The sequence below is a fragment of the Triturus cristatus genome, chromosome 6 (assembly GCF_964204655.1).
Source record: "Triturus cristatus chromosome 6, aTriCri1.1, whole genome shotgun sequence".
NCBI lineage: Eukaryota > Metazoa > Chordata > Amphibia > Caudata > Salamandridae > Triturus > Triturus cristatus.
The window spans coordinates 1,045,322,834-1,045,394,922 of NC_140589.1; the positions used below are offsets into that span (position 1 = coordinate 1,045,322,834).

The 72,089-nt window shown below is 46.0% G+C and overlaps 1 protein-coding gene across 1 annotated transcript; it reads left to right on the forward strand.

Moving 5' to 3' along the window:
- Positions 1-24,034: 24,034 nt before the first annotated feature.
- On the forward strand, positions 24,035-37,091 carry NOP10 (NOP10 ribonucleoprotein). The gene is made up of 2 exons (XM_085611849.1): positions 24,035-24,213; positions 36,638-37,091. The coding sequence occupies exons 1-2, from the start codon at positions 24,160-24,162 to the stop codon at positions 36,776-36,778; spliced, it is 195 nt and encodes a 64-aa protein (XP_085467975.1). The 5' UTR covers positions 24,035-24,159; the 3' UTR covers positions 36,779-37,091.
- Positions 37,092-72,089: the final 34,998 nt, after the last annotated feature.

Here is a 72,089-nt window from a genome sequence, read left to right on the forward strand (position 1 = left end):
CTGCGTAAAGTGGGCGCGCGGTACGTGAAGCGCACCGCGTGCTCACTGTGCGCGCACGGTGCGCGAAGCTCACCGTGCGCGCACGGAACGAACTGCGTTAAGTGGGCGCGCACGCCACGAATGGCGTAAAGTAACTTAGCATTTAAAAAAACGTACAAATTCACTGAAAAAACCATAGGTTTCACACACGTTATAGTTAGGAATTAGCATTTAAAAAACCTTGCAAATTCACTGAAAAAACCATAGGTTTCACACATGTTATAGTTAGCGGAAATTTTACTGATAAAAAACCAATGAAATTCCCCCGTTATAGTTAGTGCAGGCAACTATAACTCACGCGACCGCAATCTTCTGCTGATGACATATGTGTCTTTATGAAAAAAAAATATTTGTAATATATGTATAGCTAAAAATGTATGGAAGAAGACATGGGCAAATAAGTGTCTAAATACAGTATTAGCATCAGCAGAGGATTGCGGTCGCGTGAGTTATAGTTGCCTGCACTAACTATAACGGGGGAATTTCATTGGTTTTTTATCAGTAAAATTACCGCTAACTATAACATGTGTGAAACCTATGGTTTTTTCAGTGAATTTGCAAGGTTTTTTAAATGCTAATTCCTAACTATAACGTGTGTGAAACCTATGGTTTTTTCAGTGAATATATATATATATATATATATATATATATATATATACATACATATACATATATTACCTACTGGCAGTCGCCAGTAGGTAGTTATAGTTAGGACCTATTTTCCATAGGAAATCCGCAACTTTCTATTTGGAATAACGTTGGCGCCGATTGACGAATCTTCGTGAAATTTCCCAAACTTTTGGCCAGCTCCGGTCCGCTCCTATCCTGAAAATTTCACGGTGATTCATCAAGCGGGGGCCGGGAAAAAAGGGGGGTCCCAAAACGCGTTTTCCCCATGCATTTTCCCATAGGACCTGTTGACGCAGCTACAGCCCTAACTGCTGAACGGAATTACACCAAATTTGGCAAAGAGGTAGTCCTCAGTTCAGACTCATGCCTTTTGCTTAAATGGTGTAAATCCGTTAAGTAGTTCCTGAGAAAATTAGAGTTAAAAAGATAGATATATCTGGGCGGAGCCTAACCACACATCTCATCGTGAGATCTGATTGGCTGTCAGTACTTCATCCAAGAAGTGTTGGCAGCCATCTTGGGACCAATATACATGATAGCACCTCATTAAAAAGCATTGCAGTTAATAGAAGGTTTTAAGACTTTAGTTACATTATAAATCATTTGTTGATGGTACCATACTCATTTTAGGAATTGTGGTGTGTTCTAAGGTGGTTTTACCATGTGAAAAAGCCTTCTGCTGTGATATCATGAATCATGTTTGAGAGAAAACTATTTTCTCATGATTTTCCCACAGAGGTTTGGAAGGTGATCTATAAGCTAAACTGAGAGCACATTTTCTGTAAATTCACATTATCTTTCTCAGTCATGTGAGAATGAAGTCTGACATTCTCCGTAAAACATGTACATCCAACAAGGGCAGAGACTGTCAGTTGATTCCTTTGTGTTCTACTGCTGCTTCCCAGAACAACTAGAGCGCTAACAGTCCTACTTATGACAAACATATTGCACACCAGAAGCCATCTTGATTGGAATAAAGTGGTAACTCTTAAAACATTTAATTTAAAAAGCAACAAAATGAGGGGTTTAATTTTGCCATAGAAAGTATGATTAGTTTTGCAGAAAGAAAAATTAGGGCACATTTTGAGTGACTTCTCAAACCCTCTTCTATTTCATTAAAACATTCTGACATGCAGACTGAAACATGCACTTTCAATACCAGCAGCAGACTTCCCTGGTGAGCAGTAGCTTTACTACAGTGATCTAATAAGCAACTAGAGTGCTAACATTCTGAATTTATGGCAAATGTGTGACACATCTGAATGCCTTCTTGATGGAATCAAAATAAAAAACTGAAAGTATTTCCTACTGAGGAGACTGCAGTAAATGAGGAAATTAGGAAACTTCATAACAAATAAATCTCCCAAGATGGCCACAAGAGACAAAAGAGCCCAAATGTAGCCCAAATATCACCCAGATGTAGCCCAAGTGTAGCCCAATGACAGAATGTCCCAAAGTGTTCTAACGAACATCTAGAGCGCTAACAGTCTTACTTATGACAAATGTATGGCACACCTGAAGCCATCTTGATTGGAATAAAGTGGTAACACTTAAAACATTTAATTTACAAAGGAACAAAATGAGGGGGTTCATTTTGCCATAGAAATTATGATTAGTGCTGCAGAAAGAAAAATTAGGGCACATTTTGACTTCCAAAATCCTCTTCTATTTCATAAAGAAATTCTGACATGCAGACTGAAAAATGCACTTTGAATACCAGCAGCAGACTTCCCTGGTGAGCAGCAGCTTTACTACAGTGATCTAATGAGCAACTAGAGTGCTAACATACAGAATTTATGGCAAATGTGTGACACATCTGAATGCCTTCTTGATGGAACCAAAATAAAAAACTGAAAGTATTTCCTACTGAGGAGACTGCAGTAAATGAGGAAATTAGGAAACTTCATAACAAATAAATCTCCCAAGATGGCCACCAGAGACAAAAGAGCCCAAATGTAGCCCAAATATCACCCAGATGTAGCCCAAGTATAGCCCAATGACAGAATGTCCCAGAGTGTTCTTAAGAACAACTAGAGCGCTTACTGTCTTACTTATGACAAAAGTATGGCACACCTGAAGCCATCTTGATTGGAATAAACTGGTAACACTTAAAACATTTAATTTAAAAAGGAACACAATGAGGGGGTTCATGTTGCCATAGAAATTATGATTAGTGCTGAAGAAAGAAAAATTAGGGCACATTTTGAGTGACTTCTCAAATCCTCTTCTATTTCATTAAAAAATTCTGATAAAGACTGAAACATGCTCTTTTAATACCAGCAGCAGACTTCGGTGGTGAGCAGTAGCTTTACTACAGTGATCTAATGAGCAACTAGAGTGCTAACATTCAGAATGTATGGCAAATGTGTGACATATCTGAATACCTTCTTGATGGAATCAAAGTAAAAAACTGAAAGCATTTCCTACTGAGGAGACTGCAGTAAATGAGGAAATTAGGAAACTACATAACAAATAAATCTCCCAAGATGGCCACCAGAGACAAAAGAGCCCAAATGCAGCACAAATATCACCCAGATGTAGCCCACATGTAGCCCAATGACAGAAGTGTGCAAACCACTTATTTATTGTGTATTTGCAGTTTTATATAGTGCAGACTTGTCAGGTATTGGAGTGCTTTACATGAGCATTGGTTACATCACACAAGATCAAATTAATTTTGGTTGTAGACATGGGGAGATTAAGTGATTTGACCAGAATCACAGAATGTTGAGCTGAAGCAGAAACTCCAACCTGGTTCCCCAGTTGCAAAGTCTGCAGCTCTGGAAGTAACATCACATCCTCTTCCCTAGGTGCAACATTTAATCAAGTGGTCAACTGGATTAAACAAATATAAAGATTACAAATAATTTAAAAGTTCTTTGTCGCTATTTGAAAACTCAGAAAATATGTCCTCATTTTAGTTTTTTAGAGCACTAACCATAATTTTGATGTAAATAAGACCCTCTCATATATGTAATTTCTAAAGGAAATGCTCTAGGTATTACAGTTTTGATCACATCGAGATGACGTCAGGCGTTCCACACTTTTGTAATAAATATAGAATGTTAGCAATCTAGTTGTTCATTGGGATACTGTTGAGAGGCAGAGGCCAGGGGCACGGACTCTGAAAATTGAAGGCAGGTAGGAGAGTGCAGAAGCAACAATTTGACCACACTGTGCAGAAAGTAAGGGCAGTGGCAGCACAACAGACTATGGAGGGCAGTGGAAAGGGGGCAGGGGCAACAAACCAACAATACAGGACTGGCAAGAGAGGCTGTGGCAATATAATAGACCATTGTGGGCAGAAGGAAGAGGCAGTGGTAGTACAACCATACATGCCAACAGACCCGTTTCAGCCAGGAAACGTCCAATGTTTTTAACCTCAAATGGGCTTTATTTGATCTGTCTCCTGTCTACAATCTCCTCTTTTTCAATGTAACTCAAAGGGGAAAATCAATACCCCAGTTTTTTTTTTTAATCTCCCTCTTACCAAGTTCAAAATGTTCGCAAGTATGGTACATTGGATCATGGTAGGCAGGAGGAATTGGGGTAGGGACATGGACTTGGATAGCAGAGGACAGGAGGGACATGGAGAGGTGCACCAAACTGACCCTACAGGGCAGGCATCAGGGTTTGCAGCAACACAATACACCACAGGGCATGCGGGACGGGAGTGCAGCACAACAATCCATAGAAAGCAATAGGGAGGGGACAGGACCATGCACGTGGACAACAGAGAACAGAGGGGAAAGAGGCAATGGTAGCTAGCTGACCATAATGGACAGACAGGAGAGAAAGCTGCAGCATAACAGACCATAAAGGGCAGGAGGGACGGATCAGGGGCATTACAATGGAACAGACAAGCCAGGAGGGAGGGAATAGGGGTCTGCACATGGAAACAGAGAGCTGGGGGCAAGAGGACAGGGCAGGAGCAGCAAGATGACCATGGAGGTCAGGCAGGATGGGCACTAGAAAGAAGACACACCATGGAGAGCAACAATGAGACTATGATGGCATACACACAGACCATGGAGGGAAGGTGGGAGGGGATCAGGGGCAGCTAGCTGACCACACAGGGAAGTTGGGAGGGGCCATGGCAGCACAGAAGACCATGCATGGCAAGCGGGAGGGTTAGTGGCAGCACAATGGCTATGATGGGCAAGAAGGAGGGTGCAGGGGCATGAACAAAGGACCATGGAGGATAGAAGGGAGGGTCAGGACCTGGGCACAGACAAGAGAGTTCAGGGGAAGGGGCCTCACAACAGACCGCGCGGGGCAGGCAGAAGGAGCAGTTGCAGGACAACAGACCAGGGAGGGCAGAAGGGTGTGGCAGTAAAATGGACCATGGAGGACAGGAGGAAGGGGATAGGGACATGGCATGTGGACAGGCAGGGTGGAGGTGGCAGGGACAGGTTACAGTCATCTGACAATGCTAGATAGGTGGGAGGGGAGTGGCAGCTCAACAGAACACTCAGAGTAGATAGGAGTGGCAGGTCCATGGAACATGGTGGGCAAAAAGGATGGAGCAGGGGCATGCACAAAGACATCGGAGGGCAGGGGGAAGGAGAATAGGGGCAGCAAGCTAAGCACAGAGGCTAAGCAGGAGGTCAATGATGGGCCATAGAATTGAGCAATGGAGGGCAGGAGGAGTGGACTGGTACATCATGCTAAATGGAGGGCAGTGGCAGCACATCAGACCATGCATGGCAGGAGGGAGGAGGCTAGTACATGGATTCAGACAACAGAGGATAGGGAGGAGGTGGATGGGGCAGCAAGCTAACTGTTCAGAGAAGGTGGGTATTAGGAACTTTATTGTTTTTAAAATGTGTGTCTGTGCGAACTACTTAAAATATGAACATGTATGCAGCATAATCTCACTTTTATTCAGGAAGAAGTGGACGTTTGTGACTGTGACTCCGGGCTTACTTGGCAGAAATACCCCCTGACCCTCCACCCCCCATCGCAAAATGTAATGCCCTTGAAAAGGGTAGGTGGACACAGTGTTATATAGAACATAGTCCTGAGAGCACGACTGAAAATGAAAACTAGATATAGTATATGGTATAAACTATGCACCAAAAAGTGTGATATAAGATGAACCCTGGGCGTGAAATATAATATGCAATACATTGTGCGCAATGTCAGATTCATTGGATAGCGCGAGATAGCACAGGCACTAGCGCGTGCTATGCGATATGCGCCTTGGAGTGTAATATGCACAGGGCAGTGTTGTGTAACCTAACTAGTCTCTAAAGTTGTAATATAAAATATGTGCTGGGGAGTGTAATGTTGCATATGCACTGTGACAAAGATATGGATCCCAGATTGTAATATGTATGGCATAGCGCTGTGCGTTATAACATAGGCATCGAGGAAAGCACGTTAGATGGGGCAATATAACCCGTGCGAAGGCAAGTGTGGCATGACATATTCACGGGGTGGTGTTACAGTGCACATGGGCTAGAGAGTGTCATAGCATACGCACTAGCTGGTGGAATACAACACAGAGGTGTGAGGCACTCGGCGGGCACTGGTGGGTGTAACACAGCATTTGGCTCAGCCAGGAGCACGCTGTGACTCTCAAGTGAGGTTCATCTCCTTTCCAGAGAGTAAAATAAAAAGTATTACACATCCGGCGGTGGATGTGTGTTTTATTTACCTGTGAGGGGGGTTTCTTGCATAGTTTGGTTGAATTTTAGTCGAATCCCCTTTGAATGGCTTGGTGTGCATGTGTATTAAATGTGCCCGTCAATATCTACCCATGTTTGTATAAATAAACGACAAGGGTGTCTACTTGGAGAGTAACTACCGGCGGGGGCGCCGGGATTAGGCACGGTAGGGTGTTAGACACGTCAGAGCTTCACTAGCGGTGTAAATACATTTCACGTGGATTCATTGTATGCATAGTCGCCTTTTAATGAATATCACGCAAATCGTCATGGTGATAGGTACATACGGTTTGTCCAGCATGTCCTAGGTGTTTCTATGAATATATATATTTTTTAAATAATAAAAAACAAAGGCCGGCCCCGGGGGATGGGGTCCCCGGGGCCATAAGTGGCCTGAGGAGGGGTGCAACGCAGCCCCCCTCCTAAAGAATAATTTTTAAAAAGTCCATGACCCGGGGGTTGGGGTCCCCGAGGCCGATTAAGGCCTTGGGACGGCCAAATGTATTTTTTTAAACAAACAAAATTAGGGTGCAAGCCCTGGGGGATGGGGTACCCAGGGCCAATAAAGGAGAAAAAGAAAGGGGGCCACACAGCCCTCCTTCTTAAAAAAATAAAATAAATAAAAGACCGGCATCGCGCTGGAGGCCACCCCCCCTTCCTTGCAGCACTCTGCAAACGTGCCCCCTGGCCAGTTGTAAGTTGGGGAATTAATTCCCCTTCAATACTGAGGGTCCCTGAGGGCCAACTAGCCTAACAGGTATCTCCAGTATGCGCCAGGGAGCTGCGTTGCAGACAGGTGTTCTGAGGCCACGCCCCTTTTTACACCTCTATGCAACGCAGCTCTGTGGCGCTTACTGGAGGTACCTAGTGGGCTAGTTTGACCCTAAGGATTCAAGGGGACTTAATCTCTCAACTTAGAACGGCCACAGGGCGCGTTTACACAGTGGTGAAGGGAGGGGACAGGGCCTGAGGTGACGTGTGCAAACAGGCCCTGTGGCACGTTTTAAGTTGGGGAAATAATTCCCCTTCAATCCTGAGGGACCCTGGGGGCCAACTAGCCCACCAGGTGCTTCCAGTAAGCGCCACTGCTCTGCGTTGCAGAGAGGTGGTGCAGGCCGTGCCCCTTTTTACACCTCTCTGCAATGGCGCTTACTGGACATACCTAGTGGGCTATTTTGCCCCTAGGGATCCTCAGGATTCAAGGGGACTCAATCTCCCAACTTAAAAAACGGCCACAGGGAGTGTTTACACAGTGGGGAAGGGAGGGGACGGGGCCTGAGGTGACGTGTGCAAACACTCCCTATGGCGTGTTTTAAGTTGGGGAAATAATTCCCCTTCAATCCTGAGGGCCCCTGGGGGTAACTAGCCCACCAGGTGCTTCCAGTAAGCGCCACTATGCTGCCTTGCGGAGAGGTGGTCTAGGCCGTGCCCCTTTTTACATCTCGCTGCAACGCAGCTCTGTGGCGCTTACTGGAGGTATCTAGTGGTCTAGTTGGACCCTAGGGACCCTCAGGATTCAAGGGGACTTAATCTCTCAATTTAAACCGGCCACAGGGCGTGTTTACACAGTGGGGAAGGGAGGGGACGGGGCCTGAGGTGACGTGTGCAAACACGCCCTGTGGCGCGTTTTAAGAGGTAGTTTTATTCCCCTGCCCTATTATATACTAGGGGCTTACAGAGGAGGTCATGCTAATCACAGGGGGACCCCAACGCATAGTGTTCTCTAGTGTATGTAGGTGTTTTCACTGTATTCTGAGTGTCTTTTAACATAGCACTGGCTCTAGGACTGGTTAGTCTGACTCAGTTACCACCAGTATCCGTCTGAAAAAGTTGAGGGTACAGGATGATTTTGCAACAATGCTTCTTTCTGCTCTTCTGTTTGTTCTTTCTGCACGTTATCCTTCTTCCTGCACTTTTCGTCGTCTTTGAGGACTTCTGTTGCTTCTTTCTGCATTTCTTTTTTTTCTTTCTGTGCGTTTTTTCTTCTTTCTTCACATGTCCTATCTCTGTAGGCATAGTTAGAAATTAGCATTTAAAAAACCTTTGAAATTCACTGAAAAAAACCATAGGTTTCAGGCACGTTATAGTTAGGAATTAGCATTTAAAAAACCTTAGAAATTCACTGAAAAAACCATAGGTTTCAGGGGCGTTATAGTTAGCTGGACTTTTCACTCGTACAAAACCATTGAAATTCCCCCGTTATAGTTAGTTCAGCTAACTATAACTCGCGCGCCACAATGCACTGCTGATGACGTCACATATTACATCACTCATGACATGTTCAGTGAAATCACTCATGACATCACTGATGACATCTCAAATGACATCACTGATGACATCATCCTTGTGATAGAGTGGCAGACCACCTCTCCCACTAATATAACCTTTGATACACACATTCAAAAATAGAAACTAAAATTTTCAAAACAATGGACATACCAATACCAGTTACAACAACCTATTCAGTAATTCTAAGATCCACATACACATCCACTCATTCACCAACAGTCCTATACAGTCACTCATACATGTACTCACTCATCATATGTACTCATACACCTATACATTCTGTTACACAACGCCACTCATCCATAGAGTTACTCACACACATAGTCACTCATGCTAATAAAGAATCAAACATCCATTTACTTGCATATACAGTTATACTCACACCACCACACTTACTTCTACAGAAACTTACACATACTTAGTCTTTTAAACAATCACTTATAGAAACACATACTTATTCATTCAGGAACTCTTTCAATCTCTCACTCTCACATATACTCACTTATATACACCAATAATCACATATACTAGTTTAAAACATATGTAGTTACTCATAAAGACACTATTGAGACAGCCATTCACTCACTAACACACCCATACACCTACTCATCCATCCATCCAGTCCTGCACACATGCTGTCTTCAACACATACAAACAGTGAGTCACTCATTCATGCACCTATGTACTACGTAATACCCCCCACGAACCATACAGACACTCACAGTGAGTCACTCATTCATGCACCTATGCACTACGTAATACCCCCACCGAACCATACAGACACTCAGACACTCATACTGATACTCAAAAAAACAACTAAAAACCTATATAGACACTCATGTAGCTACTCACCAACCCATGCAGCCACTTATACACAAAGTGAGAGACTGATACAGATATTTACATATTTAAACATTACTCACTAAGCCATGTATTCACTAAGATACACTTAACCAGTCAGATATACAATCAATTTTTCAAAAAAAATCATCCATTTAGACACTTAGATACCCATTTATTCTTCCATCGACCTTGAGATATAATATATAAAACATATGTAATTTTCAGAAAAATACACATTCACTGGATGATGTCATCAGTGATGTCATCAGTGATGTCATTTGAGATGTCATCAGTGATGTCACTGACCATGTCATGAGTGATGTAATATGTGACGTCATCAGCAGTGCATTGCGGGGGCGCGAGTTATAGTTAGCTGAACTAACTAAAACAGGGGAATTTCAAGGGTTTTGTACGAGGGAAATGTCCAGCTAACTCTAACACCCCTGAAACCTGTGGTTTTTTCAGTGAATATATATATATACACACATATATATATATATATATACACACACACTTTCTCTCTATCTCTCTCTCTCTCTCTCATTCTTTCTTTCTTTCCCCCCCCAGTGGCTATCACTACTAAGTAGTTATAGTTAGATCTGCGTTTCCATAGGAAAAGCATTTTTTGGTCCGCTAAAAACATTGGCACTATTTCACTAATCTTCATGAAACTTTGCAAGTAAAGTTTATCAACCGCAACTCCCTCCTGGAAAGTTTTTGGATGATCCATTAAGCAGGGGAAGCGAAAAATGGAGGGGTACCAAAACACATTTCCCAATACAATTTTCCATAGGAAAATTAGATAAGGCTAGAGCCATAGCGGATGAATAGACTTACACAAACTTTGGAATAAAGCTAGATCTTGGTCCAGAAATCGAGATTTTTGTGATTTGGTGTAAATCCATTCAGTAGTTTTTGAGTAATTTGGGTTAAAAAAAATGTATGCATGTATCATGCTGTAGAGCAGGGGTCTTCAAAGTGTGGGGCGTGACCCCCAGGGGGGCCGTGAAGTGATGGAAAGGGGGTCGCACATTCCCGGTCACACTTCTGCCCAGGCCCATCGGACAACAAGGGATTCCGCCCCCCTCCTCCCCCGTAGTGTGTCTCAGCTCGAGCTGCTGTGGGCTCCGCTGGGCTGTGTCTGCAGTCTTATCTCCAGCACAGCCTGGCACGCCTGAGTTTTTCACAGGTCGTTAAAGACCATTTGCATGTTTACATACCTTTTGTAAACTGGTTACTGAGGCTTAATTTTTTTCTAGTTCCAACTCTGCCTTTTCCTTACATTTGTATTTTACATTTACTGCAGTCGTGTGTTAGAATGCATTTCATGAATAGAAATATATAGTAGGGTTGCAAGAAGGAAAATACCAGCCATTTGATGTTTAAAGAGCCTGCAAAGGCCTCCTCTTGACACTAAATGGGATTGTAAATAAAATCATATGTATTCATTCGTAATGTGACTTTCCTGTCTTTGTTCCCTTTAATTATCAGTCATGGATCATTGAGGCCGCCCTAGAACACAATTAAAAGTGCTTTCTATTTATATTTGCTGTTCCAAGCACGCACAGATGAGTGCTGAAATATACAGCTTTAGGTGACTGCTTATTTTTGTACCGTCTGGGGCATCAAAATAATGAGTACGACCACTTTCTCTGCCGATTCCTGGACAGCCCCCTCCTAGACTGCGAAAACGCCCATTTCATTATTGAATTTACTCCCTCACTCTCTTTTTCTGGCATCCTCATATACTGCCCCCCCCTGGAGCACAAGGCCTATTCTGCACTTCCCTACTGGAATCTGTCTTCTCCCTTGCTAGTATTTCACCTAATTTTAACCTCCTCGGAGATTTTAATCTCCACTTTGAGGATCCATTAGCCACCGTAGCTGACGACCTCACACAAGATCTAGCAGCATACCAGCTACATTTGAAGACCCATCAGGCAACACACATCAAAGGTCACCTCCTCGACCCAATTTTCTCCAACATAACTCAGCTAGAATGCAGGGCTCCCACCCCCCTCCCTTGGTCAGACCACTTTCTAGTTCCGCTCCTCTGGCACCCTCTTATCACAAGCACACATCAACCATTATCCCGTACCCAAGCTCGTCTCTGGCCAAAACTAAATATAGAAGACTGGACGCATGCACTTGAAGCATCTGAACCCGTCCATGACCCCGACCCCTTAGTCGCAAATCAAAAATTCTCCTCATGGGTCGCGAATACGTTAGACCTAGTACTTCCAAAAAAAGATATACAAAAGAAAACTAGACCAAACCAACTCCCTTGGTTCACCCCAGAACTTCGAAAGTTAAAACAACACTGCAAAAAGCTTGAAAGAGCTTGGAGAAAAGACTATGCCTGCGAAAAAAAAAACATATACAGGTCCTCTATCACCACCTATAAAACGGCAATAAAATCAACCCAAGCCGCATACTACGAGGAAAAAATCCTCTCCTCATCCAACTCTGCTAGAGAAACCTTCCAAATCGTACAAAAACTCCTGAAAGTCCCCGATCCTCCTCCACCCCCCGACCCATCGGGCCAGCGATGTGAAAAATTAGCAAGATTCTTCCACACCAAAATTCACAAAAATTCTTAAACATCTTCCACTCAACAATAACGAACCTCAACTCGAACCCTGCATATCAATCTCTCAGGATGCTCCCCATCTCCTGGAATTTTTCAAACCACTCACAGAAGATCTATTTCCCCCTATCCTAGACTCAATAAAGAGCGGTTCCCCGCTCGACACCGCTCCACTCAACATCCTGAAGTTAGTAACACCCACCATTATCCTCCCCATCATTAAACTAATCAATGCCTCTCTATCACAGGGCCTGGTCCCACAAGACTGGAAAAAAGCCATGGTAAAAGCATTACTAGAAAAAACCCACCTTGATCCCATAGAGATAGCTAACTACCGCCCCATCTCCCTACTCCCAGGAATCAGCAAGATTGCAGAGAAATATGTCAATCAACTGCTCTCTGCTCACCTTAAATCATCCGGAAGGCTTCACTCCTCTCAAACTGGCTTCCTCCCCGGCCAGGGCACAGAAACCGCACTAATAGCGGTAGTGGAGCAGGCCAGAAAGATCTTAGACTCCGGAGGATCCTCAGCCATTATCCTCCTGGACCTAAGCGCAGCCTTCGACACGGTGAACCACAGTACGCTGGCTCACCGTCTCGAAAAAGCAGGAGTAACTGGCACAGCCCTAGCATGGCTGAAGTCGTTCTTGGAAGAAAGAACCTTCCAAGTGTTCGAAGGCAACACCCGATCCCAACCAGTGCCGCTTCAATGCGGGGTCCCCCAGGGCTCGTCCCTAAGCCCCACACTTTTTAATGTATATATGTCCCCTCTGGCTGAGATAGTAACCCCCTTCGGAGTCAAAATAGTTACTTATGCAGATGACACACAATTAATTGTGGCACTCAATCAGTCAGAACACTCCTCGACGAATCTGTGCACCTGCCTAAAAGAAGTAGATAGTTGGATGAGTGCTTCACACCTTAAACTCAACGGCGAAAAAACGGAGCTCATGCTACTCGGGAACCAACCATCCTTCAACCCCAACTCGCTATGGCCCACTTGCATGGGACCAGCTCCCACAGCAAAAAAAGAAATAAAAAGCCTTGGCATCTGGCTCGACCACGAGCTCACCTTCAGAACCCAAGCCAGAAAAACCGCTGCCACCTATTATGGCCTCCTTCGAACTACACGTAAAATACTGCCCCTCCTACCCGACCACTCAAGAAAGCTCCTGATACAGTCGCTTGTTCTCTCCCGGCTGAATTACGGTAATACCTTGTATTTAGGCGCCCCCATATCGGTCGTCGCCAGGCTCCAAATGGTCCAGAACTCAGCAGCAAGACTTCTCAATAACACAAGCAAACGCTGCTCAGCCAAGCCCGCCCTAAAAACACTTCACTGGCTCCCAATACAGGAGATAATACACTTTAAAGCCCTATGCCTTACACACAAAAATATGCAGGGCAAGGGGCCCCCGATCATCAAGAACCTGATCAAACCATACAAAGCCACCAGAAATCTGCGCTCAGACGATCTCTTCCTGACCGACACACCCAGAATCAAAAAGGCACAGACGGGCGGATGCCTCTTCTCATACAATGCGTCAAGGCTCTGGAACGCCCTCCCTCTATTCATCCGCAAGGAACCCAATCACCTCACCTTCCGCAAACATCTGAAAACCTGGCTATTCCCGTAACTGCATCCTCCTCTAGTCACACTCCGCAGCGCTGGGATGCTCCCGGGTAGCCATGCGCTATATAAAAGCCACTTTCATTTCATTTCTTTCATTTCATTTCATTTCATTTCAGTAGGCAACCCTCACCATAGGACTGGAAGTATGTTGCAGGATCAGCACATTATTTATTTCCTCCACCCTCGATCCCTGATTCATATCATAATAGCAATAGTTTAACTTATATCTTTAAACCCTACGCTGCCGTCAATAATATGCTGAGTTACTTCAAGTGTCTGGGAATGCACCCTGCATTCAGAGAACTCACTTCTCATTCTCGCACTTCACTTTCACGCTCACCCTGCACTCACAGCGATCACAATGCACTCACACTGATCACCATGCACTCACATCATTCACCCTCTCACCCTGCACTCACAGTGATCACTCTGCAATCACAACGCACTTGTGTTGTTCACCCTGTACCTCAGCCTGCAGTCACACTACTCATCTGCACTCATGTGACATCTCATTCACCTGCCCCCTCACTGCTCAATTTGCAACTCACTCAAACAAGCCCATAATTAACCATGCATTCATTTGTCCCACTCTGCACTTACATCCGCACCCAAATTCATATGTCACCTCACTCACCCTGCAGTCACTCCTCTTTCCCTACTCTCACACTGTTGCATCACTCACCGTGCACTCACATGGGCACTCTTCTCATCCACAGAGTGCAGAGGGTTAATGAGCCTGCTACAAAGAACATGTACTATGCAGATCACAGAACTGAGTGTGAGTAAACTATGAGTAGCACTATCAAAAAAAATGTTTGTCAGAAAGGTGCTACAGATAGATGAGGTGCTTGTTGGTGAGTGCTAGTGAGGGAATTTATGGAGAAGGAGGAAACGGGGAATGGGGCACCAAAAAAGACTGTTGCGTCATGTGTGACCAGTGCTATGGCCAGCCCTGCCTGGGAGTGTAGGCCCCCCGCGAAGGTTGGGTCTAGTGGCTCCCCTGCTTCTGCCTATTATTATAATTATTTACATTTGTAGTGCGCTACTGTTACCAAAAGGTGTGCTGGGGCTAATAGCCATCTGCTGCCTGAAGGCAAATGAGAAACACACAGAAGGAGAAGGAGAACCAGCCAAATGGGGTGGCCTACAGAGCATAGAGCCAGGTTTTTATATCTTACTAAAGGATAATAGATTCTTGGTGGAGCGAAGCAAAGGAGGGTGCACGTTCCATAACTGTGTGGCCTGCACCAAAACAGCAAGACAGACAATTCATGCCTTCCTGAATTAGGGAACAATAAGCAGAGTGGCACAGGCCAAGAGGAGCATATGGGTCCAACCCGTGTGCTCGGTGAGGAGAGATGAGAGGATGAGAAAGGACAGCAAGGGAGTGAGAGAATTTGATTGAAGAGGTCAGGGATGAGGAGAAATGTGAAGTGCCGAAGGGAAGTGCGGACATGCAAGAAGTGAGTGTGAGGGAAAGTTGAGGGCACAGAGGAGGGCTACTGTCAAACTGTGAGAGAAGATGGCTGAGAGATGATCTGTGACCTAAAAAGTAATTTGATGCGACAGGGGTGAGGGACAGCAGCGATCGGGGAAGAGAGGGAGTACTGGGGTGGGTGCTGAGCAGTGATTAATTTGTAATAAAACATGTGCCAGGGCCCTCACCAGTAGGCCACTGCAACTTTAACCACCCACCCATTGCCTTGCCTGTGCAGCCAATGACAATACCTATGCAACCATTATACTGTACAAGTGTGACTATTTCAAGCCCCCAAAGCTATAAGAATGGCATGGATGTCAGGAGTTTTTAATGTATATTGAATTAATAAACAGCTGTTCTGCTCATCTCTAAATTACACAGACAGAGCCACCATGTGGCAGACGGTCATAGTGCCAGTGTGCACAATTAGGTGCCAGTGCGGAGCACCGGAAACCACCTGCTCAAATTAAGCACTGGTGCTGAGGTAACAGGGGAGAGGGACATTGATTCAAGAAGGTGTGAAAATACAAAGGAGAGATGTAAAAGATGAATGGGGGGACTGGAGAGGTGTAAGATACAAATAGACAACAATTTGAATGGAGAGACTTGAGGTGAATGAGAAGTGCAGATGGGCACGGGAGGTGACGTGCCAGAGAGGCCATGAGATAAATGCGAGAAACTGTTAGAGATGAGGGCAGTGAAAAGACAGGATGGCAAGAGGGGATTAAGGGTGCAGTGAGAATTTGAATGGGGAGAGTTCAGAAGTTGTAAAAAGGGGTGAAAGAAAATGGCCTGCAAAGTGAGAGAGGGATCCGGGATTGGGAGATGAGAAGAGAGAGGGATGGAAGGGAGGGGTGAGAGGAAAGCGGCATGGGTAAATTGCTTAACTCTGCACAAGACCGCCAGGGTTTTAAGGGACCCCTGCTGCTCCCTGCCAGGGCCAGGTGAGCTTCTAATGTGGCAGCACGTATTCCTGCGGAGTGTAAGGCCCATCACAAAGGTTGACTAGACATCTTTCTGATGTTAATTGCTGTATTTTGGTTATAAACTGGTACTGATGGGGTGAAATCTTTCCTCAGTGTTACTGTGTGCAAAAAATTTCAAAATAATGAAGCTATTCTATCCCAAAATAACGCGGCAACACATAACATTATTTAAATTTTCTTCCCACACAATTTACTCAAGCCTGTCGTGTAATTTGGTCCTCACCTGCCTTGTAATTCCAGAAGCCCTGCCTACAGGTTTAGAAATGTTTGTCAGGAGGTGGTCCTTACGACTGAAAATGTTGACAGGGGGGTCTCGGCACCCAAAAGTTTGAAGACCTCTGCTGTAGAGGATCTGCAGAGCTAAAGATAAGCTCTGATTGGCAGTAACCACATTAACAAAGATGTGGCAGCAGCCATTATACGACTCGGGACTCAGTACCCTGTCCTAGAAAAAGTATCAAAGAAACATATAGGAAGACAGGGCAGGGTAGGGATAACCTGTCCCCTAGGATTGGTGGGTGGCCAATGCAACCCTCTCCACCCACTCTGGCCAAATAAGTAATTACTTTTTTTACCGGTACAGCAGATCCACTGCACTGAAAAAAAAACATGGCTGCCTCCTTTCCATTTTAACAATGAGCTCCATGGTGTGGACCAGGGCTCTGGGGAACTGCCTGATGTTCAATTGGAGAGGGGGACATGCGTCAAGCCTCCACAAGCCTCTGGAGGTGTGGCAGACCCCCTCCTTCAATGCCAGTATAATTATTAAGAGGGAGGGAAATGAAGCCCCCTTCCCGAGTCTCGTGAGGCCCGGGGGACTCTATCCCTAGGGGAAAGGCTAATCGTCAATGGGGTGGGGGGCTTGCAACACCCTCACTAGCATTTCTAAGGACCCCATCCCTAGGGGCCTAATTATTGTTTTTGAGAAGGGGGCGTACGGCCACTCTCGGCCCACCTCCCCAAGCATTAGATCGGCCAGTGGACCCCATGTAAATTGAATTTTCTGCCCGCAGTCTCCTGGGCTGGGAACACAGCAGTGACCTTTGGTATGGGGTCCCCAGGATACTGCCCCGCCAAGGCAGGGAGCACAATTTTGCTCCCGCCCGGGCAACAACAGAGAAAAGAGCTGGCTCCCACCTGCACCACAATAGATGGTGACTGTGCCAGCAGGGGCCTTGCGGCTACCATTGCAGCCCCCAACTTAAAAAACTGATGAGTGAATTAATGAATTCATTCATTAATGTATTAAGTGCAACGATTACCTGGAGGCGTTTTGGGCGCTAAGTGGGACAAGAGGCAGTGAAACTTATTATTTCTGGACAAAGAGCCGGGTTTCAATGATTTCCTGAATTCTGAAAGAGAAACAGCTGTTTTAAGTTCAGGAGGAAGCCGGTTCCAGTGAAGAGAGGTGGACCTAAAAAAGATTCTACCGCCCCAAGAAGAGCGCTTAAAAGATGGCATCACCAAATACGTAGCGAAGCTGGAACACGAAGCCCTGCCAGGTGTATACCACCTCAAATTTTTCTTAAAGTAAGAAGGACCCTGCCCATGAAGGGTCTTATAAGCCGTGCACAGAGCCTTAAAAATAACACGTTGCTTCACCAGCAACCAGTGTAGTTTGATAATGGTCTCTTTCGCTGACTGAAATTTAGGGATTTTCAATAGAAATCGGGCAGCAGCATTTTGAAGAGTTTTTAGTTTTTAAAAGAACCTTTAGACAGATCTAAATAGAAACTATTAAAATAATCCAGTCTCGCCAGAACAAGAACTATGACTCCTGTTATTAGAAGATCGAAAGGTATAAATATTTTATTGTTTTTTATCACTCTAAGGGCATGGAAAGAGGATGATGTAACCCTATTCAATTACTCTTTATAGTTTAATTCATTGTCCACTAGGACCCCGAAGATTTTTAACCTTAGAGACAGGTGTTGATAATTGACCCAGGTCAGAAGGCCACCATACTGGGGTCCAGAAAGACGGGTCATTTCAAAACAGGATAACCTCTGTCTTCGAAGGATTTAACTTAAGACAATTGCAGTTCATCCATTTAGTTACTGTGTCCATACAATTCCTGAATACATCTCCAGAATGGATTTGGGAAAAAGGGGGTGGTGATGGACAGAGTTTCTGAATGATGCAGAATACTCTTACCAAGTCAAGAGATCATGGTTTTAATCCATCACCGTTTTTTAGCTCACTGCACCATCCCAGCTCAGAACCTGGCTACATGCAAATTAGTCTGTACCTGTCCCAGTGCATGATGGGAACAGGGCAAACCAAACTACCAAGCCAATTCTTATACTGGGAAGGAAACAAGCTTCCGGGGACCAGAATGGACATCATTCTTTGTAAGAGAGGCCACAATTTGAGTATCATCAGCATATGATGCTAATGATAACCAAAATGATTTGCTCAGCATGGCCAATGGAGTCACATACAAATTGAACAATGTGTATGCCTCAGGTGGGCACCAGTGCACCCACCATTAAAAGAATATGTCCAGCTCAAACTAGGGTGCTAGCCGGGGAGCTGGCAGGGGCAGCGGGAGCCTTGGGGCTCCCCCTATGGCACCCAACTTTAAAGAAAAAGATGTTTAAAAAGAAGAAATAATGAGCAGCAGGAGTCGATCTTTATTATTCACTGCTCCGTGCAAGGAGCACCCTATAATTCCCTAGCAGGGCTTTATAAAATTATATATAAAGACATGTTTAATGTTCTTTTAAATAAATGCTTTATTGGAAATGTTTTGTGACGATCTCTATTACTAAACATTACAATGTGCAAATATATGAAATATACATTTGATTGTAGTTATTAGTGATTTTGTGACAAAGTCAAAATGTTTGCTGTATATATGTTGTTGTGCTAACACCTTGATAAATCCAATAGGCCCGCCTCTTGCTACATGATATAGTCAGCCGTAGGCAGCCTGGGGTGCCTTTGCTACATGACAAGGTCAGCAGTGTTCGGCCTGGGGGTGAGTCCCTAACTCCACGAGGGTTGCGCATTGCCAAAGGCTAAGCACATCAGGGGGGTTGGGTGCCCTGTGGGCGTTGTGCACAGGGCCTGGCCGCAGGCTTTAGCCATGCAAGCTGGGGTTAGCTGTCTACAGAGGTTATACACAAGGCCTATTCCTAAAGTATACTTGCCCTAAAATAACAATAACTCGTGCTCTCGCTGTGCACTGCTAATTACCTCACATATTACATCACTCATGACATGTTCTATTATATCATTGATAACATCACTGCAACATCTGAAATGACAGTCAGTACTGCCAAGTACCACGCATCAGGTATTAGACTAACGCATTTCAGTGTGGTACTCCGCATTAATGCACTGAAATGCATTGTCACACATATGCATGGTGACTGTCTCAGCAGCTGTCACTGTGAAGCGCTGCCTAAAAGTGTGGCAGTTGGCAGCGCACTGTCAGTGGCCTGCGCGCATGCTTGTGGCTCGGAGCTGCGCTGAGGCTGCTAGAAGGCAGGCTCATCACACTTGGTGCTATAATGTAGCATAAAATCATGTTATACTGTGTGACGGCACCGCGGGGGGTGTCACTTCCTGGTGCCAATGGGGCTGGGAAGTTCTGTTTGTTGTAAGGGGCTGGCTATGCAGGTGGCGCCTAATTCAATCATGGCTGTCTCAGCATTGCGCTGCTTGGTGCAGCTCCCACTAGCCCAGACACGGCCCGCGTGCTGTCAGCCCAATACCCCCAACCCCCTGCTAAATTCAATTATTCATTGCCGCAGCCGAAGGAGACTGAGAGGAGTCAGTGACCCCGGGTGCAGCGGCCACCAGGACAGTCTTTCACCGGACGGTCCCGCTGAGCAGCTCCTTAGCCCGGATACGTGGCTAGTCCGCAGTGCTCATCTCGTCTATACAGAACCCTTGCATTACACGCAGGAGCTGAAGGAGACCAAATACTGATAAATGTGGGGGAGCAGCTGAGTGCCCTGCTGGCTGAGGTACATCACACATGTGTCTGACATCATGTGCGTGCACACTTACTTGAGGCGCTTGCCAGTTTGTCGACTTGTATTATGGTGCCCATTGGGTGCTGGGTGATAGGTATGTATTCAAGTAGCCACTCATAAGCTAGTGTGCAAATAAGACAAAACAGGCATGCAAGTACTGCAGGGTGTCGCGCTAATTGCACAGTGTGAAATGGCTCCTGACTTTGTGATTGCGGCGTGACACTGTGGCTCCCTGTGAATTGGAAAGTATGACTTACCTGTATTAGGGGACTTACTGTACAGCCTGCACGACACTGGAGGTGGGCCGGGTGGCAAACCCGAATTGCTGCGGCACTCAGTGGCTCGCGGCCTGAGCCTTCCAGTGCCTGTTGCCTAGCCAGCCTTAGCAGAGTCTGTGTTGCTGCTTCCAATGGAGCGCCGCCGCTTCCACAGTCCGGAGTGACTCTCATCTGCGGCCCAAGAAAGTTAAAGTTACCAGCCTGTGTGTTGCAGCACGCGATCAGGCAGCCTGCGGTGCCTGCCGAAGTTAGTTATTCAAAAGGTGACTCGAAGGGAGCCGCGTGAGGTGTGTAAAGTGTTACATGTTGTTGGGGCCTCTCTGACATTGGTTTCCTGTTGGGCCGGGTCACTCGTGTGATGTCACAGAGATGCCTGAGTCCTGATGTTCTCCTGATTTGCTGGCAAGGAGGGGGGCCCACCACAAAGGCTAGCAATCTGTTTTGTTTTTCTGCCAGCCTGCCTGACAACAGTAGCCACCAAAGGAGTGTGATGTTGGGGCCTCACACATCCTGTTGGGTTGGGTCCCACATGGGAGAGAGGTCCAGGAGTGATGCTGTAAGCAGCATCATTAAATTATAGGGAGGAACCAGAAGTCCCAATCCAATTCAGCAAAGGCTGGAAGCTCAAGCCTCAAAAAACACACAACCGAAAAACAAGAGCTCCTGACCTAGTGTGCCGAGCTTTTATTTAATATGATGCAAAGGAGCTTCCTGATATTTGCAAGACTCTAAGTATATTTACTTATACATGAGTCTGATAAATGGAAGTTGTTTAACAATTATTTCGTACACTTTTCAGCAGTTAACTTCGAGTTTCTCGTTGCTCAAATAGGTTTAATTTCTGTTATTTATATGTTTCCCTTGTCTTAGTTGTTAAAATGTCACTCATAAATACTCTGAAACTATGAAAATGTCACACATAGCAATCTGAAACCTTGGCAGCTATGGAAGGTATTGATGACAACACTGCATGGCGGGGGGGGGTGAGTTATAGTAACTTTAGGGCACAAGTTCATACATGCCAACATTTTAGAGGAGGAAAGTGGGACATTTAAAAAAAAATTTGGACAATGCATTTCCCTTATTGACTTCTGTTGAAGACGAGGCAATTTCAGGTGGGAAACAGCCAAAATAAAGCAATTTTTGCTTTAAAAAAATCAGGAGTCTCCAGCCCGAATCGGGTCTATTGCGAGTTGTAGTTATTTGAGATAACTATAACTTGTGAATTTTAGTTGTTTTGTTAGTTTAAATCAGTATGTTTTAACTAACAGTTTCACCAAACTTTAATGTCCCATTAACTATATATATATATATATTCACTGAAAAAACCATAGGTTTCAGACATGTTATAGTTAGCGGAAATTTTACTGATAAAAAACCAATGAAATTCCCCCGTTATAGTTAGTGCAGGCAACTATAACTCACGCGACCGCAATCCTCTGCTGATGCTAATACTGTATTTAGACACTTATTTGCCCATGTCTTCTTCCATAAATTTTTAGCTATACATATATTACAAATATTTTTTTTTCATAAAGACACATATGTCATCAGCAGAAGATTGCGGTCGCGTGAGTTATAGTTGCCTGCACTAACTATAACGGGGGAATTTCATTGGTTTTTTATCAGTAAAATTTCCGCTAACTATAACATGTCTGAAACCTATGGTTTTTTCAGTGAATTTGCAAGGTTTTTTAAATGCTAATTCCTAACTATAACGTGTGTGAAACCTATGGTTTTTTCAGTGAATTTGTACGGTTTTTTAAATGCTAAGTTACTTTACGCCATTCGTGGCGTGCACGCCCACTTAACGCAGTTCGTTCCGTGCGCGCACAGTGAGCACGCGGTGCGCTTCGCGCACCGCGCGCCCACTTTACGCAGTTAGTGCCGTACACGCAAGGTGGGCACGCAGTGCGCTACGCGCACCGCGTGCCCACGTTACGCACCGTGCGCACATGGAGGACATATTATGCGCTTCCTTGTGATAGGTAATCTGTTAAATTTAATTTAAATGATGACAATAATATGCCATGCACAGAGAGTGTTTTTTTTTTTTTAATTAAAATTTTTACCGTAAGCGCACCGTACGCGTACGGTAAGCGTAATCGGCGAAATTTTCAAAAAAAAAAAATTTACCGTTTTTGGCCTTGGGGGATCTTTGAGGACTCAACTAACATGGCTATGTGCATGGGCGCTGTCTAAACAGCCCCTTTATATGTTTTTTGCCTTTGTTTACAGCCCCCCCCTCAGAGTGCGAGAGAGAAAATGGCGGCTGCCGCTTCCTGGTTTCGACCGATTCGAATGTTTACTTAGATGTAACAGCCAATCAGAATCGCGCTCGCGCACGCCACACTACGCGTACGGTAAGCTTACGGTAAGCGTACCGTAAGCTGGCTCAGATATATATATTGATTTAAAGGCTATTTTCTCAGAATCTACTGAACAGATTTACACCAAACCTACAAAAGGCACTTCCTTGACCTGAGGACTACCTCTCTGCCAAATTTCTAGTAATTCTGTTCAGCCGTTCGGGCTGTAGCCCTGTCTAAAGGTCCTATGGAAAAATGCATGGGAAAAACGCGTTTTGGGACCCCCCTTTTATCTCAGCCCCCGCTTGACGAATCCCCCCGAGACTTTCAGGGTAGGAGCGGAGCGTAGCGCCCCACCTATTTTGAGAAATTCGCGAGGATTCGTCGACCGGCGCCAAAGTTATTCAAAATAGAATGTTGCGGATTTCCTATGGAAACAGGGTCCTAACTATAACTACCTACTGGCGACCGCCAGTAGGTAATATATATATATATATATATATATATATATATATATATATATATATATATATATATATATATATATATATATATATATATATATATATATATTCCTAGCATGTCTATATTATATGCTCTAAAACAGCATTGTCATATATTTTGCTCAGCATAATTATTTAATTTCAAAGGACACAGGACTATGGATAAAAATTAATTTGGATTCCATTGGAATTAATTGAAGGAGAAGGCTTGTTGTCTGATCGCCCATACTGCTACAGTTAGCTGGGGAAATTGATTGAACTCGTAGGTGGAAAACTATAAACAAAACATGGGACTTGTAGAATGAAAAAATTGAAATAGGACACAAATTGAAACAATATACTTATTTAGAGTATGTGGTCCGTGGGCTGCGCTGTCGCCTCTGGTGCAGGAAACCAGAGTTCGAGCCTCGAGATCGCGTCCACATCCTGTGGTTCTGGGCAAATCACTTAATCTCCCCGTTCCTGAATGTGTAATGTACATACGGTGCTTATGTAAAGCGCTCCAATACCTTCGGGTCGAATTCGCGCTATATAAATATGCCACAAAAAGAAATTACGGTTGCACTCATGTTATTCACTAAACAAATTAGGCTTTTAAAGTGAAATACAAAGAAAGAGGAAATCGTTATTTATCATATTCATTCGTCAAAAGTTATTTTTCAAGTTACAGCAAGGTTGGTAGAGTCTATGGAAACGACATGCAAAGAAGTAGTCAAAGATGGCCGTCCCCTTTACTTCCTCCAAGTCCAAGCTCGGGCAGAAAGCGGAGCATGCAAAATACATTTAAGCGTTTGGTAACCAAACCGGAACTGACGCCATAGAGTGACGGATGTGCACTGAAACGGAAAAGGCACTACACTAAACGCGTGTTAAAATACACGAGCGCCAGAACCGGAGAGAGTAAACACTCGCAGCGGAAGAGCCGGCGTAATGTTCTTGCAATTCTACTTGAACGAGAGTGGGGAGAGAGTTTATACCCTGAAGGTGAGTTAAGGGGATGATGTGGAGAAGATGGGGTCCGTCGGTTTAAACTTCCGACTTTGGTGCTGGAAACCAGAGTTCGAGCCTCGAGGTCGCGTCCACATCCTGTGATTCTGGGCAAATCACTTAATCTCCCCGTTCCTGAATGTGTAATGTAAATACGGTGCTTATGTAAAGCGCTCCAATACCTTCGGGTCGAGTTCGCGCTATATAAATATGCCCCCCCAAAAAAGTTAAGCATAACACGGCTCGTCGTTCAGAGCTTAACTTCTTGGCAAAGGGAATAGTAAGACGTTTATTTCCATATGTCTGTTTTACCCTACTCAGTTGATTCTAGTCATTTAGCGCACTGCAGGGATGGGTAGCGTTGCGGTGGCTTCATTAGGGTTGAGGTAGTATACAACTGTTTGGGGTGAGGGGTCAGAATATGGAACTATATGGATCTTTGCCGGTTTATATAGCGCGAACTTGATCCGAAATGATTGGGGCGCTTTGCATGAGCATCAGTTATGATACACAATGACACGTTCATTTTGGGTAGGCACGGGAGATTAAGTGATTTGCCAAGAATCACACAAGATGTTGAGCTGAGGCTCGAACCCAGTTTCCTCCAGCTCCAAAGTCGGCTACCCTGCTTGCCCGCCCAACAACAGTAGCCACCAGAGGAGTGTTACGTTGGGGCCTCACACATCCTGTTTGCTTTATATACTGTTGTATTCTGTACTACTCTGTATCTTCTTTCTCCCTGCTGCTCAGCCTGTGTGTGTGTGATGTAATCGGAATGTTCATGAATGCATGGTTTGAATGAGTGGTCAGTTTGAGTGACTGGGGCTGAGCAGCAGGACGCTGCTCCCGGTGTGGCCTTCTTTACCATTCTTCTCATAATGAATAAACCTACCTGTCATTTCTTATCAGTGGTAGCTGATGATTTTGAAAATTATGAAATGTGATATCCCAAAATGTTGCGGGCAAGTAAGCCAGGCTACATTGAGGTGGATTTAGAGATGAGGGGTAACGCCAGAGTTTTTTGAATTTTTTTTTTTTGTATTACACCAAATAATATATTTTGAAGCTAAATTTTCAACCAATGCAATGAAAAATTGCACTTCTTTAAAGTAGGTGAACTGGTTTATATGTTTAGTTATAAATGCGCAATAAGCAGGGGTTAGTGAACTAAGCCACTTTGTAAAATGTAATAAAAATCGAATAAAAAAAAATTAAACAAAAAACTGTGTCCAAATGATCTTATGTCATATGTGAAAGTAGTTCCCTGAATATAAGGAGTGGAAGGATACAGGTTATTAATCAAAAGGATAGTAAAGAAGCTGTCCAGCAGGACAGGGACCACCAACACAATAAGAGTAAAGAAAGCCATTGATCATTGAAAATGTAGTGTTGCATTTCACGTGCAGATGTTTGAACTCGAGTGATAATGGGCAATCATTCTTTTCTCTAAAACAGTGGAGCTTGCTCAAAACGTGAATGCCCACCATAATGAGCACCTCAGTAGGTGTCTGCCCAATTTCATTGTAACACCTGCAATCCCCACCCCTCCTGTGGTCAAATTATTTGGCTGCATTGCAGCCACTAAACACCACTTCTGGCACCTCTGTTCCCATGCCGAGCCAAGAGTCTGGTGCACTTTCACAAGCCCCAGCTCATCAGCTAAAAGATTGTTGAGCTCGAACCCAGTGCTACACAGAAGTTTGCTCCCATGTATTAGTTCCGTGCTACATGCATTTTTTTTTTATTATTCGCTGCTGTAGAAATTATAGACACGGCTTGTTCAGCCTATTCACTGAGACTACATTGCACTTCCTCAGTTGATTCTGAAGTCAGTCTGGGTCTTGTAAAACTCATTTTGAGTGGTCAGTATTAGGATTCCAATATCTTTTGAGGATTTGTCACAGGATTGTTAGTGGTACACTTAATCAAGATTGTCAGCTCCTTCTTCATTAATACTGAGAGGACTGCTACTATGTTTGTCCATGCTAATCATCCTACATTCTACGGATGGTAACATGGTCAACTATTATGGTTTTGGACTGAAAACATTGTATGATAAGGGTTGGCTCTAAACAAACCAGCATTGGCAAAGCCACTTGACCTAACCTTTGGGACCTACTGGCTGTGCCAATAGTTTATAGGGATGATGTACAGCATCCTCGGTGCAGTGCAGCATGGCTATTGAAGAATTAATAAAAAACAGCCTACATCATTTTGTAGGCGTGTGGCTTAAAAATGGCAGTGTTTTTGTCTTCTTATTTACCGATTCGAGTTGATATAGACGTAAAATAATTGCAAACTCAGATGAGTCGACCAGCACACTCACCCCATCACTCAACTTCACCTTCTGGTTTGACCTTCACCCTCAAAACCTTTTGCTACTAAGCGCCAACTAAACTCTTGCCTAACTTCGAGACTACGGCTGAAATAAACCTAGCATTTTCGTAACAGTGGCATTTAGGTGCATAGCAAGGATTACATTGTAGTCGTAGTATCTTGTTGCCCCAATCTCAGGCAAGGGGAACATCTTCTCATGTTTGCTTTATCCTGAAGCCAGTTTACAAGAAAATGTTGTGATAAAGTAAACGTATAAACCACAAACAATTTCCCAAATGTGTCAAGGCGCTGATACCAGCTAGTCTTTGGAAGGATGAGAGACAAGATATAGGCCCGAGCACCCAGATGAAGAGATAAAACGCCAAATTTTTAAGGCCTTGCGAAAAGGAACGTGAGCTTGAAGACTGGAGATGGAATAAGGAAGAGAGTTCAAAATCTTGGATGCGGCCAACAAATAGGCTCTGCGTCCTCATCTCGATTTTACGAATTCCGGAATAGTTCAAAGAATGCTGCTTGAGGGTCGCAGCAGTCTGTGCCGGGGGAAATCGTTGGAACATGGGTTTAATCCCTCTGTACCCAAAATTATGGAGAGCCTTGTGAACTATACACCAAGCCTTAAAAATGATTGGTTCGTTAACAGGCAGCCAGCGAAGTTTCAGAATCCCCGCCAAGACTGATTGGAATTTGGAAACCTTAAGGAACAGTCCAGCTGCTGCGTTTTGGGCCAACTGCAGTAATATTCGGGTACAGAAACTGCAGTAGCCTAACCTGGAAATAAGTGCCAAAGCCACTTGTTTATGTGCTGTAAAGGGGATATAGGGAAATACATTTCTAAGGGACTTCATACTCCAAGGAGCAGTCAAAAACATCCGGTGGACCTGCAGGTTGAACAATAAACTTTTATCGACCATTACTCTGAGGTTTTTAGCGGAGTCAGTTGGAGTGGGTAGAACCCCCAGCCTGTCTGGCCACCACAAGTGGGTGCATATGGATGGTTGCCTGCCAAAGATCAAGACATCTATCTTGTCTCTCCAAGTCTTTTTTCCATCCATGTAGCAACAGCCTGCATACAATTTTTAAAATTGGTAGCGATGGTCTTTGTGTCCTTAGAGAGATACAATCATTTGTGTGTCATCAGCATATGACCGCGCTTGCAGCCCAATGGATCTTACTAGTTTTCCCAGCGGGGAGACATACATGTTGAATAATGTAAGGCTCAGAGAGGAGCTGATTGGTTTAAGTTCCGGGTACAAGTTTTAGTCCCTGCCAGAATCTGTCTCCATAAATTTGTTTGCCACAGACAGCACAATAAGTCCTGTCATTGCAAACAGTAATCTTTCTTTGAGGATTGACAAGCATCCCCTCCCCACACCTTGTTACCATAATATAAATGCCACGATTCCTAGGCACAACAGGAAAACCCTTACAGCAGGAACAATAGAGAAACAGCAATTGCACCTTCCCTGAGCATGACCTATACCACTGACCCTCTTGCCAACACAATCTATCTTTTGACTTTCTTTTTAGCGCTCTTTATCTGGTTACTTGGGGGTGATAATAAAGATGGATAGTGTTACCTCATCCCCATGTTGATGAGACCAGTGGCAGATAAGACTCACAAAGTTTAATATAGGCAGAGTCAAGATTATTTCCATAATTTTTTGATCAGCCTTGCAACGCTGGTTTAATTTTAGTGAAGTTGTGGTTTGTGTAATGTTTTGCCCTTTTATTGTGCCATGCCACGTTTAGTCTTTGTAGCTAGTTTCTCGGTCAAAAGCTTGCTCAAAAAAGCAGCGTTTTATTTGGGACAGAGGGGATGCAATGTAATTCACACTGGGTGGAAATGATTGCTACTCTGTAAAGAGAAGCTTTTTTAGGTGTCCTTGCAAATTCGGGCTACACCAGAGACGCTGTTTGCAAAGCAGCAGGTATTTTAAGATGACACTTTTTTCCAGATCTCATGCTTTTGAGTTCTACAGTCTCATAGCAAAACCCTTTCAATCAAGACTATATTTGCATTTAGTAAATGCATAAAAGTGCAAGTAATTATCTCAGTACCAATTGATCGATTAATATTTCAAAAGTTACAAATTAATTTTATGCATTTTTCTTTTAAAATATCAAAGTTTACACGAATCCACATTTCTAAAACTAGCAGCTATTCATTGAGAGGAATATTTACAATAATCAATTAACGATGGCATAATCCTTACGTAGGCATTTCCTTTTTCTTTGACAATTTCTACTTAGCGTATTTAATATCTAGCAGCAGTTCAATTAAAAGAAATATTAAAAATTGACGATGCTTAGTGGAAATTATCACATAAAACAACACCCCTGTCTGTAGATCTTCTCCTAGTCTGAAGGACTGAGCATAAAAAGCTCGCTAACCTGAAACAAATATAGGGGGTTTCCAAGAAATGAATAACTGTAAAAGCTGAGGAGTAAGAGTATAGGCTCTTTTTTTTTTTTTTATCAGAGGGAGGATGCGGTGATTCCTTCCCGTCTTATAAAAGCCTCAAAAGAATAAACCGTGTGGCATTGTTTGGGTAGAAAAACAAAGTGATACGTTGTTAATTAATGTTCAAGAGCTGGGTATCCTGCTATGAGGGGGAAAACTTTTAACCTCATCCTTGTTTAAAGATATCGGTGCATGTTGTTAGTCACCATCATGACCTGTGCGCACTCTGGGCAGCGTGTGGTTGTGTATAACTGTGACTTTGCTTTGGTAAGCCTCTTTTAGCTTATTCTTAGCAAAAGACATGCATTCATTGGGTGATGTGTACAAGAAAGCCAAACCCAGATCTGTAAAAGACTTCCTAACATAAACAAGCCAAGGGATACTATTGGCTCAGTCAAAATTAATTGTATCTTTAATAACAGCTTGGTTCAGCCCAACCGAGTCCTTTTTCCATATGCGCAGCCATAAGAGTATCTGGCCAGTTTGACTGCATCAATTATGAAAGGGAGGCTTAGTTCATTGTGAGCGATCAGATTTGAACAGCCTGGATTAACTGAGTGCAGCTTTTTAATGAACATATCCTCCACTTTCTGCAAAGCACCCACTTCAGCTTGTGAGAGCGTGGATGATGTGTTAATAGAGCTTCCAGTATTTTCCCCAGCTCGTCTGTCATGTGTATAATTCTTTAAATTATTGTTATAAAAATTGATCAAGAACAGATCAACTTTCCCAGGAGCTTCAGCCAAAATAACGTGAAAATGAGGTGAATTATTAATGACCTTCACCATTCCTAGGTTGATCGTGTTTGCAATAAGGATAAGTAAGCCCCCCTTGGATCTACCAGCTACTGACGGGACTGCTGTGGTAACATAGGAACGATAACCATTTACATACACAGGCTGTTCTGACCAAGTTTCCTGAAAGCAGATAATATCCAAAGACAGAAACACTTTATGCCAATTTAGATGATATTTTTTAATTTCGTATCCCGCTAAATTCCATGATAAAAACTTTCACTGCTGGGATCTTGTGAATGATGCACCATCAATGCCGTGGAGAGTGATAAAATATCATCAGTTGGTATGGGGGCGATGCTATTTAATGAATCAGGACCAGCCAACCAAGCCCTCTCTGCAAATACCAGTCCAGAAACCATTTGATCAGAAGTCAGTCAATCACAAGCCTCCATATCTTCCAACGTTGAGTACCTGTTAGATTAGGCAAGCTAAGCAGGAGCCTCCTGTGCAAGCTTGTAGCCAGGTCTCACTGAAGAGTAAACCCGAATAGCGCGTACTGATACAGGCCTGAAAAAGAAGCCAAGAGAAACTGCACCGATCTGAGAAAGGAAGGAGGGGGCAGTCGGTAAACTTCTTAATAGATCTCTCGTCAAGCATTCATTATCGAAATTTTAAATTACGCCCTTATTATTGTTTTTATATCAGACCCTATCCACTTTGTTCTTCTGGCCACTAACAAATGGTTTTGAATCAAGTACCCTTTGTCTTAATTTTGATTCAGCCAGTGTCGTGCCTTAGCCATCAGTTGAATTGAGGATTCTTTTAGATGTGGGCGCAGTAAAGGCACATTCACTAAGATTACAACGAAGGGGCAAGCAGCAGGAAGGAGATTCATGTGTTCTTGGTTTAGGCTATTTTGTACCTGCGTAGATGGTCTATTTTCCTTGGCCTCTGATCTTAATATATCTTGTAATTGTCCCTTATCCCTAGAGTCTTGTGTGGACATCTGCGGGAGACTGCACCTGGGAACAACACTTGTATGGTTAGCCCTACTGGGAGTCATCTCGTTAACTACACCAAGGTGACCCATAGGGATAGGAGGAAAATTAGCTTGTACACAGCATAGAGTAGTATTTTTACAATTAGTACTCAAATTAGGAGTTTCGCGGTTATTGTTTTTGGAGGTTGTGCAAGCTTCAGAGGTAACCATAGGTTGAAGCTGGACGCTAAAGGTGGCTGAATTAGCACCAGGGTCTACCACCGCTTGTTGTATCAAATTGGTCCAAGATAAACCTTGTAAAATACTATCTATATAATCTAAACTGGCATAAATAGGTTGCAAAAGTTGTTTAAAATTATCCAAGAGTGCAGCCCAGTTTGGGGGAGATGTAAAATCTGTGGGTTGCTGTCCATTCTTACAGGATGAACTCTGGCATGGCGACTTTTCTGATCTTTTTAGCTGGACATTTGGTTGTAATGTCGAGTTGCCTCTTTTACGTTTCCCATTTACAGAGGTGGGGGATATCGGTCTCCCTCTGTATGTAGTAACAAGATCTGAATATTCCGTGGGAGATCTAGCAATCGCCGGCGGTTCTATAAGGACAGCCCCGTCTGTAATAGTTTCACCCCCCTGTGTTGGATGAACAACTGAAGTGAAGAGATGTCCCACCCCTAAGCCCAGCAGGAGACTCCTTTCTGTGAGGGCAATTCCTTTCTCTAACACAGGGTCAGTTACCTCCTCAGTTGCTCAGGACTTTTTCTTTCCCATGGTAATTCAAGAGCTAGGGAACTTAGACTTTAGAGAGGGGGCCCATCCTGGCCTCCAACAGGCGTGGACGGACCCGCCCTTGGCCCGGGCTTCGCCTGTGCGTGTCCCTCGCTGCGGGAGCCCTGAGCAGCCTTTGAGCGCCTCCTGGGGCGAAAGAGGATCGTGGACGGCGCCTGCCACAATGCCAGGTGGGGACTATTGTCCCCCAAGAAAGTGCACCGTGCAACTAGCGATGAAGGGCAAAACTTAAATATTATATATAGTACAATACAGTTTTGCATGGCTCCTTATTAAGTCCTAGGTGCTTCCAAAGGACCACGATGTGGGCACAGGTTAGACCCAAAGCTGAAGACTAGTTCTAAATCACAAAGCGATATTGAGAATAAGAGGCACACCTTTTAATGCAAAAAAATTAGGATCTATGATTGTTTTTTGTGCTGAAGGCAGCAACAATACTGCACTCGGCAGAAAACACAAATACATGTGTAGACTTCCTGGACCACACAGTATTTTACTGAGTTAGAACGTACAGTGTTAATAAAATAGTTTTCCTAAGCATCCGTACAAGATAAAATTATAATTTATTTGTGGACTACATTTTCAATAGTATCTGGTAGATGAATACACACTGTCTGTATTTTGGTTGTAATTTTTTGGGATCACTTTTGTATCCAGGTACATTAAAATGACAAAATAAAAAATGCAGCCACAGAATGTTGCACAATTCACCTTTGCTTGCCCCATAATTCAGTCGTATCGCATACTTTGGTTCTCAATTGCCACATAATTCCAGTTGCCCTTAAGATAACTACAGAGCAGTTGCCCACATTGAGTGAGCTCCTTCTATAGAGATTTGTTGATCGTTTTAATTGACACCAATTCACAACATATAATGCATGTAAACCTATTCACATCATTCTTTTTATAATGAGCAAATACACGTTACATTTGAGATTCTAACAGTCATTGGTTAGGACTTTTTGCATGTTCCTATGTAGCAATGTCCACCTAGTCCGAAGTAAATCCCCAAACGACCCTCTCCTTCCCAAGTAGGTGAGAGAACAACCAAAAGGAGGGAGCATCAGGAGGCAACAATACATCATTCAGTGACCATCAGCAAACCAACATTGCAACATTTTATATTGAAGAATAGCAATGATGCTTTCCATCAACCCTTCTTCATACAGCCGTAAGACTCAAACATGGCTATTCTAGGACTTTTCATTCTGTTTGGGTACATTAAGTCGGGGGAATTGCAAGCTGCTAAATTGGCTCCGTTATAGGCATTGATGACATTCAAGTGGCATCCCCATGCAGCACATATATGACAAATGATGTAGATAATAGATTCCAAGGGTGTGGAATCTTAATAAAATATCTACTTGTCCATGGAGCAGGTTGCTTCATAAATCTACTTGTCCTGTAACCAAATCCACTTGCCCCTTTGGTGTCATGTAGTACATCGACAAATTATGGCAGCAATCTCATTATATAAGAGCTCTGATATAGCCTCTCATTGCAGGGCTCATACCATAGTAGTGTCTGAATTCTTGCAACCCCCCTATGTTGCCACGTTTCTGCAGGTCCACATACTGGGGCTGAAGGTACTGGTACGCAATAGTTACATGGTTAGAATGCCATTTTGAGTCTGTGCAAACCTACTAACTTGCATGTTTTAAGGGCTTTCAACTACTCTTCTCTAATCTGTTCCCATAATGAGAAATTTTAGAAATTTACTCCTGACAATGGCAGACATAAACCTTCTTACAGAGGTGGGGAAAAAAGTGGTTGGAGGGAAAGGGAACTTGCAAACTCAGATTTTCGCATGAGCAAATCTACACGAGCATATTTGCTCATGCTAAAATGCAGTTCACAAATATTTTCTATGAGTACTATTTCTTGCGCTACTTCTGTAAATTCTTGGGAATTCACGAAAGCCGTATAGGTGCACTTAATGCAAGGACATATACCATGGGTGCACTTTTTTTCCATAACACATTTTTATTGCTTTTAAACACACAGTGGCCAAAAGGCTGAATATATTAATCATGTCACATATGAACAGGTCAAACAAAACATTTAAACCCAGGCCAGATTCACTGTTTTTGTATGAGTCAATCTTGGGGTAGCTTTGATGTTCTATAAAGATGGCGCGCACAGGTCACGTCGTGGGGTACCCTGTTAAAAGCATAAAGTCTATGATATCTGAAATCGAAGGCTGATCTGCGAGTGTTAATTTCCGGTACTCAGCCTATGATTTCCATAATCGTGCAATGTCTCTTTTGGCTAGAGTGAGACCCGGCCAAATTAAGTGACGTTTGTATCTGTTGCCCCCAATCTCTTCAGTTACGTTAAGCAAGGTCAATTTTGGAGCTCTGGGGAGTACCCACCCGGCATAACCTGTAGGAGTGCATGCACAATGGTGTTCCGGCCTGTGAGCGTGCACTGAAGTTATCTGGGGACCGTTAAGGCAGTCCTGGGCCCGGGTTGCCGCCTAGACAGCCTTGTGGGTTCTCTGCCCACAGCTGCTGGGCCATGCCGGCCCGCCTCCAGGCAGTGCTGAGCCGACAGGGATCTCCGCTTGACGAGACTAGGTGGAACCCGGGGCGCCAAAGGCACTCAGCGTCAATACGTCTCAGCCGGTCCCAGCCAGCATATCAGGCCGTGCGGGAACCGTAGCTCCTACTCTCCTCCTGCTGCCGATTTTGTCCTCCAGCAACGACTGCCAGTTCTCCCGCGGGCCGCAGCTAGAGACCCCCACCCCCGCAGGCAGCGCCTCGTCGGATTGCAATGGCGACCGCGACACAGGAGACGGGCTTACTCGGGAATCAGCGGCGTGCCTCGGATGTTCCACGATGTCAGCCTGTAAATTGAGAGCGTTTGGTGGTGTCGCAGGGGAGGATTGTGGAGGACAATTGAAGTGGGCTGCCTGGTTAGAACGCGTCCGCCATTTCGGACTGCTTGGCCAAGCCCCCATGGGTGCACTTTTGTGGCTTTTTAAAATAATTTGGCCCCTAATTTGGTCTGGTGTTGACCGTGACCGTTTGTGTTTATTAAATTACGGTCTCTCGCTCTCTGTATTGGCTGGCTCTCTGTATTGGCTGGCTGTCACTCACTGTGTAGTGAGTGACAGCATTCTGCTCTTTCACAAGGAGCATATCGGCACACAAAGTAGTTTTGTTCAGTGCCAGTAACTAATTTGGCTGTGTATGCTTTTTGAGACCCACGTTTTTTGTTGTTGCTTTTGCCAATGTTTGTTATCATGGTTAAGGCACAGCAGCTCCCTCACCAATAAGGTTTTAAAAAAATCCATGCCAAAACAAGTCACCCGTTGACTGGCCGCCAATTTCAGACCACCTGACTTTGCCAATGCTTGTTTATTTTTGTTCCCAATAATCTTATTGAAACTGGTTAAACTGATTTTCCATTATGAATATTTTTGGGAAATACTAGCATGCATCAAAACATGTTACTAAATGGTGCTGCAAATAAATGGTACCTGAAATTTTACAGTAGTTTTGCAAAATGTTTTTTTCCTGCACTCACTTTTTAATGAACATTTTATTTTGAAAGCGAAGAATCCTCAATCTTGCTGTCAAGCTTCTGCAAAAATTTGCATCAAGTCGAGCGCATTCTGGGAGCATTATGCGTAGCCTCATATTGATAAACTTTGAAAACGTGTACACATTTTTATACTGGAAACACGGTCAGTAGTGCAGTTGAAGCTTACATTTACTTGAAGCGCTCACCCTAATATTAAAAGCTTTCAATTAATGAACCATAAGTACAAGTTTGAACAGCAGTAACATATGGGCAAAAATATTGTCTTCAACTGCAGACAGTGCCCTTCCTTGATCCATAATGTGGTACTGCAAACTGGCAGTCAGTGTTTGTGATGCAAGGGGCTGGGCCTTCTTGTCCCAAGGACAAAACATGAAAACTGGTTGCTCTTGACCTCAAACAATATGTCCGGGGTATTGGGCTATAGGAATCCCACATACCTGAAATCCACTTTTGCAAAACAAAAATAAAATAATACACAATTCCTGTAGTGTGGGACTGGCTCTAATGTTCTGGGGAGAAGCATTTAATTGATCATGTCCAAGAATGTGTGCCTTTTTGTTCTGCAATCAAGTACGCAGGCCAAAAGAGTACTGTGCACCCTAGATGTTAGGAGAGAAGTCATGTATTTCTTACAAAAGTAAGTAGAAGATCTGAATAATTTTTATATCCCATACTGCAAAAGGACTTGGTTAGCAAAATGGATAGTCCAAACAATACAGTTGTGCTGCTCATTAGCAGTTAAAGACGTAGTAGGGCAACCAAAGGCAACTCTAAATTGTAAAAGGGTTGCAGTAGCATATATTGATAATGTCACACTACAAGACGTGCAAGGCAGCCACTTAGTCATCAACACAAACGTTTACCAAACATTATTGCGTAGCTGTACAATGAAGGGGCAAGACATTATTGAGTCAAAGTGGGTTTAAGTAAACTATTTGCTAACAACCACACTTTAAACCCCTCCTCCTCTGAGAATTAATACTATTATATAATCGATGCACAGAAAGAGAACCTAGAAGAGCTTCACGCTGGAGAAGAAATGGGTTACCAGCAGAAAGATTTGCTGTTTGGCGCTCCTCTACCATCACATGTGGCAATCCCACCTCCCCAGTAAAGGAGGGGAGTTGATGCAAAAAAGGTAGATGGTCGAATAATGTATAGCATGTGACTGTAGAGGAAGATGGGTACGTAACTATTTTGTTTTTCCAGTGACTGGAGGCTGTGCCTCGATTATTAAAGGTAATTGTCAAAACAAAATGTAAGCACTCTCACAACTTAAAGGAAACCATGCATGTAGATTAAAGGTTGCATTTCAAATACAAATCTGGGCATGAATAAAGACTGCCTTCTTTTCCTAGTTTGGTTTCTTTGATTCCCTCATTTTCACCAAGGTCTGATATACCCACTCCTTGGTCTGACCTCGCTACTAACACTGAAATGTCCTGTAATACTGTTTATGTCCCCTCCACTCTTTTTTTAAAATGTACCTTAGTTATGGAAGTGCTTTTGAGCTGGTTCATTGTAAACCTTTTTGTTTTTTATCTTTCTCCTTAGAAAACGGACCCAAATGGGAGTCCAACCTCTTCTGCCCATCCAGCTCGCTTTTCGCCTGATGACAAGTACTCTCGCCAACGCGTGGCCATCAAAAAACGATTTGGTCTACTCCTGACCCAACAACCAAGGCCTATTCTTTGAGACGTATGATGGAGTCTGTCCCAGTGCATCGTGTCCCATCTCTTTCCGATGACTGCAAACTTTCACCATCACGATTTCCGGATATTTTCTTGTTGCCTGTTTATATTGCTGTTTTTCCTTCTTTGGGGATTTTGCAAATACTTTACCGTTTCTCAGCAACATTCCCCAGGATTCCAGAAACTTAGCCATCCACATTGCCAAATTGGATGTGAAGCAGTCCGTATAACTTGCAGTTGGATCTCTAGTGTCTTTTCTCTGTTAGCATTAGAACTCTTAATTCTAATTTCTTTTAATAAATATGCTTTATTTTCCAGCCTGGCATTTTCTTATTTTCTGAAATTTACACACCTTCTTGTATGCCGTGGAATACGACCATTTTGGAGCCTCTTGAAGCAACGGTCTAGTGGCCTACTGAGATGTTACCTACACTTGGGTGGGTTATCATACAAGACAAATGTTTTGCTCATTTTCGGTTTGGTCCTATTCTTTCCAATGGTGCCACTGGGATTATATTGGTGATCTGATGTGACCTCCTGTATTTCCAGTTGTATATTGCTTACGTTAGGTGGTGTGTAGATTGGAAAGAAAATTTGATTAATGACTATTGATTTCAGACTATGCAAAATTCAAATGCAGACCAATTATGTTGTGTTAAATAGTTTGAAAGCATTACCCTAGCCAAAGTGGTGTGGCCAAGCACAATTAGTCTTGTATGTTGAATAACCAAACGGTTTACTTCTTAGCATATTGTTTAAGCTCCTGAGGTTGCCCTAGAATTATTCCCTCGTACTTTCTTCGCTTGTGTTTAAAAAAAAAAAAAAAAAAAAAAATTGTTCAGACTTGTTTTTAATTTTTTTTTTAGATATGGTCATATGTGTGGCTGTAGCTACACAAGCATACTCTTGCCATTTAGTGTTTGGCTCAGACATTACAAAGTGTTTTTCTTCGAAAAGAGTCCTAGGATGTGCTGGGACTCCGCTACTCCACAATGCACATGGGCAACAAATATACCTAAGGCCTGACTGAGCCACAGGGAGGAAGAGGCAAAATGGAAGAAGAGACTTGTTGCCTCTACGGGTTAAATCGGCTGACAGCAAGGACCTAGCCCAGGAGTTTGCCCGATATTACTGTGCGTTTTGTAAGGCGCTGATACATGCTGATTACCAGGAATCTGAGCGATTCCTAGGAGCACTGGGCCACCCGACTCAGTCGCAGAATGACGCTGAGATGCTAGGCAGTGACCTAATGCTTGAGGAGTTCTGGGAGGCACTGACTGCAATGCAGTGTGGGTAAACACCAGGACCCAATCGACTGCCAGTTGATTTGTTCAAGAGAGTGGCTGTGCTGGTGGGCCCACACTTATTCAATGTTCGAAGAAACGCATACGCAGGGACAGCTATTGACTGACCTTCGGTATGCATTAATTACTTTAATATACAGTTAGGGGTAGCCAACAAAAGACTGTCTTGCCGCCCAATCTTCCTTAATGGTGAGACTAAATTACTAGCAGCCACATTGACTGGCAGGCTCGATAAAGTCATCATAGTGCTCATTCATTACAACCAGAACAGGTTCATGCTCCACAGGTCTGCCTGACAGAATCTGAAGCAGCTGTATAAATGGCTCGCTGCAGTGAAGGAAGCAAGAACTTCACTGGCCGTAGTGTCCACTGATGCTGAAAAAGCATTGGGTTCAATCCACTGGACATATTTAGCCCTTCTCCTGAAGCACTTTGGATTTGAACCCTGCTTTCGCAGTTGGGTATCCCTGCTCTACACAGAGTCCACGGCAGTGGTACAAGTGAACGGAGAGGTATCTGAGCTTCCGATTGGAGCAAACAGCCAGACAGGGATGCCCTCTTTCCTCTCTCTTCTTAGCCTGTGCATTGAGCAGTTGGCAGCCTGGAGCAGGTCGGAAAAATACCCCATCGATGCCAGGGCCATGGCGGAATGGGAGAAGGAAACAATCCCTTTATTCTGATGACATCCTTCTTTATATATCCAATCCCGAAAGGACGCTGAGCCCACCCCTGCTGTAGAATGTGTCTACAGAATAAACTGACATAAGCCAGTGCTATATCAACTAGGAATCTGAGACCTGAGGACACTGTCAAGGGCCACCTACATGCATCCCCGCAGGTAGTAAACGATAACTTCAAATATTTGAGTATTTTTGGCGCCACAAATCCGAAACAGTTCAGGAACGCCAAATTGGAGTATTCACTGGTGGAAATGCACGACGACCTAGCCAGATGGTGCAAGTTGCCGTTAACACTCTTTGGTAGAGCAGCTGTTTTTAAAATGACAACTTTACCAAAATGTTTATATGCCATGCAGAACACAACCATATTTGTCCCTGAGTCCTTCTTCCTTATAATGGATAGAGGGGTGAGATTAGTGCTATGGGATGGAGTGGACCCACGTATATCTCTGAAAACCCTTTATTGATCTGTGTACAATTGGGGGGGGGGGTTGCCCTTCTGCACCTGTGGGCATATCACTGGGCTTCCCAGCTGCAGACCACTAACAGATGGATTCACGCCCCACCTGGAGGCCCAGCGTGCGGACTGGATAGGTGTGTCATGATCGAGCTCTCCTGGGAGCTTTACTTCTATGATGGGAAAGAGAAAGTAGCCCGGCCCGGGCAGCACTTGCAACCCGAGACAGGATATGCACTCATATGGGATAGAAGTGAAACTCCGCTATGGGTGGGATCAGTGTAAAATGAGGTACCTAGGCTGCAGGGTTTTACCAGCTAGTATCTGAATGGGATTTCAAAATTACAATATGTTATAGAAAATAGAGGTGTTAGGTCATTTCAGAACCTGCAAGTAGAATGACCTCTCGCATACTTTACTACATAAATGTACATGCCTCAGACGCCCTCCACACTGAAGGGATAGACTAGGAAGACTTGCCAGTCAAGGGAGCAGTACCTACACACTATAAAGGCACTATAAATCATATTCTAGACCAGCTAGGGACCCTTCAACAGCGCTGAGAAAGGGACATAGAGATGGAAGATGTGGACTGGGAGGCTGCTTTGGTGCATCCCTGGAAGGTGGTCATTAAGGCTTCCATCTAATTCAATCAAAGATCCTTCACAGGGTCTAGTTGGACCGGGCTAAGCTTCATAAAAAAGGGGAAAAAACCCTCATCCTTAGATGCCGGGAGCTCTTTCTATCACACGCTCTGGAACTGCCCGGAGATCCAAATGTACTGTGACATGATCCTTTGGGAACTCATTGCCATACTTGACGAAATACCACACAATCTCCAATTTGTGCTGCCGGAGACCCTGGGGATATTGACCTCCTGAGACAAAAAATTGATGTGTTGGCTAGGGCCAATAGTGGCGAATATGTGCATTGCTCAGAACTGAGGGTCGCCTAGTATACCAACTAATTGTCAGTGATTTGCTGGGGTGGATACATGCATAGGGCCAGGCATAGGGTTGAAAGAAGTCCTATATGCTGCTAGGGGTTGTCTGAAGAAATTTGACTGTCAGGTGTAAGTGGAAAGAGTACTATGGCCTAACATCTACTAAGTCACAGGATCAAACACTTCCTTGCCGGAATGACTGGATCGTGTTGGGGGAGTCTGGAACTGAATTCCATTTGTGGTATTGGAGAGGAAATAATTGGCTTCTGTAGTGGGGACCTGGGACCCAGGTTGGTTGCCGGGGCCGACCATCTCTTGAGTGTTTAGATAATGTACTATATCCAGATGATACTGTTGTATCATGTTGCGTGCTCACATTGCATCTCGTATAAATCTACCTTGGGCTGTCTTTTTTTCCCGGCCTTTGGGTTCTGATGTGTCTAGCAAGGGCTTTGAGACCAACACATATCCTTGCAGCTTTTTTCAGGCCGAACTATTCTACTGTTTGAGACTGAAGCATCGGAAGATGATGCATACTGAACTGGTATTTCTGCTGATCAACACTCAACCCTCTCTACATCTTTCGATCAGGCCTTCCACGAACCGGCCTTAAGGTTTTCAGTCCATTACTTTGGAGAAAGCTTAGTTGAAGCGAGTGATGGACCACACCCTTTCTGTTCTGTTCAAGGTGCAATGCCAAAACAGCTTTCCCATTGGTTTACAACCTGTGACTTTTCACAGACCACAATAAATACCTGAGAATTCTGAAATGCATTTAACTGCAAATAGATGCTGTGGTATCAAAGGGAGATACATACAGGAAGATGCAGCACCAACCTTCCCTTGAGACTGCTGACATCTCGCATGAACACAACACTCAACATTAGGATGGAAGAATTGAGTCCCAGCAGCTTTAACCAACCTCCAGCCAAGAGGCTTTGTCCTTCACTATGTAGGAAACCCACCTATCTATATAGTGTGCCACAATGAGGTACACTGCAGAGAGGTCAAGGAGACCCTTATTTGTTTAGAGGCAAAAGTTGATAATACTAACACTATTTCATGATAGTGTGCATGCAAATAGTCTTACCAGAGGGTAGTGGTAAGCATTTGTTAAACTCACAGAAGCAATACATGATGGTGGCGGAAACGCTGCTCTAGATCTCTCAGAAGCCTTGGACTCGGTTGACCATATGGTTTTGATCGGACTTCAGGCTTTCGTTATCCAGGGGATCTGCCCTTCAACTCCTGGAATCCTTCCTATCACAAAGATTGCAGGTTGTTGCCTTGATCCCATTTGTGTCCAAATCTTTCTCTTTGCCAGGGTCCCATTAGGCTCTGCTCTCAGCCCCATATAATTTAAAAATGTATGTTAAACCTCTGGCCTCCCTCCACAGATCTTTCTGGCCTCCCTCCACAGATCTTTCAAGCTGGACCTTACATCTTATGCAGATGACACCCAAATTTTGGTGGCATTGTTTTCCGCCAACAACCTGGTGGGTTCCAATTTCTATGACTGCATGGCAGCTGTAGGAAACTGGATGAACGTTAACGGTTTAGGTCTCAACTCGTATTTGGGAGCTCACCTTCCCTCTAGTCCCTGTCCTGTTGGCCTAAGGAACTTGCCCCTTATCCTACTCCAGTCTGCAAGGCCAGAAATCTAGGTGTAATTATGGACAACAAACTCACATTTAGACTCTAGGTTAATGTGGTCACATCCTCGACATTTCCTGTTCTTAGGATGCTTAAAAAGATTCATATATTCCAGCTTTTGTCCAAAAAATGGCCATCACTGCACTTATTCTTTCTAAGATAGACTACTGCAATCCTTTATATCTCAACATGCAGCAACAAATCTAAATAAACTGCTGGTTCTGCAAAATGCTGCAGTCCGAATGGTAACCGGGATTCCAAAACATCAAACGGCAGCTAATGCCAACAAACCTCTTCATTGGCTGCCTGTCAGGCAATGTATCAAATTCAAAGTGCTCTTCCTTGACCGTAAAACCCTGCACGGAGTCTTCCAGGAGTTTCTCAGGCATGCCATCCAATGGTATGTTTCAGGAAGATGCTTGAGATCCTCAGACACTCAAACTTGTTAACAGATTCTAGGGAACTAACTGGGGAGGCTGATACTTTAATTCCACTGCAAAAGAATGGAACACACTTCCTCTTTCCATTAGATCTATCCCAAACCACCTTCATTTTAAAAAAACAATAAAAAACTTGGTTGTTCCTTAAGTAAACTTTTTTCTATCAATCTCTCCTTTAGACTAGCTCCTTGATACCTTTGGATAATTGTTTGCGCTGAATAAATCCCTCTAACCTAACACACAACGAATGAAGTCCAGACCAAATTAGAAAACCAGTACTTCTTTTATATAAATATTTAGACCAAGAACTTCGAGTACAAGGTGCATACTTTTTGCAATATGAGAATCACAATAAATGCTGCCAATCACAGTTGTGTGCAGTTATGCACAATTCATTTCCTATGGAAGGAAAAAGGCAATTGAAAAATCAATGCAGTGCGGTTACTGTTGTGGTTCACCTTTTAGAATTGGACGGTTTGAGGCCAAGTTCCAGGGCCAAGTTCTCTGGACCTTCCCGGATTTCACCAGGAGCCAGGAAGAAGGGGACTTTGTACCTGGTGCGGTATGAAAACGGGGCCACCTGCAAAAGTAAAGCAAAGGGGGATATGCATTCAAGTCCTAGGAGACTCAAGGGAGAATAGAGGTCGCAAGGTCTCTGGGGCTACTGGACACAGCTGGTTCGAAGATGCCCTGGGCGAGCTGGGTGTAGTGAAGATGTGCAGCTGGTCAATGACGCACAAAGAAGCCTTGGAATCAGGTACTGGCACCTTTGAGCAATGATTCTGGAGCTGCAGTGCCACTGCTGAGGTGGGTCTCCGCAGTCCTGATGTCCTTCGTCTCGTGCTGGCTCACAGTAAAGTCTGCCCGGACTCTGTTTTGTAGGATTTTGTAGCAAGGTTTCCACTACCCTGGGTATTGGTGCCTTTCAGTACTGATGATACTTGTCGGCCTCAAGACTTGCCGCAGAGCTGATCCTCCATAGTAAGTGAACCTTCGGCTGGCAGTCAAATTTCGGGGGAGCTGGACGACGCTGGACAGAACATTGCTGTTTTGTTTAGCAGCTGCAGGGAGATAGTACATCCATCTCTAGGGAGTTTCTCTGGGGATTTGCAAAGTGCTGAAGACTCCCTGGGGTTTGTGGAGGCCACACAGTGATGAGATGAGCTGGAGGATGGCGATTGCCGAGTTCTGTGGCGGCAGGCAGGAGTTTGTGCCCAAAGTCCACCACAAGGTCTGCAGTTTTCAGTCCAACAGTGTTTCTTTGTCGTCTTCTGTCTGTGGATGCTACTGTTCAGAGCCTGGGGATGCCACCTAAATACTAAATTTAGGGGCATTTACAAGGGAGTAATGACAGGTAGTGGCCAATCAGCCCTTTACCTGGGATGTCTACACCCTCTATTATGTCCACCTCCTGTGGGAGGGGGACATAGCCCTAGTCCTGCTTGGAGAAGTTCCACCATATTCAAGATGGTGGGGACTAAAAAAATGTGCTTCACCTCGCCCCAGCACCTGAGGGGTGGAATTGGCAGAGGGGGGCACACCTATTTTTTTCTTCGTCTTTCGGTCTGTCTTCATGCCAAATGGGGGTTAGGACAGGAAGGGGGGCCTTCTCCTTTTATTAGAAGAGGCTGGGGTCGGAAATCAAAGGTGGCAAGACCATTGAAGCTTCCTGCCACAGATGGCTCTTCCTGACCGAAGGGAAGGTGTGAACACCTCCGCCCAGGAAAGGCTTGGTTTGTGACCTCTAAGCACACTGGCGCTCAACCTATGAGGTCAGAAGTCAGTCTAGGGAAGGCAGGCTGACTTAGGCCAGTCGGTGAGAACACTGAGGCTTGGTAGGTTTCAGGGGACCCCTCTAAGGGGTCGTCTGTGTGTATTTATTAATACATCTGACACTGGAATCCATGCAGGTTTATTAAGACAAGATGTTTGCTACCAAACATCCCAAATACAGTGAAGCCATCATTAGGCTGGGTAACTCTCAATGAGTTTTCGCCCCATATACTCCTTATGGTTTCCCTGTTTACTTACAATATCCTAGAACAGAATTGGATATTGCAGGGGCATATCTGCTCTGGCAGATATGTCCTTCCAGGAGATATAGTGCACCCTGCCTTAGAGCTATAAGGCCTGCCAGAGGGGTGTCCCACCTATATCCCCTGCAGTGTCTGTGGGCATGGCATGCAGGATGTGTGCCATGTCGGCTCTTCGGTCTTGTTTGCACCAAGGCACGCGGTCTGAGAGGGCAGTGTGCATGGCCTTGGTGAGGGGACCCTAGGGTGGCACAAATCATGCTGCTACCATTGGGATCCCTCTTCTCTGCCAATGACCTAGGTACCAGGGGTACCATTTACTAAGGACTTACTAGGGTTGCTGAAGTTGTGCTAATTGGAAAACAAAGGTACCATTTAGGGAAAGCGCTCTGGCACAGGGTACCTGGGTAGCAGGGAGCCGGTACATTTCCAGTCGCGGTTGCATCATTTTCCAGGCAAAAAGTGGAGGCTAACCATGTCCCAAAGAGGCTCTTTCCTGCACACTGCTTCTGAAGAAGAGGAACAAAACCGGGCCTCTGCATCTTGGGCCCTGGACAACAAGGTCAGAGAAGGAAACCATGCACCATTAAAACGCTGCCAAAGCAAGGCGTAGCACTCCTCCCACTGGAGTTGTGCATTGAGCCCTGAACAGGACAGAAAGAGGCAACTGTCTACTAATTTGCCACTGCCATCAGGCTCTGGTCCGCATAGAGAAGATTTAATATTCAAGCTGGTCGAGGCGGAGCTTGCCTGGAACCAAGATGGCTGCCTAGATAATTTGCCCATATGTGCTGACTAACTGTCTAACCCCGAACTGTCATCGAAATCGCAGATTGCTGTGGTTCAGGTGAGCTGATTTGTGCCCAGTTCGGCAACCCGAGGACAGAGTAACAGTTGCATGGAGCGGGCGCCCAACCCTCACGGGTGGAGCCTGCGACGGAGACGCTTCATGGGCCGAGACTGCATGGGCGCTCGCACTCTGTGAGTGCCTACAAGATATCGGAGGGGGCTGATTGTGCATGGCGACTGGCGAGAAGTGCCTCGAGAGCCTGTGCGTTATGCCGCAACTTGAAGAGAACGCGACCGCAAGGCGCATTAACTGGTCCGGAGCGGTTGGCCCTGCTGAGGCGAGGCTGGCTCAGTGCACGGCGACTAGAAGTGCAAACTCTGGAGGTGGGGCCGTGGACTTGGGCACTACTGTGAAACCGGACAGATGAGAGGTAATACACCCGATTGGTGACGGGCCTCACCACTCGGATCCTCGTGCCTCCCACCGCCCCCGGACAGCGGCCGAGACTGTGCCACGGGCGGCAGCAAAGAGAAAGCTGGCGCACCATTTTGGGACCAGCGACTGCCACATGAATGAGGCGCTGAGTAGAGCTACGGAGGTGAGAAACTGAGTGCTCCGCTGCGAGGGGGTTCAACGAGAGTATTGCTGACAGGGCAGGTGCTCCTTCTCCAACTGGTTTTGTTCTAGTGCCCCCTTTTCTTTGTGGCATCACGCGACAACCCGCGGATGTCAGACCACGTGGAGGTCTCTCTCATGTCCCCCCGTGCACAGTACACTAGTGAGGCACCGCCAGGAGCGGAATGTGCAGAGCCCCTGGAGCCGGTTACTGCACTGGGGCAGAGATTGCCGACTTCCTTTTCTCACCATACGCCAGAGTGACACTCTCGCTTAGGTCCACACAAGAGATCACGCGCTGTGTGGTCGCATAACAACTCATTGCTAACATCACCCCCCCTAAACAGGTGCTACTGACAGCTCGCAGGGGCGGAGTGGTGACGAGGAAGATACAGGGACTCCTCGCAAGGTGATATCTGATGACATACCGGTAGGTGATATCTGATGACATACCGGTAAGATAACGTCGTTGTGCGACAAGCTGCTGTAATAACCGCTGAAGCTGCGTATCTTGGTTGCAGTGGACGGCTCCACATATCGCTGAGTCCACTGGGGAGCCTTGGAGAGCTGGATATACTGCTGGTCCTAAAGCTGGGGTGCAGGCCCTCTGAGTGAGTTGGACGTAAGCCACCTAATACCTATTGTGGAGTATACTATGTGAAGCAACACCTTACTGGCAGCTGGCAATCGGACATAGGAGAGGGTTGTGACCCCTTGCCCCTGGGAAAAGCGAAAACACTGGAGAGAAGGCGACCATATCCTCATGTCAACATGGGAAAGGTGGACAAGTCGCAACCTAAGATCCACTTCGAACAACGGAAGTCCCGGAACCGTGAACAAGATTTGGAGGAAGGCCCAAATGTGCAAGAAGATGACCTGGTCACCGCGGAGGGTGATATTCGCGCTATCTTGGCCACAATGCAAAAGAGCTTACAAAAAAGTCTGTTCAATATAGACAGCAAGATAAACTCACTGGCAATACGCATGGACCGTTTGACAGAACGAATGGATAAACAGGCGAAGCGACAGGACATGACAGAACGAAGAGTCATCGGAGGTGGGAGAAGCCCAAACAGAAAATCACTCAGAACAGAAGCAAATGGAGAAATTGTTGCTCACTCTCCAGGACAAGGCGGAATACCTCGAAGCTTGCTCTTGGAGAAGTAATATACGGATCACGGGCCTTCCGGAGACCACCAATGTGGGCAATATGGAACTCTTTGTGGAAAAGTTACTGGAAACACTTTGGTCGAGAGACGTTTTCCCCAATGTTTATAGTTGAGCATGCACATCGCTTGCTTGCTCCCAGACCCCCCCTGGAGCGCCACCAAGGCCGATCATCGCAAAATTGCTAAATTACAGGAACAGGTATGCGGCGTTGAAAGCAGCGCGAGAGAAGCAAACACTCCACTATGAGGGGTCTGAAGTCAGACTTCACGATTCGCGTGCAGGAGGCAAACAATTTGCACTGTTAAAGAAACAACTTCGAGAAGAACAATTGGTCTACCCTATGCTATACCCGGCGAGACTAAGAGTGAACAGACAGGGGCGCTCTTGAATCTTCACTGACCCGAAAGCTTTGCAAAAAGCCCTGAAGGAATGGGCAAAGGACAGAACTCGCCAGAAGACATCGCCTATTCATGAGGGGGCTATGGGAGGCGACCTCGATGAGCAAGACTGAAAACTGAACTGTTATACTTGTCAGATAAGTCCTGGCAGGATAGGGACAAGAAATTGTAAAATCTCAATGTGCGCAGAGGAGGTGAGGGGGTTTATTTTTCTGAAGAAGTTAGCGCAGAGCAACAAGAAAAAGCGCATTTGGCAGCGGAAAGGGAACTCTGCTAAGTACAGTTCGGTATAGACATACATAGTCATGTTTGGTTGAGATTGCCTTGGATAGGGAGTCCACTGGTACTAACATGCTCACCAAGACAATGTTCATCTGCAGCACTTGCTTGATGGCGAATGGCCAAGTTGACACACTTTGCGCGTACTTAAGTGCGCAGGGCTCCGGGAACATCTGCCCCAGTGTGTGAACCACAACCTGGAATTTTTTTGTTTCCTTTTTTTTGTTTGTTGGTTGGAATAGTTTCATATGACCAAACAGTAGAAGTAAGGGGTTTGTTAATGGGATTCCGCCAATGCGAAGTTGGGATATGCATTGCGTGGGAGGGGGGATTCGGAGACAAATGGTAAGTCATAACTACGGTGCAAAGAAAACAGCACAAACCAGGGTTAGAGTGGCATCGTACATAGCAATGCAGGGAGTTACACAAACATCAGCAGTTGGTGATAGATGGGTTCTACACTTGAATACATGACACAGAAACAACCTAATACGCATAATTTATTGACCTGCAATGTCCGAGGCCTGAATGATAATAGAAAGTTGAGAAAAGTTCTGCCATATCTCACCAGACACAATATTGATATTGCGTTGTTGCAAGAGTCCCACCTCCCGCTCAACAGTACAATGCTTAACTGCAAGGGTCTACATGGTAACGTGCACGCGTCTGGGTTCACGTCTCATGCTCGGGGCGTCATCACTTGGTTGAATCGGAAGTCAGGTGTGCAGCTTTTGCCATTGGAAACGGATGAGGATGGGAGATATGTTATTTCGAGATGTAGTGGAAAAGGGATATATCTGATTACCGTTAATGTATACGGCCCAAATTATGATAACCCCAAATTCTTTGAAGGGATTGCAGAGAAGATGCGACAGCGCGGGGCTGCCTAGCAGTTATGGGGTGGGGAATTTAATTGTGTTCTAAACCCACAATTGGACAGGTCGGGAGGACCAGAACGACCCCCCACTTAATCATGGGGGCGATGGTGCAATTGGATCTGTTAGATGTTTGGAGAACGAGACCCCACAGCAAGGGAGGATATACACACTATTCTACATTCCATAACTTACACACACAAATTGATTACTGGTTGGCTTCTAGGGATTTGTACGCGAGAGTCTGGGAATGTGCAGTGCTACCTCGCACTTTGTCAGATCACTCTCCAGTGCTCTTGGTCTTGGAGTGCTCCATACTAGACCCCGTTTTCAAAGTTGACATGGCGGAAGCGATAGAAAGTTTTTTTTAACACAACATTGGCTCCGTAGACAAAGTTTATATTAGGGGAACTGCTATGACTAAGCACTCTGGTGTCCTCCAAACGCTGCGACAACGACTAGCAGACTTGGAGTACAAACTACAGATGCTAGAAAGTAGACTACAGACTGACCCCGATGAGCGGGCGCAGGGAGAGCTCCGCGAACAGATCACCGAATTCCATGACACAGCTGATTCGGAACTCAAAACTTAGGCAAGTATGCAACAGCCCGCACATATGGAGAAAGTGAGCGACCGGGCTCGGTCTTGGCTTCACTGCTGAGGAAGCGAAGGGAGAAAGTATAGGTGGCGGTAACTAACGACGAGCAGTGGGAACCCCTCACGACTCCACTGGACATGGCTGACAGATTTCGGCATTATTATTTTATTCTGTATACCTCTAGAGCTGGAGAACTTGACACTCAGATCTTAGATTACTCGACACACATCAAACTTCCGTGGCTGACGAATACACACAAGGAATACCTCATGCGCCCCTTGGAAGCAGAAGAAATAACAACAGCGCTGGCAGGAATGAGAGCCGGTAGTGCTCCGCGTGCAGATGGGCTAGCAGTATCCTTTTATAAGGAGTTTAAGGACTTACTCACTCCACACCTACACACGCTGTTCGAAGAGATCTATGAAAGTGGTCAGCTGCCTCCATCTATGAGAGAGGCTCTTATTGTTGCCATTTTAAAACCAGACAAAGCACCAACGGAGTGCCCGTCCTATCGCCCACTGTCGTTGTTGAATGTCGATACAAAGGTGTACGCTTAAATATTGCCTATTCGCTTAACCCCACTTGTTCCGTTGCTGGTTGCTCCGGAACAGGCTGGCTTTGTTTCCAGTAGAAACCTTGGATTCACGTTGAAAAGACTAGAGACAAATAGCCCTGATCTTACGTGCATCCTGATGTCTCATAACAAAACATCTAAGCTGGCTTTTATTAACATCTATTCGCGGCCAGTAAAACCCGGTGGAACATCTAACACCTTGGATATGCTAACCGCCCTACTGCACACGTTGGGGGGTGACGTAGTGTTGTTGATTGGAGGTGACTTCAACTGCCATTTTGAACCATTACATGGGGTCCCTCCAATCACCAAGGCTGAAGATGAAATATGGTCAGTCTCACCCCCAATCGCCTATCCCGCAAAAAATTGGTCAGCCCTAGTTCTTCAGCTGACCTCCCTCACTTATACATTCTCCCTCAGAGCCTGCAACGGTCGCTTTAAGAGTGATACCCCTGCTCAATACACCTATAACGGCATGGGGCATACGTCAGTGATAGACTATTTTTTGGTGAGTTTAGCATCCTGGCCAAAAATTTTAGACTTTACCGTCCCTTCGCGTACCGAAAGTGACCACAATCCTTTGATAATCGAGATGGATTTCCAACTAACCAGTGGGCACGTCGCCATAACCAGTACCCCCAGCTGTGACTTAAGACTAGAGCAAGGTGAGAGAAGAATTCGATGGGTGGCCGCGAAATCTTCTACTGAAACAATGTCAAATCTATATAGAAATATAATCCCCCTGCTCGAAAGGGCAAATTCTGCCCTCATCTATCCCCTTACCACTGATATGATTGTAATTTCCGATATCCATAGTGAAATGGTCACTTTATTAAAGGACACCTTTTATAAAGAAGGTTCTGTTAAATCTAAATTATGCCATGGTGATAATCCATGGATAATCCATGGTTTAATAGAGGATGTAGGGACACAAAATCTGCACTATTACTGGCTATAAGCCAAGGCAATAGGCATGGCATTATTGAAGCAAGACAGATATACAAGAAAATGCTAAATAGTGCAAAATCTGAATGGGAGGCTGACCGTTGGGTTGCTATTTCATCTGCACTTGTGGCAAAGGATTCATGGACCTTTTGGAACCTTGTCCATACTGGGAAATCAGAAGGAAGATCTGCAATTGTCCCAAATATATCTAAGGAAGCTTGGTCCACTTATTTTAAAGATCTTTATTCTCTCTCTCGTTCATGTACTAGTGAAGCCTCTCAGAGCCTTTTGGCCCCGAATCCTACATTGCCAGTGCAATTATTCACACTGGAGGAAGTAAAGTCGGCCATTTTAAGGATCCAGCCTAATGAAGCACCGGGACTTGATAGAATCCCAGGTGATATATTTAGAGATGAACCAACAGTCTGGGGCCCTTATCTTTTGGTATTATTTAATGCGGTATTGCAGGGGTTACCATTGCCAAGTACCTGGCTTGGGGCGGAGATTATCCCAATTCACAAGAAGGGCTCTCCGCTCCAACCTTCTAATTACAGGCCGATTAGCCTTATTGATGTCACACAAAAAATTTACGCCAGGGTATTGTTACAACGCTTGGAGACCTGGTCTAGTGATAACAACATATTGACGCCGCTCCAGGCGGGATTCAGGGCGAAAACATCAACAATTGACCAACTATTCCGGTTGCAAGTGCTATACTGGAAGCACGTGGTCCTGGAAGGGGGTAGTCTTTATCTCACATTGGTCGATTTAAAATCTGCATTTGATATGGTGGATAGGAAACAACTATGGACCATCCTACCAACTATGGGGGTTCCACCATATTTATGCCACCAGCTCAAAATCTTACACGAAGGCACTTTTGCGAGAGTACGCTTTGGTAAACAAGGCCAGTTAACTGGAGCCTTCCCGATCGAGAAAGGTGTCAGGCAGGGCTGTGTCCTTGCCCCGACTCTATTCTCTCTTTTTCTCAACGGGCTTATCGAAGATCTCTTAGCCAAAAATGATATCGACTCCCCCAAATTGGGTGCCCGAAGATTTCCCGCCTTAATGTTTGAGGATGACACGCTTCTGCTTTCAAAATCCCCAATGGGGATGCAGCGCGTGTTAGATCAATTCTCCAAATCTTGTACCAAAAGGAATCTGGTGGTTAACATAAATAAGACTAAGTACATGGTTTTTAACGCAAATACTGTTAACTGCCCCCATCCAATGATGGATGGCAGACCCCTTGAAAGGGTCCCAACCTTTGAATATTTGGGTCTGACCCTGAATGACAAAATGGGATGGGGTCCACAAGTGGCTAAGGCCAACCTAAGACTAACTCAAGCAGCAGGGGGAATCCTAAAAGTTCAGAAGAGCTGCACCCTCAAAATAATTAGTGCTCCACTTGAAATCTTTAAAGTGCAAGCAAGGGCATCATCCCTGTATGGGGCAGAACTCTGGGGACACACACTAGTAAGCAACCTATCAATAACTGAAAACAATTTTATAAGACAACTACTGGATCTGCCAAAAAGCACTCCTTTAGTCCCGCTAAGATGTGATCTAAATATTTGCCCAATTGCAGACGCTATTGCCGTTCGACCTATACTTTATTGGAAGCGTCTGTGGAGCATTCCTGAGCTGGTGAACTATAAGGAGGAGCTCAAAGCTGTCATGGCTTCAATTGGTTCTGGTAGGATTCCTTGGCTAGCATTCGTCAAACAGTCACTTACATTGACCGGATTTGAGGAACTCTGGTTAAACCCTGAAGTTTCCTGCCCAGCTATCTCTAAGAAAACTATGACAAGTGCTGTTAAAGAAACCAACTTAAGGAATCTCTTTCGCTCAGTAAAAACCTCAAGCTTAACTGATATTTTTTTGGATGTTAAGTCCTTTTATAGCTTTGAGTCTGCGATTGATTTAATACAACCAACCCTAGCAAAGAAGCTTTATTTACAATTTCGATACGGCACATTGCCCCTTTTTCGCAACATTGATAGGTGGAAAGGGGGAGTAGGACGCCCCTGCCCTGGTTGCCGCATAGAGGATGAAACCTCTGTTCATGTTATCCTTTTCTGCCCAGCTTATGCTTACATTAGGAAGAATTGGATAATCCAGCTGTGTAAAAACTTGGGCATAAAGCAATATCTGGCCTTTTTTAGGATACTAAAAACAGACACCGACCCAGTGATTGTCTTTGCAGTAGCTAAATATCTACATTTAATGTGGATATCACGAAGGAACCTGATTAACAATGTTGCTTTAATCTAAGATCAAACAAAATGAACTTTGAGAGAGCAGAAATATATATATTTTTTTTTAGAATATTATTGTTACATAATTTTAGAATTCTGGAAATATTTAAAACTTTTAAAGGAACAAATGTCTAACAATTAAGTAATAATCTGAGATTATATGTATGAAATGGATTGCTTGATCTGTTATTTTGTGTATTTTTATGTGCTTTTATGGTAAATATAACCGCAATAAAGCTTGAAATAAAAAAAGAAAAAAAAGAAACCTGATGTATAATTTAAGAAGAGTATTTGGTGCGATTCAACGTGTTAAGCTGGAAGTGCAAGCGATTGCAGTGTTCCTGGATATGGAGAAGGCATTCGATTCGGTCGAATGGTCTTTTATGGGACAAGTTTTGATGCGGGTAGCGCTTGGGGGCGTATTTCTACAGATGCTGGGCTTACTGTACAGAACCCGACTGCTAGAATAAGAATAGGGGACATGGTGACCGACACGATACACATCACCAGAGGGACGAGGAAACGATGTCTGCTCTCCCCGATTCTCTATGCTCTGACTGTGGAACCGTTGACGTGCGTGCTATGGGAATACCACAGATACTGAGGTATTCGTTTCCCGGGGTACAAGTTAGTTATATCCACGTATGCAGACAATACGCTGCTATATATACAAAATCACGAACATGACCTATCCCTTGTCCTTCGCGAGGTGGTCAAGTTTGGCACACTATCTGCCCTTAAGGTTAACTGGACCAATTCAATCATATTCCCACTCACTACTGCCATGGTGCAGTTTCTCCCCCCAAGTTCCCTTTGCAGTGGACGACAGATCCGGTGTGCTATTTGGGAGTCAAAGTACATACGGACTCGGAGGTAGTGTTTCGAGAAAATTACGGAGTTGCAGTTAGTAAGTTATAAGATGTCGTTGAGCGATGGATTATACTACCACTCTCGCTGATGGGCAGGGTCTCGATCATGAAAATGGTTGTGTTACCACGGTTTGTATTCCTGTTTGCTAATATACCGATGGTCCTCCCTAGCTCTTTCTTTCGCACACTCACATCGTTGCTACTCAGGCTGGCCTGGGTTGGGAAACATGCTAGGATACGATGGGATATACTTACATTGCCTTACCGGATGGGCGGTCTTGGGGCACCGGACCTAAATCTGTACTATAGGGTCGCGCAGTGCGCGCGTGCTCATTTTTGGATTCATGGCCCTGCAGATACACCGCACATCCAGATTGAGAAAGTAGCACCACTTCCTCTGCAAGCGCTCTTATTCACACCTCTGGACCGCAGAACTGGGATCCTCGATTCAATTAATTCGACCGAACATGCCTGGCACCATCTTTTCAAGTTGCAAGCTGGAGTTATATAGTACTCCCCATTGGCTCCCCTTGAATGGTGTCGTTGGCTACCCACATGCACAGACAGAGGAGTAATTTGGGCGCTGAATGATATGAATATTTCAAAGATTGGTGAACTGTTTGAGGAAGTGTTAGACCTACGTCTAAGGGGGTAGCTTGGCTCAGGTCACTTGGCTCAACACTCCATTTGGCTTTTTCAGGCCTGCATCTCACTCAGCTCGCAATCCTGCGCCACATCACTCAAAAAGAACACTACACCGATTTTCTTTGTAAAGAGTTACTGAAGCTTTATAACATTTCTTTTCTGATGAGGATTCAGTTCTCAATTCAACAATACAATGGGAGCCAATTCATTTCATTTGCATAGGAACTTCTCTCTATAGTCTAAGTCCAAACCTGGACGTTCCTGTCCTAGATAATCTTTTCTTTAACTTTCAAAATAAACATTTACAGTACGTTTCAAGACAACCCCTTTGTACACATGTCAGGGTAAACATTTCATTCTAATTTACGGTAACAGTCCCCTCGGAGTAACTCCACTACAACAGATCAGTAGCCCCTCTAGGTGGTCCCACCCGGCGCCTTGGCTCTGAAGGAATTGTTAACCTCCTCACAGACGGCGCTCTGAAGAGCACTCTCCCATTACACAATTCAGCCTATCCCCTGATCTCAACGGGTCTCTCTGGACAGCGAGGTTCATTAACTGCTGGCAACCAGTTTGTTTCCTTCAAGTAGTCCGCTTGTAGGCTACGTTAACGTTGTGCTATTCTCTGCCTAGTTGGCAGTACCTCTAGGCTCTTGCTGGCACCTGATCTCGACCTGTTATCCAATCACCTCAGTCGCACCCTCGGTTGGGCTGAGGTGCCGGTATTTACAGCCAGCACTCGGTTTCCCCCCGGAACAACACTCGGTTCAACTGGGTCCCCCTTTAGCCTTCAAACATACTTCCCAGCTTACTGTGTACTCTTGTAGTCCTCCTTGAGGATGATGCACCGCTGCCAGTACGAGCGTTCCCTCCTTTCGGGGAACGGGGCTTGCTGCCTGATCCGGATGCAGGAATCCTTCCTACAGGGGAGGGGGGGGGGTCTTCGCACACCCTCCGGACACCTCCCACCAGGGATTACTATAATGCACTCTCCACTCGCAGATGGCACGCCCCTCCTCGTCACTACTGCTGGAAGGCCCGTCCACCAGTCCCCGGGTTCAGTGCGACTCACAGGGTGTGGCCTCCGATCACGTCCGGCAACAGTGGGGCGGCGCTAGGCCCTTCACACGTGATGAGGGCAGCCTCCCCGCCTCACTTCCCGCACTTCCAGAGAGTTGATCTCCTCACGGGCATGGACGCGACGCTCCCTCGCCTGACACACCTCTGGGGCCAATCCCTCCCTCAGGCTCCACAGCGACAGGGGCTCCTGCCGTCGGGCACCAGGTAAACTTCACAACCTTGGGGGGGAAGAAGGTGGCGGCCAGGGTTTCAAGACGGGTCCTGTAAGGGGGGGGGGCTTAGCGGGTGCCGGATCCCACACTGGAACGGTGACAGAGGTCAGGTAGACTCTTAGGACTTGGCACGAGCACCTCTTCTATCTGTCAAAGGGGGGTGGCAACACCCAGCCAGTCCTGCAATCCCAGGTAACAGTGGATTTGGGGAGTAGGCGGCCCCTGGCGTTAGCTCACTCCCAGGTCCGGTGAATCAGGGGTTCCACTACCTTCAGACCTTCTCTGGGACGGGGTTCTCCAAAAGCACGGCTGCGCTCAGGGATCGGTCAGGTGGTTGAGGGTGATGTCACTGACAAAGATACCCTGGCAAATCCTGAGATCTGTCCACTCCTTGTCCAGCGCAGCCACCTCCCCACTCACGTGCCTTACTCCTGACTAGCCTGCAGCCTCTTCTCCTCTAAAATGGCCGCCCTCCTGTCACCTCTATTTATCACCTTGGACCTGACTTGCCAGAGAGATCCAGAAGGTTCTGGAACCTCCCATAGCAGTCATGGTCCAGGTGCTGAGGTGACAGTTGGAGCCACCATTTTGTGAATCCTACCTTTCTCAGCTATCTACCTCAGGGAAGCACCTTGCGCCTTTCCCACATGTGAAGTGGAAAAGACACCCAGAACCTCTACATCAGCACCAAAAAGGTTAGGTAGACAGAAAAAATGAGAAGGGGGAAAGGGACAAAAATAATAAAGTAAGGAGGGAACTGCCAAAGGGTTGACAGGTCTAACACGCGTCCCCCCCAGCTGAAAGTGGGGAGAGCTACCCAACCCCTTGGGAGTCCTCTTCACTAAGGCGGAAATACCTGGAGAGACCGTCAGCATTGGCGTGGTCCACTCCTGGGCGATGTTCCACCCTAAAGTCCATCCCCTGTAGGGAAATGGACCACCTCAACAGCTTGGGATTCTCGCCCCTCATCTGCATCAGCCACCTGAGGGGCCGGTGGTCGGTCTGAACCAGGAAGTGCGAGCCAAACAGGTATGGCCGCAGCTTCTTCAGAGCCCACACCACCGCAAAAGCTTCCCTCTCAATTGCACTCCACCTCTGTTCCCGGGGGAGTAGTCTCCTAGATAGGAAAACCACCGGTTGGTCTAGACCCTCATCATTAAGTTGCGACAGCACTGCTCCAATACCGTGCTCCGACGCGTCCGTCTGGACAATGAACTCCTTGGCAAAGTCAGGGGCCCTGAGAACAGGTGCCGCACACATGGCCTTTTTCAAGGTGTCAAAAGCTTGTTGACATCCCTCGGTCCAGATCACCCGTCTAGGGTGCTTTTTGGAAGTGAGCTCAGTCAAGGGGGCCACGATGGTACCGTATCCCTTGACAAAGCGTCGGTAGTAGCCAGTGAGGCCCAAGAAGGCCCGAACCTCTGTCTGTGTCTTGGGGGGTTCCCAGGCCATGATGGTTTCGATCTTGGCCTGGAGGGGTTGCACCTTGCCCCGACCCACCAAGTGACCGAGGTACACTACCGACCCCTGCCCGATCTGGCACTTACTGGCCTTGATCGTCAGACCTGCCTGCTGCAACGCCTGAAGAACGGCCTGAAGGTGACTCAGATGGTCCTCCCAGTTGCGGCTGAAGACAGCAATGTCATCCAGGTACGCAACTGAAAAGGCTTCCATTCCAGAGAGGACCTGGTTCACCAATCGCTGGAACGTAGCAGGGGCGTTCTTGAGCCCGAAGGGCATCACACAGACCTGGTAGTGACCCTCGGGTGTGGAGAAGGCTGACCTTTCCTTGGCTCCATCCGTTAGGGAAATCTGCCAGTACCCGGAAGTGAGGTCAAAGGTACTGAGATATTGGGCAGCTCCCAACCGGTCAATGAGCTCATCCGCCCTCGGGATTGGGTGAGCGTCTGTCTTTGTCACTGAATTCAGTCCCCTGTAATCCACACAGAACCGGAGTTCTGGGGTAGTGCCCGGTGGGGCAGCTTTGGGTACCAGTACCACCGGACTGGACCAGGGACTACTCGAAGGCTCAATTACTCCTAGCTCTAGCATCTTGGTAACTTCCTCATGGATGCTAGCCTTCACCTTATCCGACAGTCGGTAGGACTTGGACTTCACAGGTGGGCTGTCCCCTGTGTCCACATCATGGGTACACAGATGAGTCCTTCCCGGAATAAGGGAGAACAAGGAAGCAAACTGCTCCAGTACCTGGCGACAGTCCTTCCGTTGTTCAGGAGTTAGTGACGGTGAAAGGATCACTCCCTCCACCGATCCATCCTTCTCTCGGGACGCAAACAGATCAGGAAGAGGTTCACTTTCCTCTTCCTCTGACCCATCAGTCACCATCATTAACGTGACCTCGGGTCTCTCTTGGTGAGGCTTGAGGCGGTTGACATGGAGCACCCGATGGGGCTGCCTGGGGGTCTTAAGATCTACCACGTAGGTAACCTTGCCCTTTTTCTCAACCACCTCAAAGGGACCTGACCAGCGATCCTGGAGGGCGCTAAGCTCTCCAGGTTCCATCACCCACACCTTCTGGCCAGGCTCCAGCTCCACCGGGTGAGCGTTACGATCATACCATTCCTTCATGACCGTTTGGCTGGCTTCTAGGTTTTCAGAAGCTTGCTTCCACAACCTAGCCATTTGGCTACGAAAGGCCAGCATGTAGCTCACCACATCCGGGGGAAGTTTTCTGGGAGTCTTTTCCCATCCTTCCTTCACCAGGCTGAGGGGTCCACGCACAGGGTGCCCGTACAACAATTCGAAGGGGCTGAAGCCCACTCCCTTCTGTGGTACCTCCCTGTACGAAAACAGCAAACAAGGTAGGAGGACGTCCCATTTCCTCCGCAGGCTCTCGGGCAGACTCCGGATCATGCCCTTTAAGGTTTTGTTAAACCTTTCCACCAAACCATTAGTCTGGGGGAGATAAGGAGTGGAGAACCGGTAGGTAACTCCACACTCTTTCCACATAGCCCGCATGTATGCCGACATGAAGTTGGTACCTCTGTCCGACACCACTTCCTTGGGGAATCCCATCCGGGTAAAAATTCCCATAAGGGCCCGTGCCACCACAGGTGCAGTAATGGTCCTCAGAGGGATAGCCTCTGGGTACCGTGTGGCATGATCCACCAGAACCAGGATAAACCTGTGACCGGCCGATGTTGGTGGATCCAATGGCCCGACAATGTCGATGCCCACCCTTTCAAAGGGGGTACCAACGACAGGCAGTGGTTCCAGGGGAGCCTTCAGCTTCACCCCTGTTTTCCCACTAGCTTGGCAGGTTACACACGTCCTACAAAAAGTATCGGACGTAATCCTCATCTGAGGCCAGTAAAAATGAGGGACAAGTCGAGCAAAGGTCTTGTCTTGTCCCAAGTGTCCTGCCAAGGGTATTTCGTGAGCCAGTCCTAATAGGAAGGCTCGGTAACGCTGGGGAACTACCAAGGCCCGGGATGAACCATGCACCGGAGCCTTGGGTTCGCTATACAGGAGTCCATCTTCCCAGTATATGTGGAAGTTCCCCGAATCGTTACCCGCTGCCTGGGCTTCGGCCTGCTGCCGTAAACCCTCAAGGGTAGGGCACTCCTTCTGGGCCTGGCAAAACTCTTCCCTAGTAGGTCCTCCCTCCACCTGCCAGTCTGCAGGGGTAGGCAAGCCCTCCAGGGACGTTACATCCCCCTCCGTAGACTCCGGGACCACCTTAGTTGCCCCATCCACCTTTGGAGGGTCAGATGCCGGGGCAGGCTTTCCCCGTCCCCGTCTACCCTTTCCGGCAGCTGGTTGGGCCTTTGTCCCAGGCTCCAACCTCTGTGTGTCCCCTCTTCGGGTGGTCACGGACCGAGTGTGGGCACACGTCCACTCAGGGGTCCCCAACATTTCCATGTGGGCCCTGAACTCAACCTCCTTCCACGCCGAGTGTTCAAGGTTGTTTCCCAACAGGCAGTCGACCGGCATGGCAGGGCTGATCGCAACTCGTAGAGGACCCGCCACCCCTCCCCACTCAAAGGGAACCTGGGCCACCGGATAGTGACCCTCTCGGTTGTCAGCCATCACAACCGGGTGGACTACATTGGGGACCACCTGCTCTGGGGACACCAGCTGACTCCTTACCATAGTCATGCTGGCTCCTGTGTCCCTCAGAGCCTCCACCCTCTGGGCATTGATGGTGACCCATTGCCTGTACTTGGTAGTATTTGAAGGCATCTGGGTCTTAGGAACCATCTCACAATCCCCTAAGGACACTAAGGTTAGCCCTGCCCACTCACCTCCCTTATCTAGGGGCAACTCCTCCCCGAGCACTACACTCGCCACCCCAGGGGTCTTTCCTCCAATGGGAGGGTGTGGTCTCTTGGGACACTTGGCATCCCCCTTATAGTGCCCAACCTCACCACACTCGTAACATCGGACAACCCTAGGCTGTTGACCACGGTCAGGATAAGGGGGTTTGTGGGGACCAACCTTAGGAGGGAATCCTACTCCCTTCCCTGGTGAACTCTTTTGGGGGCCTTTAGAGAACTCCCTCTTTTTGTCTTCCCCCCTTTCTTCTGGGGGGCGCCCTGTCCAGCCCCTTGGAAATTCCCTCCAGTCCCTTTTGAGGATACCCGGGCACTCGCCCAGATATCCGCCTCCTCTGCAAGCTTCCTGGGATTAGTGAGCTTGCTGTCTACTAGGTGCTGACGCAGCTCTGGAAAACTTTTCTCGAGGAGATGCTCCTTTAGGATTAAATTGTACAGTCCCTCATAGTCCTTGACTTCACTACCTTGCACCCAGCCCTCTAAGGCTTTCCGGGCATAGTCCAAGAAGTCCACCCAATTCTGAGTGGACAACTTCTGACTACCCCGGAACCTCTGCCTGAATTTTTCAGGGGTCAGTCCGAATTTCCTTACTAGGGCTACCTTCATGACGGGGTACCTGGTCTGGTCTGGCTGTTCTAGCGCTAACAAGGCATCCCTCCCCACCGGAGGCATATACCTATACAGGCCACCCCCCCACTGGGCTTCAGGGACCCCATGGGCTCTTAGAGAAACCTCATAGGCAGCCAGCCATTTTACAATATCATCCCCTATGCCATAGCTAGCAACCACGTCTTTGGGCAGGTAGGGCCTGGACTCTCTCGAGACTTCTCTCGGTATGCTGCCACCATTAGGACTGCTGGGGGTTCCAAGTTGAAGGACTTTGAGCTCTAACTCTTTTAATTGAAGCTCGTGGAGGAACCTCCTCTCCTCCCTCTCCTTTTCCAACCGGGCCAGATCCATTCTAAGCTGTCTCTCTTCCCTCCGATCCACTAGGTCAGCAGAGGACAGGCTCCCCCCTGAGGCGCTACTTCCCACTCTTGATGGGGCCCTGGACCCAACGTCCATATTACCGCTCCCAGGGGGTAGAATGACTTCCGGTTCTTCTAGGAGATCTAGTTCTGGTTCTTCTTCCCGTTTCCCGCTAGGGTGGGCCATAACCCAGGCTCTTAAGCTTGCCTGGAGCTCTGTCTTCTTCACCCCCTGCTTAAAGAATACCCCCCGTTCCTGGCAGAACTCCCTCAATTGGGCCGCTGTGTACTCCTCCAGCCTACCCAATTCGAATTCCATCCTACCAAATGGGACCCCAACACAGGAACTTTACTCAAGAAGGGAACATACACAGGACAATTTCAAAAAAAAAAATCCTCCAATTAGAAAACAATCTGGAGAAAACTCCAGTCAAAACAATCCAGTGTAGGTGGTGACGCGCGCAAAATTGCCACTAAGCGGATGCAAGCACTGAATAAGTAATCCCACCGCTGAGCACCAATTTGTTAGACCTACGTCTAAGGGGGTAGCTTGGCTCAGGTCACTTGGCTCAACACTCCATTTGGCTTTTTCAGGCCTGCATCTCACTCAGCTCGCAATCCTGCGCCACATCACTCAAAAAGAACACTACACCGATTTTCTTTGTAAAGAGTTACTGAAGCTTTATAACATTTCTTTTCTGATGAGGATTCAGTTCTCAATTCAACAATACAATGGGAGCCAATTCATTTCATTTGCATAGGAACTTCTTTCTATAGTCTAAGTCCAAACCTGGACGTTCCTGTCCTAGATAATCTTTTCTTTAACTTTCAAAATAAACATTTACAGTACGTTTCAAGACAACCCCTTTGTACACATGTCAGGGTAAACATTTCATTCTAATTTACGGTAACAGTCCCCTCGGAGTAACTCCACTACAACAGATCAGTAGCCCCTCTAGGTGGTCCCACCCGGCGCCTTGGCTCTGAAGGAATTGTTAACCTCCTCACAGACGGCGCTCTGAAGAGCACTCTCCCATTACACAATTCAGCCTATCCCCTGATCTCAACGGATCTCTCTGGACAGCGAGGTTCATTAACTGCTGGCAACCAGTTTGTTTCCTTCAAGTAGTCCGCTTGTAGGCTACGTTAACGTTGTGCTATTCTCTGCCTAGTTGGCAGTACCTCTAGGCTCTTGCTGGCACCTGATCTCGACCTGTTATCCAATCACCTCAGTCGCACCCTCGGTTGGGCTGAGGTGCCGGTATTTACAGCCAGCACTCGGTTTCCCCCCGGAACAACACTCGGTTCAACTGGGTCCCCCTTTAGCCTTCAAACATACTTCCCAGCTTACTGTGTACTCTTGTAGTCCTCCTTGAGGATGATGCACCGCTGCCAGTACGAGCGTTCCCTCCTTTCGGGGAACGGGGCTTGCTGCCTGATCCGGATGCAGGAATCCTTCCTACAGGGGAGGGGGGGGGTCTTCGCACACCCTCCGGACACCTCCCACCAGGGATTACTATAATGCACTCTCCACTCGCAGATGGCACGCCCCTCCTCGTCACTACTGCTGGAAGGCCCGTCCACCAGTCCCCGGGTTCAGTGCGACTCACAGGGTGTGGCCTCCGATCACGTCCGGCAACAGTGGGGCGGCGCTAGGCCCTTCACACGTGATGAGGGCAGCCTCCCCGCCTCACTTCCCGCACTTCCAGAGAGTTGATCTCCTCACGGGCATGGACGCGACGCTCCCTCGCCTGACACACCTCTGGGGCCAATCCCTCCCTCAGGCTCCACAGCGACAGCGGCTCCTGCCGTCGGGCACCAGGTAAACTTCACAACCTTGGGGGGGAAGAAGGTGGCGGCCAGGGTTTCAAGACGGGTCCTGTAAGGGGGGGGGCTTAGCGGGTGCCGGATCCCACACTGGAACGGTGACAGAGGTCAGGTAGACTCTTAGGACTTGGCACGAGCACCTCTTCTATCTGTCAAAGGGGGGTGGCAACACCCAGCCAGTCCTGCAATCCCAGGTAACAGTGGATTTGGGGAGTAGGCGGCCCCTGGCGTTAGCTCACTCCCAGGTCCGGTGAATCAGGGGTTCCACTACCTTCAGACCTTCTCTGGGACGGGGTTCTCCAAAAGCACGGCTGCGCTCAGGGATCGGTCAGGTGGTTGAGGGTGATGTCACTGACAAAGATACCCTGGCAAATCCTGAGATCTGTCCACTCCTTGTCCAGCGCAGCCACCTCCCCACTCACGTGCCTTACTCCTGACTAGCCTGCAGCCTCTTCTCCTCTAAAATGGCCGCCCTCCTGTCACCTCTATTTATCACCTTGGACCTGACTTGCCAGAGAGATCCAGAAGGTTCTGGAACCTCCCATAGCAGTCATGGTCCAGGTGCTGAGGTGACAGTTGGAGCCACCATTTTGTGAATCCTACCTTTCTCAGCTATCTACCTCAGGGAAGCACCTTGCGCCTTTCCCACATGTGAAGTGGAAAAGACACCCAGAACCTCTACATCAGCACCAAAAAGGTTAGGTAGACAGAAAAAATGAGAAGGGGGAAAGGGACAAAAATAATAAAGTAAGGAGGGAACTGCCAAAGGGCTGACAGGTCTAACAGGAAGGCATAGCAAAGACGTGGGATGAGGCGACTATACAAGGTCAAAATACCACATTGTTACATAGATTCCAATTCCACAGAATGAGGCACTCATTAAAAGAAATTCTGGGAAGTGACCTCGCTGAGCTGCCTGATGTCGCCCCACTCACAACGATGATAAAAATAGAGGTGCCGGTGCAGATTGTGTCTAGGTTATACAAATCAGCACAGGATTATCGGGCCAGTCATTATACCAAAGCCAGTCTGGCCTGGCAGATAGACTTGGGGATGGAAATAGACGATGGAATGTGGAAGTACTGCTATGAAAGCACGAAATGAATATCTCTGAATGGCAGGCATAGGCTGATCCACTTTAAATTTCTCAATAGAATATACTATACCCCTGAAAGATTACCTAGGTATGGGCTGAGGGACTCAGCTGACTGTGATAGATGCGGTACCTCCCCAGCAGACTTTTTTCATTTAGCATGGTTGTGCCCGGGAATTGCCAACTTCTGGGTTTTAATATTTCTGGCACTGGTAGAAATCACTATAGAAAAACTGACCCCAGACCCTGCACTGGCACTACTGGGATATTCTAAATGCCTACCCAAAGCTATCAGACGTCTAATTGACATGGGGCTACTAATAGCTAGATGGAGGGTGGCAATTTGTTGGTCTTGTGGCCCGATTCCCACTATAGATAGCTGGTCGAGGGACATCATGTACTGCTGCACACAGACTGAAAACTACAGTGAACTACTACTACCACGCAGTCGACCAAAACATTTTGAGGAACTATATAGAACTTATAGAGCTACCAAGGATAACAATGAGTAAAGTAGGGACACTCCTGCTTAGCTGTAGTAGGAAAGAAGCCCGACGGAGGGGAAGAGATAGCTAGGATATGCCCAAGTTTTGATACAGTACTTAATGTATGTACAAAGCCTATATGTGATGCTTGCATGAATAAGGCCGCAATACCATTTTTGGGAATGTTTTTCCCAGTGTCAGAGCTTTCTATATGACAATTCGTGATTCATGCCCTGTGAAAATTAATGTACTCCTGCTATTTAACACTGAGACGTAAGGGGAATGTTTTGAGGTCTATTGTAATACTGATCATGTATACAGACTTACTACGATGTGTCTCTGTATTTTGTGTTCGTTTATATTTTTGCAGTATTGTATTGCAATTCTGAATACAAATATTAATTTAAAAAAAACTGCAAAGCTGGTCTCCGCTGAAGGGTGTCAAGCTGATAACAGCCATGGACTCCCCTTTGACCCAAGGGTGCCAGCCTGCCTCAATCTTCCCTGAGAGTGCCCCCAAAACAGAGCGCCAAGAGCTCCTTCAAAGCCAAGATCAGAGGCACCATCCTGCAGAAGCGGACAGAAGATTTCATCCATCCAGAGGCTGGGAAATTGCCTGCCAAGCTGCCGACAGCACAACCCTCAAGCACACTCCCTCCAGTTCTGAAGAAGAGTTGGCTTACCTTAGAAGAAACCGCTATCAAGGCACCTAGACATCCAGTGCCCAAGAAGCACAAAGCACTAGTCCACCATCCAAATGGCATATGCCAAGACCATCACTGCACCCACTGCCCCCTCTACCGCCACACCCATGCATGTCATCTGCTCCAGAATCAGCACAAAAGTCCATGTTCTCCTACTCTGAACCGGACAGTCCTTACGGCAGAGGTCTTAAAACTGTTTTGCTCTGAGCCCCCAAAGCAAAATGTTTTGAAGTCTGCCCCCCCCTCTAAAACTTTGTGGCAAGACTTGGGGAAGAGGGATGAGCACAGGGGTCGCATTGATGAGATTATGTCAGGGTTACTTTTTTGTAGCTCAAAATTGACACGAAATGTGAGAATTATAACATGCATTAAACGAAAACAAATTTATTTAAAACACTACCCCTCCTGATTGGAATGTTCTGAGGCTCACACTTTCGTGGCCCAAGCAACTGCACCTGCTGCACTAATGATAGATGCAGGCTTGAGTAGCAAGCGGTCTTATGTCACATCTTCCCCCACAATTCCTGGCCATCACTCAATTTTGAAGTGGACTCTGTCCCTCTCAGACAAAAATTAGCTCCCACCTGTTGCCCCCCAATTTTGCAGCAAGGGTGCAGTTTTAATACTTGCCTCCTCTGAAAAGTAAGACCGTCATGATTGTGATGCAGTGGGCCCCCTCACACTGTTGGGCCCCACTGCCACTTGAATCTCTTCACTAATGATGGCTACTGATTTGCAAAGTAGGCAGCCTCCAACGCTCTTTATTAAAAACATGGGCTCCGATCTTCCCCCTCCCTGCCATCACTCTGAGGCCCAAGCTAAAGTGTCTCCTTAAAAGAAAACCGGATGCATTGAATAAGAATTTGTTTTGTGGTTTATTTATTAAGTTTATTTATGAAGATGCAGTTGTCCATGCACCACTGCCGCCTCCTCTTAAAAAAAGCCTCTATTTTTTCCCCTATTCAAAAAGGGGGAGGGACCCTTTCTCATTTGCAAATGGGCTGGCCTCTGCATGTTTGTAGTCAGTAAATGTATTCATGTTTTGCGACCGAAATTCAGTTGCAAAACATTATATAAATGCCATTCCCATTCAGTATTTGGAAGGGAAACCGCTTCCATATACAGAATTAGTATTTGGTTGGAAACCCAAATTGTGATTCAGTAAAATGATACATACCAAAATGCTTTTTTTTCTGTTGGATATGCGCCAATTCTGCAATTTGTCCCATTTGCGAATGCCAAAATGTTTGCTACATCTGGCCCTTAATTATTTTGTGGTAGCCTCTCTTATGATGTATGCTATACAGTTTTAAAATGGCGTATTTCATATCCACAGTTCTTCCTCTTACAAGCTGGGACCTTGTAGCACTATAAATGTGCAGTCCCTGTTCCCAACTGTGCCAACCAGGATTCACTTCTGTTACTCTCTGGCCTTACACACGGGGAACAACCTTTACAACGCAACTTTTACAACGCACTACCATTACAACGCATTTTTTACAACGCATAATCCATTACAACGCATGACATTACAACGCATGACACTACAACGCATTTTTAAAAACTACCTTTACAACGCATTCCATTACAACGCATACTACCATTACAACGCATACCATTACAACGCATAATATTACACTATACTATCCAACACTTACCCTACTGATGCACCCCCTGGAGTTAGAATAGTAATTTTTACCCCTACACTATCCAACACTTACCCTACTGTTGCACCCCCTGGAGTTAGAATAGTAATTTTTACCCCTACACTATCCAACACTTACCCTACTGTTGCACCCCCTGGAGTTAGAATAGTAATTTTTACCCCTACACTATCCAACACTTACCCTACTGTTGCACCCCCTGGAGTTAGAATAGTAATTTTTACCCCTACACTATCCAACACTTACCCTACTGTTGCACCCCCTGGAGTTAGAATAGTAATTTTTACCCCTATACTATCCAACACTTACCCTACTGATGCACCCCCTGGAGTTAGAATAGTAATTTTTACCCCTATACTATCCAACACTTACCCTACTGATGCACCCCCTGGAGTTAGAATAGTAATTTTTACCCCTATACTATCCAACACTTACCCTACTGATGCACCCCCTGGAGTTAGAATAGTAATTTTTACCCCTATACTATCCAACACTTACCCTACTGATGCACCCCCTGGAGTTAGAATAGTAATTTTTACCCCTATACTATCCAACACTTACCCTACTGATGCACCCCCTGGAGTTAGAATAGTAATTTTTACCCCTATACTATCCAACACTTACCCTACTGATGCACCCCCTGGAGTTAGAATAGTAATTTTTACCCCTACACTATCCAACACTTACCCTACTGTTGCACCCCCTGGAGTTAGAATAGTAATTTTTACCCCTACACTATCCAACACTTACCCTACTGTTGCACCCCCTGGAGTTAGAATAGTAATTTTTACCCCTACACTATCCAACACTTACCCTACTGTTGCACCCCCTGGAGTTAGAATAGTAATTTTTACCCCTATACTATCTAATACTTACCTTAAATGTAATTTAATATTATGCGTTGTAATGGTATGCGTTGTAAAGGTAGTATGCGTTGTAATGGTAATGCGTTGTAAAGGTATTTTTTAAAAATGCGTTGTAGTGTCCTGCGTTATAATGTCATGCGTTGTAATGGATTATGCGTTGTAAAAAATGCGTTGTAAGTGCATGCGTTGTAAAAGTGTGCGTTGTAACGTCATACATCCCTTACACACAGACATCTGCAGTGATTGCATTAACCAATTGAAGTTTCTTAGTAAAGAGTGTATGTCCCACTGAGCAGCTTACGTTGTGTTTATTTTTCATTTAACATTTGTGCATTATTGTATCTCCAGATAAAGGAATTAAGAAAAACCACAACAAAATACTTACTTCAAATCTTGCTTTTTTAGTGATATATTTTACCCCGCCACCATGGCGTACAGGGCTCACACTTTTTAATTGCACTTCAACTGTTGCTTGTAATGAAGATAGCCTGGAAAAGCATCAAAGTCGTACTTTTAGGTCATCGTAATTTACAAGTACTTGCTGAGGCATCGGCGCTTCCTGGGAATGCAGCCACAGCCCGCCAGCGGGGCATGGCCACAGTTTGAAAACCTGTGCCTTACAGCCATGTAGACCATATGACCAGTGGGCCTGGGCTAAAATTTCGTTCCGTTCGCGGAAATTATGATAATTTGACATTTTCGCATTCCGCGGAAAGCGCAAAAATGTCAAAATTTCCGCATTCCGCAGCTTTGCGATAATTTGGTTCTTGCTCGCGCTGTAAAATAATACATTCTCGCGCGCGCGCGAGCGCCTTACCTGAATCCCTGCGTTCGCCGACAAGTTTTCTTGATCCGGTCGCGTTCTCCATGAGATGTATTGTTTTTAGCCATTTGCGCTGTCTCGCGACAGTTCGCGCCCGCAGTGACGTCATGCGTCGCGCGATCATGTCTTTCTTCTCGCGATCATGCACCGCGAGACAACTGAAAACAAGATGGCCGCGCCCGCGAGCAACCGCATGGGTAAGTTGGCGAGCCGCAACCATGCAGAAAATCTCGCGAACATGCACGAAAAAAACTTCTGCATCTTCGCAATATTTCCGCGTGTTTGCGATAATTTTTAACATTTTCGCGATAATTTGCGAAAGTGGATTTCGCAAATTCCGCCCACCCCTAATGACCAGCCTCTAGGGCCAAGAGATTGGGATTACCTCTGGGGGGATTTTAACATCAACCTTATGAACGACCCAGATCTGGAACCATACCCAGTTAAGCGGATATTGTTTTTTTGGGCATTACTACAAGCATTCTGCTGCATTGGCGTGCATTACTATGCATTATGGGGTTCAAACAAGAATTACAATAGCATCTCCTCAACATCCCATTAGATAAGGAGCACCTCTTCCGGCCCTAGGTGGATGAGATGTTGGGCGAAAAAAGGTCACTGAGATTGGGTGCCTTACAAACTGCCTCTTCAAGCTTCTCCTTTTGCAAGCAACAATCTTGGTGCTGGGCTAAAATCTCACCTCTTGGTCAAACACAAACCTATCCACGTCAACATCAGGCCCTCCATGAGTTGCATTGAAGTAAACAAGTAAACAAGTGATGAGTGGGATGCTTGAATTAATATCAGACACTGGTAATTAGGCTGAATCCTAGTCCAATGTTTATTTTGCCCGCCATGTCGTCTTGGATTAGAAGCAGGGATATGCCTTGATCCTGCTCATTCCAGCCTGATAGGCCAAGCCTGGTCCTCTCTGGAAAACAAGCAACCTAAGACAGGTTTTGCCCTAGTTTAGACTTTTTAGTCTGGTGTAGCTTGGTTCCAGTGGCATTGAGCATGGAACCCAGGTCTGGGCATACCCGTTGCAATTCATGAGTTGCAAGCACAGGATACACTGGGTGGATATAGAGGCAACAGTAAGGGCAGAGGCAGCTCTGAAAAAAGGATCCCTCACTTCCAAACAAACATTCCGGCGTCCCTTCCTGAGCAAACGACACCTGTCATGGTTTGCTTTAACTATTTCCATCCCTGCTGGGAGGAAATCACCGCCAAACAATTGGTCTTGTTGGGGCAAAAAAGTCCTCTGCATGGAAATAGATGTGTACCCCTGTCCTGAGTGCCCAACGGTACTGTTGCCTAGATCTTTGATGCCGATTCTGTTGTCATAGGCTAACACAGCCCGTGTCTGCGCCAAGACATACACCTGTCTCACGGATACTGGTCTTGTTGGATCAGGAGGCGCGCCAAAAGCATTGCTCTTATAGTGGTGGATGGCTACAGCCATCACCAAGAGATAAACAGTACGAGTGCGGTGGTGGCAGCATACCGCGTAGTGATTAGTAGTAGTGAACAGATTATTTTTACTTTGTATCACTGGAGTGAGGCCTACAGGCTCACTCACCTTTTTCAAAGTTCTGGTGCTGTGTATCTAACTGACGATTTGCCTACATCAGGTAGATGTATAGTGCTGCTCAGCACAGGAGTAGTGACTGTGCTGGATGTGTGTGTGTGCCTGCGAAGGGCACAGCACTGGGGTGAGTAGTACTGTGTAGTACATGAATGGTTAGTGCATGTATTGAGTGTATGTATGTATGCCTGCAAGCAATGCATTACATGAGAGATGTGCTGTGCAGTGCAGTGCATGTGAAATGAAAAGCATGTACTGAGTGTATGTGTGCTTGCAAGTACAATACATGAATGGTGAAGTGTTGTGCAGCGCTCACATGTTGAGTGTGTGTCTGCTGGCAGTAAGTGTGTTTGCAAATAGCACACCCTAGTACAATACAGAAAGGCTACAGTAATGACCAGCTCACTGATTGATTGAATGTATGTGTGTTTGTTGTGGCAGAATACATTTTGGTAACAGTACTGGAAAGTATGTGTGCTGTGTACACTGAGTACAAATGTGCCTACAGTGATACATTATATGGAGGACCCTGGGTTCCATTTTGGTGAAGACATAAGAAGTAGAGGACAGACAGATGTGTATAGTGGGACACACTAGAGGAAGAGATTCCTCCTTTACAGTTCAAAAGGTTGCTCTTTGATTCAGTGATAGATCACGAGAAAGGGACCTGGATAGTTCTCAGGAAGGAGATGGGGCTGATAAGGAAATCATAAAGAGTAGGTTTGGGAGCCCGAGATTAACATTTTGTTGCACATATCACTGTAGCTAACATCCAGGTGTGAAGTCTAGTCACTCCCATGGCCTGTGCTGTGGAACAATTAGCCTCAGATTATTTCCTGTTGTGAAGAAGAGAGAGAAAAATGTACACTTCAAAAGATGTAGAACCCCCAACATAAAAACTCAAAGACTCTGAGCCTAAATTACATTTGTTGTCTGGAAATGGACTATAAGAAGGGGAGGTTGAGACACAGAAATTTGTCATCTGCCAAGCAGCCAGACGGAAGGGGAAGCTGTGCAAGACTTCTGCCTGTGATCAGGACTGGTGGCCAAGACATGTTATTCTCCCTACTGGGTAAGGGGACAAGACCCAGGGAAACAAGACTACCTACCCTGGAGCCTTGGACACCAGCACAAGTCTGCTTGCCAAGACCAGTGTTCTCTGTGAGGAAGAGGAGAGCGTTGGACAGAGCAAGGCCCAGTGGTGAAGCCTACTGAGAGGATTCCCTGTGTGAGGTGTGAGGATAAGGCTATGCATTGATCAGGTCATTGCCTGTGTGCAGGATTGATTAGGCACCCCCCGTATACCAGGAGATGGCCACCGTGAATTAAGCATGTGCAGGAAGCTCTAAGACTATACTGCTTCATTGCAGCGACCCTGTATGCCAGAAGGGGCCACTGTTGAAGATTTTGCTATACGGGCGCCAAGACTCATAACCCCCTTAGCCGTGTCCCTGCATGCCAGGCGGGCCCCCTTTATGGGCTATTGCATTAGAGGAGTCTGCACTTATACCTTAAAGTACAGCGGCAACCCCGAATACCAAGTGGGGCTGCCAGTACTGACATTGCCAGGAAGTTTGGGTCAGTCCCTGTGAAAAGATTGAGGCTGCGATCAGCGGGTCAAGCCCACACATCGACATCTGTCCCTGACTGACCCCCAAGAACAGTGAAAGAGGCCGCGGAAGATGTTGCACCCTCACTGGGCTGTGGCTGGGAGCTGGAGGATTGAATTTGACCAGCAATTCCCCGTGTAGGGAAGATTGACATACTGTGTCTTCGAAGGCTGGACATTAGAAAAAGGCAGCAGCGCTGCTCTGGAGAAAGCCTGTGCTTACTGAGTGATGCCACATGTTATCCGAGCAGTCCGACTTCTCCGAACAGGATCAAGACTTGCGAGAGCCCACGGTTAGGACACTCCCTGCAACACTGAATGCTTCTGTGCTGCAAGAGCGTGTGGACTTGAATTGGTCCAGTTGGGCCCGACTGTCACTGCTGACTGTACTGCGGTACCATCAACACTTTGGACTAATTCATAAAGAGTCAAAGGGGAACTCATGAGTACAGCTTCCTCATGAACATTCTCTAGATACTACCACAAGTGAATGGGGAATGACAACATTACAAGGGAGAGGGTGAGACAGAGATTTGCCTAACAAACACTAGAGTCCTGACCTCAGAGGGATTGTATT

What these genes read in the sequence shown, in the direction of transcription:
- NOP10 (XM_085611849.1), top strand. Translation starts at nt 24,160, where the DNA reads ATGTTCTTGCAATTCTACTTGAACGAGAGTGGGGAGAGAGTTTATACC. An exon ending in AGAGAGTTTATACCCTGAAG is followed by an intron (nt 24,214 to 36,637) that starts GTGAGTTAAGGG and finishes CTTTCTCCTTAG; the next exon opens with AAAACGGACCCAAATGGGAG.